General features: G+C 32.3%; 1 protein-coding gene across 1 annotated transcript; it reads right to left on the bottom strand.

Moving 5' to 3' along the window:
- Window positions 1–23,159: 23,159 nt before the first annotated feature.
- Window positions 23,160–36,244, bottom strand: LOC123669919 (roundabout homolog 2-like). The gene is made up of 10 exons (XM_045603436.1): window positions 36,196–36,244; window positions 28,767–29,096; window positions 28,533–28,686; window positions 27,257–27,387; window positions 26,854–27,126; window positions 25,455–26,771; window positions 25,041–25,374; window positions 24,774–24,946; window positions 23,891–24,237; window positions 23,160–23,810 (listed from the first exon to the last, which is right to left on the bottom strand). The coding sequence occupies exons 1-10, from the start codon at window positions 36,242–36,244 to the stop codon at window positions 23,226–23,228; spliced, it is 3,693 nt and encodes a 1,230-aa protein (XP_045459392.1). The 3' UTR covers window positions 23,160–23,225.
- Between the last annotated feature and the right edge of the window lie 35,845 nt (window positions 36,245–72,089).

The following is a 72,089-nucleotide window of genomic DNA, read 5'->3' on the forward strand; positions in this document are numbered from 1 at the left end:
AGCACATTAATTTAATTTTATATTGTTTTAATTGTTTAATGCCAAAACATTATCTAAAAAGTTGGTAAATTTTGTCAAACAGACGCGATTCTCTCTCACTACGTAAATAAATGACCACCTAGAACAATCGTGCAATCGATGTAAGCTCACAATGTTCTTATCCTAACGCGGATTCAATGCAGGCACACAGGTACAGTAGAACACGGATATGCGATAACGAATGCAATTTTCCAAGTCCCTGAGCAGAGTTTAGGCGGGCCTCTGATTCCGGCGTCTTTTACCTAACTACCACCTGGTGAACTAGTCTCCTTGTCTTTATAAATGAACCTTATAACTAAGGAAATAAAGGTTATTCTGTTAAAAACTAACGTAAGATGGCCCGCCGTTCAAGTACACGGAGCCCTGAAGAAATATTTCGAATACGTGACGAAAAAGTTTTGTATTACTCGAGGAATTTGAATCCTTTGTACCGTAATCATTCTAATTAAAAGCAGACAGTTAACATTTTGTTTTCATTTTAAAATTTGTAATATTCTGTACAAGAATACATACATTTTAAGAGAAATTGTTTTGTTATAATTGTAAAATTCAAACAAGGACTTCGTTAAATGTCTAGATTGTATCTGTAACTTTAGATGCATAAATATATTTTTTTATATGAGGCACGTGGTCTATTTTTAATGTAGGCTACTTAATGCACATGGTATGTGACAAGTTTTATAATATATCACGAGATTTATTTATTTTATTTTCTTTTTTTCTACGCAGGATCGCTACCTACTGCTTTAACGGGCCAATCAATTAATTTGTTTAGTTAAACTAATTGTATATGAAATAAAACTAAAAATGAATGCTTTATAAGCAGCCTTTGTATTAAATTGTTATTATTACGTCCGCAGGATGTATTTATTTTTAAAATATTGAAACGATTCAATGACCCTCTTTACAACTCTATGTGGGTGTACGAATGTTCGCTTCTATTTGACAATGGAATTAATACACAAGGGATCACTATTTAGCAGATAAGCCCCTTTTATAGAAAAATGAATCGGCAGCGCATTTATGTAAATTCAATTTGGGGACAAAAAGAAGTACAGTTAACATTATTACCCTAGATTAGAAGAAATGAATTTGGAAATTATATGGGACAGTTAGAGATAGCCAGCTGCTATAACGCCAGAACAAGCTTATAGTCATTGAATCACATTCTTTTAATGATTATAATCATAGAAATTCTTTCTGTTTTGCTATAAGAATCTCAAAAGAAAGTACATAAACATATTTGTACTTAAAAACTTGTAAACTTTTCCAAGAAAACAGACGTAGCAGTGATTGTTTTTGAGTGGGAAACGTAATGATCATCACCAAATCTTAAAAACTTGTTTTTGTAGTTTTATAATTTGAAATACATACGAATATATCGCAAAATGATTAGCTTATTGAGAATCAAGAAGTTACGCTAAAAACACGTTCAGTTGAACACGTTTCAAAAGTATATTTGGTATTAGCTTCGAAATCGATGAGCCGTTGGTGTACCCTCCGCGAAAGTTCTTAACGACATAACCGCCTGCAATTGATATGCCCCCAGAGTAGGCTCATTGTAAAGAAAGGAAAATCCCGAACCGAAAATCTTGAGCGAGTTAGGAGTCTCCAGGCATCATCAGTATTCTTACCGTGTCGCCACCCGGTGTCGGTTGCCTTCCCCCTTGCGGTAAACTCCTTCGGTAATTTGACTTTGTTGTTATAACTCAGTTTCAGTTATTTGTCGTTGTTGCCAGATTTATTAGTTTAATGAAATGCTCCACTTAGGACTCGCGGTTTGTGTTGTGAATATGACATGCGTAGCAGTTACGCAGTTAATGATTTAAATTTTGAAATTGATATTTTGAGTATTAATTTTAAGGTAGAATTTGCGTACTGATATTATTAATATATTTATATGTTGTTTATTTTATGTTATAATTAAATAAATAATTAAATAAACGTATTGATTGATTCTAATCAGATCTGAGTTGTTTCACTGACAGTTTCATGTAAAGACTTCTGTGTGGCAAAGAAAGGAATTTCTGTTACTGAACTAATCAAAAACGGTACGGTCGGGTATCAGCGAGTTTTGGATTGGTTCCATTAAATCACAGCATTGTCGTGGGCAATCCTATTCAGCTTGAATAGCGTACACCGCGTCGGCTTCATCAAATTGCATTGAACGGACGTTAGAGCACTCATCGAGCGTACCCAACGAGCTAAGGGTAAAAATTTGAATAGAATATACGTACAGGGAGAAATGAAAGAGCGGTGACGCCCACTACGCTCTTCGGGCATACTTCCGACCACTCGGACGCTGGTCACAATGGATCGGCATAGACTCAATCTGATATTGAAATTGGAGCTGAACTAACGTTGATATGCCTTTAATAGCCATGGCTTACTTACTAATGCTTTAGTCTGACATTTCGATATACGTTCTAAAGATTTATACAGTTAATTTTTATACTGTTAGCTATTACTAAAACAAACTATGCTATTATCAAAAAAAATTCTTTTTATATATAACATATAAAATAAGGAAATAAATATATAAATTATTCGATTTTTAACTGCGTTCATTCAAATAGAAGGATCTGTAGGTGTAATAGATCGCGTCCCGCGATAAAAAATCCTAGCTCGTTTTTAAATTCGACTTTGTTTACATAGACGAGTAACTTTAATAAAACTACATGATATCTTTTGTGCTTACCAGTGGGTGGGCTGTTCAAATTTACAATATAAATATTCTACATGAAAAATAATTATTTGTTTCTGAATTTAGTTGTACGCGGCAGTTAGTATCTGGGGGCACGGTAGTGCCCCCGCCAAGACGAAAAAAAAAAAAAAAAAAAAAAAAACGAAAAGCACTACCTATCTTTTCTCGAAGTGCTTCGTCGTTTTTTTGAACCCTCATAACTTGGGTTTGGATTATACCAGATAAACAAAATTCTGGGGATATGGTGTCAATAGTGAACTTATTAAACATATAAAGTTTCAATTGCATAGCTCTTATACTTTAGATTTTATTGATATCTAAAAAACCCCGATTTCGTCACTCACTGATGATCATCAAAATTCTTAGAGTACTTCCTGAAGTCCCAGAAAGCTGAAATTTGGTTTGTAAGCTAGTATTAGTACACAAACAACAAAAAAATTCTAAAACTTGGAACTTTTACCCCCCAACCCTTAAACTAGGGGATGGAAGTTTGTATGAGACTTTCGCAAATTTTGATGCTAGAGGTCTGAAAATTGATAAAGGGACTCCTTGTAATTAATTATAATAATAAAATACATAAAAAATAAAAATCAGTTATTAGTTTATGTCGAAAATTTACATTTTGTAATTTTGGTATTTAAGTTTTGGCGGAGATCACCGTTTGAATATCAGTTCAACATAAAATCAAAAACAGCGTGCTTAAACCGAATATGGTGAAGATTGGATTATATTTATGGTATAAAATGTGTCGGAGGTAAAATGCAACTATAATATTGTCATAAGCAACTTACAAAAAGCAGTGAAATCCCACCAAAAACATTTTCATGTAAAATGTTGCCAAGACGAGATCATATGGCTCGCACTGTCAAAAAGTTATCAGATCTCATGTAGAGCCAAGCTTCTAACTCTACACGCCCTAACTCTACAAGCCCTAACTTCACAAAATCTACACCTTAGTCAAAATATGTGGCTTGGCCGTTTCATTACTACCGGCTGCCGATGTTGTAGATGACGACTTTCCTGTCTCATTTATATAAATATATTTTCTTTTTATTTTTATTTGTATTATATGTATATCAATTATTCTTCTTCTTTTTATTTTTTCTTTAATAGAACTATTGTATGACAGAAAAGTAAAAAACAGTGAAAAAATTTTTCACCTTACGCCCACGTGACGGTAGCGAAACGGCCAAGCCACATATTTTGACTAAGGTGTAGAGTTTGTGAAGTTAGGGCTTGTAGAGTTAGGGCGTGTAGAGTTAGAAGCTTGGCTCTACATGAGATCTGATAACTTTTTGACAGTGCGAGCCATATGATCTCGTCTTGGCAACATTTTACATGAAAATGTTTTTGGTGGGATTAATATTTCATGATATCGACGTTTTTTAGGGCTAAGAAAAATAGTATTGAACTGTTATGTAGAAGTGCGTTGCCGGAGTACCTCGTATTTTAAAACAAAGTAAAACTTAAAAAAGGGCCAGGAACTTTTTTTCTCATGGAAGTACTTACATAATTCTCATTTAAAGGAAAGCAGTTAGTAATCGAATTTCCTGTATAAATACGATGAAAAAATAAATTCTCAAAGGAGCTCTTCTCATTTTATCCACGTGTAGGCAACATTGTTACTGTTTTAATATCGTTAACACAATTTCATTTCGAACGGCGAGAATAAAAATAGGCTACCATGCAAATTTCCAAAGCACCTACGTGACCAGACTTAAGCAGCTTGTTTATGTTGACTTTAAGAACTTTCAAAATTGTCGCAAAGCGTATAGGTTTAGTCAAATTTCCTCTCTGCTTGTGTCAAAACTGATGAAACGTAGTTCAATGCATTCACAGTCACGGAGGGTTTGTCATCCCTCGAATCGTGACCCTCACATTGATCATTAATGATGGCATCCCTCACGACGAAGTAATGTAGGTTACTGTGCAAACATATTTGGGGTGATCGGTCTTAGCGAACGAAACTATGTCAGAGAAAGAATTAATTCTATGAGAAACGAAATTGAATAATGTAAAAATTATATCAGAATATATAGAAGTTATTCGAACAATGTAAAATGTTGAGTATTTTGTGTTTAACATCTACTAAAACCAATACAATTTCGACAACACTTTCAGTTTCAATAGTACACTTTCAAAGTAAAAAAGCATACTACAATTAATGTGATACACTTATACGCGAGTGATCGCACTTCTTTATAAATGTTTATTTATTAGAGTCTAAGCAACTTATTCTTAAACAGACGGATTAGACCTTAGCTGCTACGGTACTTATTTCGGATCGACGGATGTACATACATGTATCGGATTTCTTCTCACATCGTGCAGTTACCCTCACGATGTTTAAATTATACTATAGAAGTATAGAGCATAAAATAAGTTTACAGATATTGAAAAAATCAACATTGTTACAATGACAGTCGGATAAAATTCTTGTTTCTATTCTCTTGTGTCACGACTCACGACGCCCAATTCATCACTACTATCAAAGAGGAGTATTAGCAGAACTATTTGCATATACGTTTGTAAATAAATAAATAAAATTTATAGCTTAAAAATCAGTTTAATTGAATATAAAATATTAAAGATTTTGTTGACAAAGGATTGTACCCTTTCTTAAGCCATAAATTAAAGGCGTATTTAGAAATGTGTACTTAGAACAGCCGCATGTCTCGACCATTAGAAACCCTATGCAATCGATGCAGCACAAATCATTGCCCTAACAGGATATGCATTTTAAATAGAGCTGGTCAAGCAATTTTGCGCTTTATTTCAGAGTTTTTTGGATATATTTTGAATTGGGAATAATATTTTGAAAATAAGTTTATCAAAACCAAACTTTATGGGTGACAGAACAGGGTATAAACATCAGAGATAAAAGAAAGGGACAGATAACACGGTGACCTACATCTCTAGAGAGAGACTAAGTAGCATTAGTTCTATCTTCTGGGAATAATATTTATAGGGTGCATTATGCACATGACGTTTTTATGTTTTTGGCATTGCGTTGATAATAAAGTATTGTTCAGATTCATTTTCGTTTGTATGTTGTTTATTACGGAAATTCGTACTGTAGAGCATTTTTGGTCAATGGTTATTTCTGTTTATACTGCGAATATAGGTTTTGTTTGCAAAACTAAAAAGATTCTTGTAATTTAATAGCTAAACTAAGAATGCACAATACGCCATTTGTTGAGGAAGGTTTTGTAATAAAACAATGCCTGTAACTGACTGACTGGCAGACAGCTGTTTATCATAGCAGAACTCAAAATACAATGTTTGTAATAATTTTCATTGAGCGTAACTTTCCTCTTCAAAGGATAGAATAGAGATAATTATTTTATAGAAATTCGAAGCTATAAAATGAAAGTTTCTTTTTGTCCTTCTGAAAAAACCCTTTAATATTATAAATGTTAATGTAAGTTTGTTTGTAACACTTTCACGCGAAAATTACTAAACCATTCATCATGAAACTCTGTACAAATATTCTTGACGGTATTAGAAGTAACATAGCATACTTTTTATTTGAAAAAAATGCATGTGAACGAAGGGTAAAAACTAGTAAGTAAATATTTTTCAGTTTAAAAATATACGGTAACAAAAATGTATAAAACCTAGTTTGGGTTAAATCAAAAACAAGGCATAAGACAAAACAAGGTAAAAAAAACTTTTCAATTCTACTCACTACAGTCGTATTTTTAAAAAATCAACATAAATGTGTTTTCTCGCAAACGAAAAAACTATATTAATTTACATCGACAAGTTATACTACGAAAATAACTTAATTACGTCACAGCAATACTTAGTTTAAAAAAAAATGATATACGCATTATTAAGGATAACTCATACATTTACTCGTCATCTTAATCAAATTTTAAATAAAACTATAAGACAGGCAACATATTTTAATTTAAAAAAAAAGAATCATCAAAATCGGTACACCAAGTAAAAAAGTTATAAACACACATATATACTTAAACTAGCTGACCCCATAAACGTTGTCTTGCAATATAGTTATTAACCCCCCTTAATAAGCCCCTTATAACTTAGGGGTATGAAAAATTCGTTAAAAAAAGTTGGCCGATTCTCAGACATACCCGATATGCACACAAACTTTCATAAAAATCGGTCCAGCCGTTTTGGAGGAGAGACACGAGTATTTTATATATAAGAAATACAGTCAGTCGAATTGAGAATTTCCAGTTTTTTTGAACTCTGTAAAAAAAATTATTGGTTCTGTTTATTAACTACATTAATCAGTCTATTATATATAGTCTATAGTTTCAAAATAATTAAAATATTTACACACAGTCACAGTTTCCACGAGGATTTGACACATTATTTATGTAGGTACATTACAAACAATATTACAAGAAATTATTTAATTCTTGTTTTGACAGCGAGAACGCAAAGACAGCTGACAGGAGTGTCTACCAAATTACTGTTTGGATTTCACTACAATGTTATTTGCACATGCAAATCAACATTTTGTTTCCATTCTGAAACGAGACGACGGTACATCAGATGATAATGAAACAGAGGGTTAGTGTAATAAACTTGGAGCGGTTGACAAATTTACATAAACTATTAAGAATGAACAGCTGAGTCCAATAAATATGTCACGTTCTAAGATCAGTATCGTTTTTAGCGGACGTCTAAGTAATAAATTTATTACTTATTTAGGATTTTATCAACTAATTTGGCGCAGATAAAATTTTAAGAACTCAGACTTAGGTGTACATTATGGAACTTGTCTAAAAATGTTGTTAAAAAATATTAAAATTTAGAAATATTATTTAAAAAAAAAAAAAACATAAACGTAATATTACTTTTAAAATTCGTCATTAATATGACAAAAATACAACTTCTCGTTTGTGTGTTTTTATAACTGAACTAGCTGTGCCCGCAGCTTCGCCCGCGTTGAAATCGGTGTGACACAAAGTTTTCCCGGCAAACTTCCAGTGAAACTCTCATCATAATCGGCTTAGCCGTTCTATAAGCCTTCCTCTTGAAGTCCTCTCTCCATTGATGAAACCGCATGGAAATCCGTTCCGTAGATTTTGAGGGAATCGATCACATACATTTTTGGGGACTTTGTTTTATAACACAACAACAACAACACTAACTGTTGCCCGCGACTACGTGCGCATGAAGCGCGCGTCGCGTTTAACAAAATGGTTTGTTGAATTCGTCAGAATTGTGGTATGAAATAATGTAGTAATAATATAGTATTGTAGTGTAAATATGTTTAAATATACTGCATGCAATTTAGTTTTTAATATGGTTCTACGTAACTATATGCCACAGAATAGCGTAACGCACGCTCCTTCGTGACTCCGTGACGACAGGGGTAAATAAAAAGTATTCTAGTAACGTAAAGGTTAGATATTGTAAAAAATATATTTTTTGTACTACTGCGTACGGCTCACCTGATGATAAGCGATTACCGTAGCTTAAAGACACCTGCAACACCAGAAGCATCGCAAGCACGTTGCCGACCCAATCCCCAATCCCCCCAGGAGCTTTGGTCACCTTACTCACCAACAGGAACACAATACTGCTTGAAAACAGTATTATTTTGCTGTGATCTTCTGTAAGGTCGAGGTACTACCCCAGTTGGGCTGCTCCATATTTTGAGCAGGAAATTCCTGCTGTGCCCTACCTCAGTTAAAAGTTATAAGTGATCAATATTCATGTTTCTTGAACACATAGGGTTGCAATGCGGTTATTTTGCTTTTAACCGACCCTGCTGTATATGTTTCATATCAACCCCAATTAAACCCCTTAGCGGTGGAATATCGCAAAATCCGTTTTTAGCGGACGTTTACTAATTATAATCTGCCTCCCTGCCAAATTTCATCTTTGTCCATCCTGGATGAATGGACCATCCAGCTGTTTTTGAGTTCTCGTGATGAGTGAGTCAGTGATCTTTCTCTTTTATATATATATATATATATAGATTATGATGCATTATTTGGACACCTCCTCACCATCTATAGAGCACACATTTTAAATTTCAAGTTTCTTACTTCAAAAACATAGGACTTTCATAGAAACTTCCGAGCCCCGTTTCATCCCCTTAGAGGTCGAGTTTCATAAAATTCATTCTTAGCGAATGTCTACGTCCTATAAGGAACCTACTTGCCTAATTTTAAGTTTGTAACTGTTATAATTTCGGAGATTTCGTGATGAGTAGGTAAGTCAACCTACCATCCCCCGTTTTAACCCCAAAGAGAAATGGATTTCTAAAGATACATTATTTGGAAACCTTCTCACCATCTATAAAGCATACATTTTAAATTTCAAGTCTCTTACTTCAAAAACATAGGACTGTCGTAAAAACTTCCAACCCCCGTTTCATCCCCCTAGGAGTCGAGTTTCATAAAATTCGTTCTTAGCGGATGTCTACGCCCTATAAGAAACCTACTTGCCTAATTTTAAGTTTGCAACTGTTATAATTTCCGAGATTTCGTGATGAGTAAGTCAACCTACCATCCCCGGTTTTAACCCCAAAAAGAAATGGATTTCTAAAGATACATTATTTGGACACCTTCTCACCATCTAAAGAGCATACATTTTAAATTTAAAGTCTCTTACTTCAAAAACATAGGACTTTCATACAAACTTCCAACCCCCGTTTTACCCCCTTAGGGGTGGAGTTTCGTAAAATCCGTTCTTAACGGATGCCTACGTCTTATAAGGAGCCTACTTGCTAAATTTCAAGTTTGTAGGTGTTATAGTTTCGGAGATTTCGTGATCAGTGAGTCAACCTACGATCCCCCGTTTTAACCCCAAAAAGGAGTTGATTTCTAAAAATACATTATTTGGACACCTTTTCACCATCTATAGAGCTTACATTTTAAATTTCAAGTCTCTTACTTCAAAAACATAGGACTTTCATACAAACTTCCAACCCCCGTTTTACCCCCTTAGGGGTCGAGTTTCGTAAAATCCGTTCTTAGCGGATGCCTACGTCTTATAAGGAACCTACCTGCCAAATTTCAAGTTTGTAGGTGTTATAGTTTCGGAGATTTCGTGATGAGTGAGTGACCTTTCGCTTTTATATATATAGAGATAAAATAATTAAAAAGTGTACTGTATTATGGATTTCCACACAATACAAGTTATACTGTATACTAATAAAATTTGATCAGCCTAAAAAATTAAACATTTTTAAAATCAATGTGTGAGTCGTTCAACAATATGCTAAATCTTGTTATCGTCCCAAAAAATCAGCGATTGGGAGTTCCCATAACAATTTTCGCCCGTCGCCAACTAGCCATACAGTAGACGATGGCCGAAAATTGGTAAAAATCAATAAATATTGCGTCCCCTCTAATGCAATGATGGATGGTGGACTTATCTGTTGGTAGCATCGCGCTTGTGTTTGTACATTATAATGCTTCTTTTGTTACATAAACTTTAACTCGTTTGAGTTATGTGCTAACAATATTTAACACAGTAATAAGTTGTAAGTCAGTCTCTCCCATAGTGAGGAACTGTAAACGTCCACATTTCTATCTATCTTAATAATAATACTCTTTTTTGTACACTATTAAAAGAAACAATAAAATCATAACATAAAATGAAAGATGTACAAAGGTGATCTTACTCGTATTACTGAAAGAGCGATCTCTTCCAGACAACCTTTGGGTATAGTGGCTAATAGTGTATCATAACATGTTTTTTGAAAGAGGGGAGAGATTGGACTTATCTAATAGAAAGAGAGAGAGAGAGAGAGAGAGATTGTAATCTTGTTTATATATATATATATATATATATATATATATATTATAGAAAAAAATTAATTTTATCTTTTCAACATTTTGTTACAAATTGCTAAAATAAAAAAATTAATTTATTTATTTCCTAACTAGCAACCCGCTTCGGCTACACACGGTTGCAAAAACTATCAATGTTCCTCTAATATATCATGCATGTTTTATATATACAAACCCCGTTGATTAACCCGTTGGCGCAGTTTGTAGTGACCCTGCTTTCTGCTTCGAGGGTTGTGAGTTCGATGCCCACCCCGAGTCTGTCCGAGTTTAATATAAATATTTATTTATATATTTGCTTGCTTCAGCCTTTAATATCCCACTAATTGGCATAGGACTCTTTTCCCCATTTAGGAGAAGGATCAGAGCTTAATCCACCACGCTGCTCCAATGCGGGTTGGCGAATATATTCCCTACTATGGGTAACGATCGTTATCAGGTGTACATGATAACAACCGGGGACCACGGCTTAACGTGGTCTCTGAGGCAGGGTGGGGAGACCCACAAGGACTGCACAAACACCCAGACCACGGATAACACCTGTATGGCCAATACAAATGTTTGTCATGTGCGGGGATCGAACCCGCAACCGCCACTCATATTTATATATGTATTATTTATGAGTATGTTTATCGAAAAAAAAATTTTTTTTATATTACTAGGTCGGCAAACAAGCGTACGGCTCACCTGATGGTAAGAGATTACCGTAGCTTATAGACGCGTGCAACACCAGAAGCATCGCAACCGCGTTGCCGACCCAATCCCCAATCCTCCAGGCGCCTTGGTCACCGTACTCACCAACAGGAACACAATACTGCTTGAAAACAGTATTATTTAGCTGTTGTCTTCTGTAAGGTCGAGGTACTAGCCCAGTCGGCTGCTCCATATTTTGAGCAGGAAATTCCTGTGTGCCCTACCTCAGTTCATATACCTCAGTACATATACCAGTCGGCCGTTACCTATAACACAAGCATTAAGTTGCTTGCTTTAGGAACAGATGACCGTGTGTGTATAGTGTAGATATTTATTTATTTATTTATTTATAACCTTTCTCTGGAATTGCTCTATTAACTAAAGAAAACCGCATCTAAGGATACAGACAGCGGGAAGCAACTTTGTTTTATACTCTGTAATGATTTGGGAACAATTTGCTTTAGTTGTACATATAAAATGAGTTATTTCAGTTACTCATTAATGAATCAAGCTTACACATTACTAAAGTATCAGGAAGCAATTTAAAAATATAACAATTAATAAAAGAAAAAAATAATAATTACGAAATGCAAAAGGAAAATAAAAAAAGAAACAAATACTTAAAAAAAATGTTATAATTATCAATTCATCAAGTCATTCTCAAAAATACACAAACAATCAAGTTAGCGGGATTTATTACAATACAACTAGGACATTATTTAAGTACAATGGCTCTTTATTTACTTCTTTTTTTTGTCGTTAGCCTATTGAAATGTTTCGTGTCTAGGCGTCATGGGGAGGGTGGGCGTCGTTAGAAACTTAGCAAAACAACTAAGGCTCACAGACGACAGTCTCTCCTAATTTATTTCGAGTGTGCACGCACTTGCCGTGACGGAGTTAAAATATGTTCACGGACGATAGTTGGGTAAAATAATGTATGTTATTTATTTAACGTTTATTGCCCAAAAATGTATATTTTAAAAAACAATAACCATTACATTTAGATAGATAGATACTCTTTATTGTACACAACAACAATCAACACAATAACATATTACAAATAAAAAACAGTGTACAAAGGCGATCTTATCGCTAGAATAAGGATCTTTTCCAGACAACCTTTGGGCATTAGAACACAGCGCAGTGAAAGATTAAGATAGATTTACTCTCTTATTGATCTCTACCAACCGTTGATATACAACTTAAACTTAAAAATTACTTTAAAATACATTTTTAATCTACACGGGTGAAAAGTACAATTAAAAAACTATTTTAAGTATTAAAGAAATATATCCAAAAAAAAAAAAATATTTACGCTTAAAATAAAAATAAAATGCTAAAAAATATAATAAACTTAACGTAAAATGAGCTTCAAAGTACTTGGAAAAGCTAAATAAACACTGTTCTATATAATTAAAATCAATTAAAACTTAGTTTTCCTTATTTCTTAAGCATTCAAAGACCTATAACTTTGAGTTAACAAGAACACTGATTAGGTAGAAAGGGTCTAAACGACGTTTCAAATTCGTAAGACGCAGTTTTTACTTAATTTGTAAGGCTGCACTCATTTTTCATTGAAGTTTGAAAAGTTTAATGTCGTCAGGTTCTTGAGTAATTGAGTCTGTAGTCGACAATGCGCCGGTAATCTGCGAGGAGCGACGACCTACCCATTTATTGTTATGTCGCAAAGTTCCAAAGTTGCTCTCAAGTTGCAAATTGTGGCAATTTTGTATATACAACTAGACATTCGCAAATTCGTCCTCGTTGCTTTAATGAGGCTTTTAAACTATAGATTTATTTTAGAGAAAATCTTAAATTCCGTAATATTATTCAATTTTTTTTTTGGTATGCAAAAATGGTAATGTACTATAAAAATATTTACCGAAACGATTAGATGTAAATGAATAAAGAAATTTTTATTTAAGCATTTTTCCAAATACATTTCTGTTGAAATATAAATTTTGAAATTTTCGAATTTCAGAATGTAACTTCAACTTAAAAGGCCAAGAAACAGGTAAAAACTGAATAGAAAACTAAATGAAATTGTTTGTTTTTCAACAGTTCTTAAAAAAATACTTTAAGTGATGTGCAGGGTATATAAGTAAGTGTATATTAAAGTGCAAATGTAAAAAGCGCAAAGCAATCATTCTTTAAAAGGGGGAAGGTTTAATCAGAAGTTTTTACAAAACGCCCACAAACAAAGAATATGTCTCTGTAGCGTTGCTGCACTCACTTTTTCGAATGGCTGCATGAATAATGCGAGCAAAGCGTTTAATATCCATAGAACCAGGATTCCATAGATAATCCCTAATTCAACCCTTCGATATTAACCCGCCCGAACTAACGACTCCACTATCGCTCATGGGCACACACATGCGACTGACAGAACTGTTATTACATCATTAATAAAATTACAAAACTCCGGGCCCATGTGCCGCGCTATTCCAACTTTACAGCCCATTCGCGTCCAAAAGGGTTGGTGTGCATCGCCTTAATTAAATTTGGGCAATCGTCATCGGTAGTTTATAAGGACGTTACTGTCTAACGATGACCCCGGTGCGAGAATTGAGTGAATTAAGTTGAATCACGTTTGTTATAGCTTTGTTATGTGCTACGGACGTCGTTTGATTCTCGTGTATGAACTTGGGGTAATCTTGGGTAGTGTTAAGATGCTAAGGTTATGGTAGTTATAATTGTGACTGATTGTAATTACGAATTAGTTATTTTTTTTTTTAGTTATAGTAATGTGTTGGATTGGTAACATAGTTTACCATTGTTTGAAATTGGTTATATAATTATAGACTTTATTTTCTCGTGTATATACGCCGATATCTGTAATTTCAAATTAACTCACTAAGTACGTAAGAATATCAATTAGAAAAGGGAAACTTTAACAGTTTTGAACGTCGAATGCTATTAAAAAAGTAAAGAACATTACAAGAGATCCGATGAAAGGCCTACTGAGGGTACGATATTAAAAGGCTTAGAAGTGTTGGGCCCGAAAAGCCTCTGAACATGTCTGTACCTCGCCCACTTAAGCACAGTATTAAGGGCACTTTCGGCTTAAGGGCGACCGTATATTATCCTGGCCTTTTTCCTACATGAGAGAAAATTTTATATGCGTTTTATGTTTTGCTAATTAGACCGAGCTGCGTTAAAATTTAAGCAGGCCATTATGGATACTCTCGCCGAAGAAGATAAAAATGTAACGTAAACTTAGTATGAGATAATGAATGTAGACTTCGGTAGTATTAGTATCATCATTACAGCCTATACAGTCCACTGCTGGACATAGGTCTCCATAAGTTTACGCCAAAAATAACGTGAACTCATGTGTTTTGCCCATAGTCACCACGCTGGGCAGGCGGGTTGGTGACCGCAGGGCTGGCTCCGTCGCACCGAAGACGCTGCTGCCCGTCGTCGGCCTGTGTATTTCAAAGCCAGCAGTTGGATGGTTATCCCGTCACCGGTCGGCTTTTTAAATTCCAAGGTGGCAGCGGAACTGTGTTATCCCTTAGTCGCCTCATACGACACCCACGGGAAGAGAGGGGGTGGCTATATTCTTTAGTACCGTAGCCACACAGTACAGTAGTATTAGTATAAGTATTTTCTGGATTTGTTAACATTACAAGACTATTTTTATTTTATTATACTTTAATATTATATGATATATTGAAACAAAAAAATGTTGTCCTACTTATTAACATTTTTGAAGTAAAACTTCTTTACGCAAGCGGGACTTGGGGAGAAAGCTGATAAACGTATGATGAGAGCGTTGCGAAAAGTGTGATCAGGCGACGCGAACGAAAGTTGAGAGGGAGATATAAGTTAGTGAAGATAGAGTTACGTTTCATAGGTTTTACTTAAGTCGTGTGGTCCAAAGCACACTCGTTTTTTTATTTATATTTTTTATTTGGGATTGATATTGCTAGAAAGTTAAAAAAGTCTTTGCTATTTAAATTTAAAAAATGGGAAATATAACATGAGGTCTTTTATAAGAAATAATTATGGATTTTCATTTTACTTTTATTTACCTTGCTACTTTAGTTAAAATTAGCCGACCTGTGCGTAACCTAAAGATGATCTTCACGGTTCAGCACGACCTTAATTAATAATAATATAATAATATTCGAATATTTTGCAATATAAATCTGGTTTTAAAACTTTTGCGTAAGAGCCACGGGTTCTATTCACGTGTACTACCTTGGTTTTATCGAATGACGAAACGACGAATGACGATTTACAAACTGTAAGCTACCTCTCAACTTACAATTTTAATAATTTTAGTCATAAATTTTAATAAATAAAAAACATATTTTATCATTTTTTATAGCAATTTTGAATTCTAAATTGATAAATATATATTTAATCACGTCGACAAGATGTAACGTATTTAGATTCGTTAAATATGAGTAGTTCCTATTTATAAATTATACGTCTTTCTATCATTCTTGTTTCTGCTTAAATCAGCAAGGTTAAGTGACTGCTCTAACATTGTATTTTTGATTAGTATGAGAGGTGAACTAACTTTTATTTGGCAGAGTGGTAACCTTTTTTTCTTTAAAAAATAAATGCTTTGTAATAAATATTATTGACCTACATATCATTATTAGTCTTTTGTAAACTACTTTTCAATACCTCTGATACAAACAATAATCTCACCCGGTGTACTCAAAATTCTAATTGGGTTTAAAATTCTAGTATTAAAATACAGGGAATATTGGGAAATAAATCAAAGTCCAGTATTACGTATAGGCACTCTAAAATCCATCTACGTCAACAGCAGGCTAACAACCGTTTCCCATTACCAAAATTGACCCTAAAAACGCCACACCTTCCAAATCATATTTCTGATAATAGAACAAAACACCCCTCGATGACGGACGCAACTTAATCAACCAATTAATTCTTAATTGAATTATATCCGTCATCGACCTTCCGAGGACGGGGCATTCAAAATACCTGCCCATTTGACGATTTGTAATTGCTCGTGATAATAACTTTTGTGATATTTATATTATGACTGAACTTTTTACCTGCAATATTAATTACTCAATTTTTATATTCAATACTATATAATATTTAATTAGGGCTTGTAACGAGAGTCATTAATTATATGTTTGCTTTGCTTTCATTAGACCTCTTACATAAAAAAAAAACTTTTTATTTTTAATCAATAGTGTATTAGAATTCACAAAAAAACTATGCTCTTGAGTAATTGGAGGTACTGTTTAGAATTGTTAAACAGACTTGAAATAATCGTGTAACTTTCCTCCTTTGTAACGTAAGCGAACAAAGATGCACGAGAATATTTTATTCAATTAAAATACTCCACATTTTACTCCTGAAGAATTCTCCTATGTATTGTTTCAAAATGAAATTTCCTTTCATTTTTCAAACAATTTTCTAACGGAAGAAACGTTTTCCTCGCCTAGCGCACCAGCGAGAGCGTTGATCAGTTAACTTTTAAAGCTCATTAAAATTGATGGTTCATTCAGATCGTGTAAATTTCCATGCTGGCGGAAAATTAAAACGGTACCCCAGGCGACCGCGCCTTCCGCACTCCACATACTATTCATTGAAAAAAAAATATTCAAAAATGGAGAGAAACTTGGCGTATATTTTCATACATTTACATTTTTCTAACACTTTATCGGTTTTATAGATCTGTTGGAATTCTGTTTTTCTTTTTTTTTGTTGATTCAAAAATCCTGTTCCAACGGACGCTGTACAAAATTCAATACAGGACACGATTTTTCTATTACAGGTAAATTGGTTACATGCGAATGTTCGATTTATCCAACAACGTCATTGGTCCGGATGGAAAACCCCGTGTATTGATACGTATGTGCAGTGAAAGATAAAGAGAAATGGAAATTCTGATTGGTTTTAATTAAAACCTATCATTTAAAGTTGGATGTAGCGAGTGAACCTTAAATAATACTGACGTAATAATAAAGAATAAGCCAGTTTTGTGGATTGTCCACTTTAATTTGAAACGTTACTATTTTATAATTTCTAAATAAGTACTTTTATTTGTTATTGCACCTATATTTCACCTATTCAATACTAATAACGCGTTATATTAATTTAAGCATAATACGATGTAGGTCGATAGGTAGGTAGTAATTAGGTCAATCAAAAATAAAAGCAAAATGTACATGTATATAAATAGGTATACCAGAAACTTACATCACAACACATTCGAAATTATAATTAAAATCGAAAACAATAAGAGACAAATGCAGTGTTAATTTCATATAAGGTCTTGAATGAACGATGCCTTAATATACTTAACTATGTTATCAGGCGTTTACAGACGAGCCGACCGGACCGCAGCCTGATGCTAAATATCCTATAACGTACTTACGACGAGTGTCAAACAGAGATTTGGTTTATGAATTGATATTTCACAAACTGAAATGTGCTGACAATGCCGCGTGTATATTAATTTCGTTTCGATTTAATTTCTCTTTATTTATTCAGTAACATCGAGCTCGTGTGGTCACTGTTTATTTGATATTTTCGTAGTGCATGAATTGTAGATGCTATTGACTTAACAATTGTGTTGAAATAATTGGAATACTTCATGTTTTTTTTAAAAAACGGTATATTTATTTTAATCAACTAGTCTCTCGTTCTGTATGTACCTATGAGTGTTTCGATACATGTTTATAAATTAATATTCTGTGGAACAGACGTCATTTGCTATTTACTCTGATAACGTTTTTATTTTGCCGGAAATATTTTTATAATTGAGAATAAAGACGGAAGATATTCATACACTTTATTAATTCAGACTAAAGCAAAAAAAAAATCTTTGTATACTTTTTATTTATTTATTTATTTGCTCTTTATTGTACACCACAATAGGCAAATACAAAATAATAATAATACAGACAACTTAAGAATGTGTAGTACAAGAGGCGGTCTTATGGCTAGTTAGCCATTTCTTTCAGACAACCCGAAATAGGATTGAATACTATTTATTTGAGGATCGGGTAGGTGGTGCAGTTATGTTACTTTTTATATATTAACAAAGTTTGTTTAAATTACAGTATACGTGTACTATCTACGTACTAAGCGTAAAAAAAGACTTTTTATTACGAAATAGATTCTTAATTATCTTTGAGGCTTAAAATGTAAAACTAAGCTTTTTAAAGCATATAAGTAATTCTAAATTTAGTTTTTTTTTTGTTGGAAAGGAGATATTCCAAGAGTGGTAACTACGATAAGAAAACCAGGATCTGACGGCGTCCCAGAGAAATCGAGGAGAAACTTTGATAATCGTAGTGGTAACTAGTGCGTTAATTTTTTTCGTATACTTACGTTATATTGCTTGTCGATGTAATTGAAGTCTGTTTTTTTAGTTTGCTAGCTAACACAATTAGTATTTACTGGGCAAGTCATTACTTATATTTTTAATTATAATATATAAATAAAACTGCAGTTAAGTTAGTAATTAAATTATTTTATTAAAAATAGGTATTCAAAGACCGATACAAAATTAAAATAGGGTCTTGATTATTGTGACGATATTCATATTTTAATGTCGCATTAACATAATCGCATTTTATCACACACAAAAATAGGCCTTTACATACTTTAAGAATAAGTTACATTTTTATTACCGTCATGTACAGTTATCATGAAGTATAATAAACATAATTTTCTTACTAATTTTATTGCCATACTATAATTACAGTTACAACTAACTACACAGTACTTACATTTTTATTGAAAATAGTGACAGAATTATTGTTTCTATAAAAATAATAAATAACGTTAAAAGGTTAATATTTTCTATTTTCTGACGAAACCCGTTAATGGGGTGTTTAGATAATAATAATAATAATAAGGCTAAACATTTTTGAATATCATATCAAAAATTGACCGCTCCAGCGGGATTCGAACCCGCGTCTTCGACATACCGTGTCGACGCTCTAGCCAATTAAGCTATGGAACGATATACTCGCCAGAGCGAAACTTTTGATATGATGATTTTTACTTTCGGTTTAAGCGAACCGTGGCGCCGTCTATAGTGAGTTCTTTACAGAGACTCGTAACTATTCAAAGTTTCATATTACAATGAAAATCTTTGACAGGAGACGACACCATGCTATTTTTAATATGTACGATTTTTTTATTTTTGTGTTACCCACAATTAGGAATTCTAAACATTTTTGAATATCATATCAAAAATTGACCGCTCCAGCGGGATTCGAACCCGCGTCTTCGACATACCGTGTCGACGCTCTAGCCAATTAAGCTATGGAACGATATACTCGCCAGAGCGAAACTTTTGATATGATGATTTTTACTTTCGGTTTAAGCGAACCGTGGCGCCGTCTATAGTGAGTTCTTTACAGAGACTCGTAACTATTCAAAGTTTCATATTACAATGAAAATCTTTGACAGGAGACGACACCATGCTATTTTTAATATGTACGATTTTTTTATTTTTGTGTTACCCACAATTAGGAATTCTAAACATTTTTGAATATCATATCAAAAATTGACCGCTCCAGCGGGATTCGAACCCGCGTCTTCGACATACCGTGTCGACGCTCTAGCCAATTAAGCTATGGAACGATATACTCGCCAGAGCGAAACTTTTGATATGATGATTTTTACTTTCGGTTTAAGCGAACCGTGGCGCCGTCTATAGTGAGTTCTTTACAGAGACTCGTAACTATTCAAAGTTTCATATTACAATGAAAATCTTTGACAGGAGACGACACCATGCTATTTTTAATATGTACGATTTTTTTATTTTTGTGTTACCCACAATTAGGAATTCTAAACATTTTTGAATATCATATCAAAAATTGACCGCTCCAGCGGGATTCGAACCCGCGTCTTCGACATACCGTGTCGACGCTCTAGCCAATTAAGCTATGGAACGATATACTCGCCAGAGCGAAACTTTTGATATGATGATTTTTACTTTCGGTTTAAGCGAACCGTGGCGCCGTCTATAGTGAGTTCTTTACAGAGACTCGTAACTATTCAAAGTTTCATATTACAATGAAAATCTTTGACAGGAGACGACACCATGCTATTTTTAATATGTACGATTTTTTTATTTTTGTGTTACCCACAATTAGGAATTCTAAACATTTTTGAATATCATAAAATTTCAATGGTTAATTTGGTCAATTTTTTTGGTAAATTTGGTCAATTTTTGATATGATATTCAAAAATGTTTAGAATTCCTAATTGTGGGTAACACAAAAATAAAAAAATCGTACATATTAAAAATAGCATGGTGTCGTCTCCTGTCAAAGATTTTCATTGTAATATGAAACTTTGAATAGTTACGAGTCTCTGTAAAGAACTCACTATAGACGGCGCCACGGTTCGCTTAAACCGAAAGTAAAAATCATCATATCAAAAGTTTCGCTCTGGCGAGTATATCGTTCCATAGCTTAATTGGCTAGAGCGTCGACACGGTATGTCGAAGACGCGGGTTCGAATCCCGCTGGAGCGGTCAATTTTTGATATGATATTCAAAAATGTTTAGAATTCCTAATTGTGGGTAACACAAAAATAAAAAAATCGTACATATTAAAAATAGCATGGTGTCGTCTCCTGTCAAAGATTTTCATTGTAATATGAAACTTTGAATAGTTACGAGTCTCTGTAAAGAACTCACTATAGACGGCGCCACGGTTCGCTTAAACCGAAAGTAAAAATCATCATATCAAAAGTTTCGCTCTGGCGAGTATATCGTTCCATAGCTTAATTGGCTAGAGCGTCGACACGGTATGTCGAAGACGCGGGTTCGAATCCCGCTGGAGCGGTCAATTTTTGATATGATATTCAAAAATGTTTAGAATTCCTAATTGTGGGTAACACAAAAATAAAAAAATCGTACATATTAATAATAAGGCTGTAATTTTTTATTGTATTGTAATAGTATACTATATGTTTTGTAGTAGTTTTTCATCAATATTAATAAAAAGTGTGATTTTGTAATGAACGCTAAAGAATAGATTGTAAGTTCGAGTTTAAATTTTATGAAAGTATAGTAAATGTTGTTAAATGCAATATATATTTTGGTTGAATTTTGATTTTGTTCTTGAATCATTAACGTTATTATATTTGGTTAACTTAAAAAAATAGCGACCACAATTTAATGCACGAAAGTAGGAACTAGTAAAGTTTTTGAAAGTTTTCTTCTAAAGTTATTTTCTTTCAACGAAAGATCTTCATCATCAGACTTTAAACAAGATATTGAATTAAGGGACCAGAAGTAGGAAATATCTCTTTTTTGTATTCTAATGAAAAAATAATAATATAAACTTAAAAAATTGCAGAGAACTTTTTGGACAAATCTGTTTCAGTTTCGAGATTGATTATACATACTTCACTCAACAAAACAAAAATAAAATATCAAACATGTAATTAATTGAATGATTAAAAGATGATTTTACTAAAAAGTAACCATTTTTATGTAATCATTCACAACATCAAGAATTTGGAATCAAAGGTATAGTTGTATCATTTATTATACAGTACAGTATAAAATGCATTTTTTAACATATACAAAAAAAAATATAATTGGCCTATTTACTTATACACATTTGAATTCTTATTATTGGTCGCGAAGCGTAGGACGTGATATTTTTAGCAAAAAACTATGGAATTTTAATTACAGATGAAAGAAGCCAAACATCGCTGGATTGAGACAAAATTAATAATAAAATTGAAAGAAAAAAATTAATATTCATTTATTTGAGCACATGTGACAATTATTTGGACGACGAAAATGAATGTCCGTAAAGACAAATTAGTATATGAGATTATACTTTATTGTAGACGTCATAGTCACCTATGTGTCTAAAAATGTGTACTGCGTTAGGCCATCAATGAACATTTAAATAAAGACGTATCAAAAATGATATTGCAATAAATTTTGAAGTGTGCGCACTCTATATACTTACAGTAAATGAATATTATAATCGCCATTTCAATATTTAATTTAATTAACGCGAGTGTAACTCATGTAAGTTTAACATTTATTTACGTACCTACAAATGATATGCAAAGATACAAGTAGTGCTATCATTAATAACAAGTGGATATACACATATCACATAACTTATGTCGATACAATTTTTCATTTCATAAAAGTTTTGAATTTTTTTATTTCACAACTCCAATGTCACTATTTTATATTTTAGGAAACATGTTTATGGCACAAGAAATAAATTTCGATATTATATAAACGAGTAATATTACAGTCTTTTAAAAAAAAATGTCCAAAACTCGAGACCTATTGAGTTAGGTACGATTAAATTTAAGCCTTATAAGGCTTAGTTATCTATAACCAGTGTTTTTTAACTGGAATTTATGTGCAATAATTCAATAACTACTTTTGATTTACAGGTTTCTAATCAAGACGTTACTACTTGAATTTTCATCTACTTTATTAATACTACTTGGGTTTTCAATGTTACTAAACTTAATGCCAAGCGTTTACTCAATCAGTTATTCCTTGAAGACTTAAGCTAATGATATAATTAGTTCACAAATTCGTTTACTGATATTCGACGGACTATATCAATTGGCTTATTAATCGAATCAATAACACGATAAACATTTCGTAGCAGTTTCTATTAAGACAATACTTTTTAATACACTTATTACAGTTTTGTACAGTATTTACAAGATAAACATTATAAAAGACTAGCTACATTTTTCAAATAACATAATAAATATTTATAATACGCATCATTTTTTTTTATTACTTTTAATCTTAAAAATACAAAACTAATATTAGCCTCAAAATAAAGAGAAAGTTACAGTCTTTACGAATAATCAAAGTTTTGCCATAAAGCATTCAGTTTAGTAGGTATGTGAATAGAAAAAGTCCTTATTTCTTATACTTAACAAGGTGCGGAAGAACAGTTACATTTCTAACGACGTCACTATGTGAAGTGCACTAAGATGTCCATCTATACGTCCGTTTGGCACAAGTCGCCGAAAACCGGCAAGGCGTGATACTACCGCGTCACTGAATCTACCCGTGGGTGGGGAGCGGGTGGAGGGGGAATGGGTGTATGAGATCCTTGAGTTTCACTTAGAACATTTTGTCCATGCTTAAAAGACGTCAATCGAGCCAATGTCCTTGTAGCATCGTTGTCAAAGTTAGGCCTCTCGTATTGATGTTTGGGTCTTTGACGCTGTGGCTGCATCGCCTGTAATTCATCGTAACAACCGTCGTCTCCGTAATTATCATCATCGGACTCTTCCTCTCCAAATGCTCTGTATGTCGTTTCTGATTGTGAATTTTTCCGAGAACTCACACCATAACTTCTACCTATCAAAGATTGCGTTACGTCCGTTTTTACATTTTTATCTCCTTTCCTTTCTTCTAAGCTTTGGTTATATCTAATTTGAGCCTTTTGTGTTTTTTCTAAAGATGGCAGATCATAAAATTTAAGCACATTAGGGTGACCTTGAAAATATTTTTCACTGTATACATTTCGATTGTAATAGCCACCGTTACTAGCTGGATAAAGTTCTTCGTCTGGTGGATAGCGGTTTTCATAATTATCAATATTTTTAGTTCCTGCAGGAAACCAGCCCTGAAGAAAAAATGAACACTTAAGTAAAATAAAAATCAAATTTTAATATTAAAACAATATAATAGGAAAAAAAAGCTTACCAAAGAACTGACACATTGTCTGGTATTCGCGACGAGCGTAACCGAAGCGTAGGCAGCAGGAGAAGTAGCTGTTTTTGTTGTATTCCATTCATTAGCGTTTACCCTAGCAGCTGAAACTTCTGCATATTCAGGCAATTGTGGCGTAACTTTGTCGTATTCCGAATTAGTTTTATCTTTACTTTGATTCGTTTGGCTTCCTGACATGCACAATCCGGGTTGATTTTCCATCCATAAAAGGGACTCCGTTTTTGTAACCGCATTTTTATTGTAACAACTGCTAAGTGGATGTGATAACGAGACTGCCGCTTTTATATTCATTTGAGTCACTAAGCTTGTTCCGTTTGAATCTGAAACAATAAACACATGTATTTCAAAATAATAAAATATTGACTGTCACAATATCATATATACTCGTATATATATGAAGGTTAGTAAAACGTATTCCATAAGTAAGCCGAATAAAATTGGCTTAAAGGTAACTGGGTGAATCAACAAACGAATTGCCTCGAGAAAACAAAATAAAAACATTTACATTTACTGAGTCTTTATTTTTCGGATTTGTATCATTCCTTTGTGCCTTCAACGTGAATGCGAAATGAAAGAGATCCACTGCGCTAGGAAGAGAGGGCTCGTGCTACCTTTCAACTTGAAAGTAATCTAGCACCCTCCCGCCCCTCGCATGGTAAAGCCTCCATCAAACAAACGCTCGGCACCCTTGCCACCCTACGACACCCGAGGAATGTTTTTAATTTTGAAATTCTGATGCTGATTCTAGAAAAGTGTTTAGGGCTAAGAGTTATGTGTACAGACTTATAAGATGGAGCTTTAAAAATATTGATTATAAAACTTCACCCTTATTACGATAAGGAAATTAATTATTTACCATATATATTAGGAAGTGCAGATTTTTTCGCGAATATATTGTGCCTCCTTACGTAGAGTATTCCACCAATCATAACAATTTTAAATAAGACAATCGCTCCAATCAAAAAATAAAACCACGTTTCCATTACAAAATCTCCCGCAACTATTGAAACTTCTCCATTGCCTGGATATCTAGAATAAAACACCCATAATATGTATTATATAATATGTTATTTTAATATTATTAGTGCTTAGATGAGTTATTTTCATTTTTTATTTAGCTTACCTCGATAATGGGTCTAATCCGACAGAACGGGAATCAATGTTCAAATAAACTTTTTGACTAAACGGACCTAAGCCGACAATAGTTTCAGCCGCAATCTGTACGGAATAACTAACGCCGGAAGTTAAATTTGTCATTATCAAGCTGGTAGCTTGATGAACAGTTGTATTTATAGCGACCATCGATTTATTAGCAGGTATATCCAACCAATTTAAAACGACGTTATATCCAGTAATAACACCGTTTTGCATATTAGGCTCTGGAGGATGCCATTTTAAGTGTACTGTCGTTGTATTATAAATAAACATTTCAATGTTTGTCGGAGGCCCGTCAGGAACTGAAAAGTAAATAAATATTTAGTCAAGACCATAGTAGTAAAATAATTTAATATAAGAAAATAATCGAAAATAAATTTACCGTCATCTAACGTTTGAGCAATTTTTGAATTAGAAGGTTTTCCTTCAAATTTCTTATAAAAAGGCACTAAAAAGAACTCGTATCTCATATATTTTCTTAAAGATGTTATTTCATACCCGGACACATCATTGGAATGTAATATAGTTTTTATCTCATATTCTGTTGTTTTATTATCAAGTGGCTTAAAATATATGAATAAACCTTCCAAGTAGAAGAAATTCAATATTTCCCACATAAGTTTTATTGTTTTAGAATCAATAGGTGTGGCTTCAATAAGTTCTACAATATTGTCAGTCATAATATTCTTTTTAAATTCTGTACTATTTGTGTATAGTCCTCCTTCCCACAAGGAATTTGTATCTTCTCCGACTGTTACAGCCTCCGATACATGGCTTGGCCCCGACAGGCCGTGTGAATTTTCCGCCCTTATAATAAACATATAGGTTATCCCAGGAATTAAGGATTTGACTATGTAGTGGGTCTGATGAACTCTTTTAGAAACAACAACCCACCCGCGAGAATTTCTTGGTGTATTATTTCCTGAAAGGGTCTCTCTTGAAAACATTTCTATTTGGTAGCCAAGAATTGACGACGATCCTATTTTATTATTTTGGTTCCACGTTATAGTAACGCTTGTATCAGTTATATTATAAATAAGTGGTTTAGTTGGTGGCCCTGGTAATGCTGAGGTATCAGCTGCTCTAAAAAAGTGTATGTTAGGATTTGTTGGACTGTCTACGAGCAACATCCCACTCCAAACATACTTTCCGTGCTGAGAGGAAGCAACACAAGTATAAGTTCCGCTATCTTCTTTGTTTAGATCTCTTAAAATAAGTGTTCCATCATTAGAAATATTTCTCCTATGATTTTGTATTAATGCTTCCCCTTCAAAGTACCAAGCGATGACTGGTTCAGGTGTGCCGATGGCTGCACAGGGGAAAACTGCCATCGATTTTATAGGTAACGTTTGATTAGAGGGACCGTTTGTTATGATTGGCGGTGGGCGGTCATCGTCTGATGTGACGGTTAGTTTTCCTCTGACAATCGAACTGCCAGCAAAGTTTACCGCTGAGCAAACTATGGTGTGGCCACTATCGTTTTTATTTGTATTATTTATTGTTAATACAGTTACACCATCTAATATAGACGAGGCATGATATTTTCCTCTTGACGTACCCGGTAATATAATTGTTCTATTTCCTTCCAAGCTCCAAAACATTGTTGGTTCTGGTTTTCCTGTTGACGCGCAAGTAAATTTTGCGAGCTCGCCACTTTCTATTATAACGGAGCTTGGTTTTAACACGACAGATGGTGGGTCTAAAAAAATGAATTATTGTGCTTTATATAATTATAGACTACTTTACAATATATACATAAAATATTTAATGATATTACTCACCATGAACGGTTAAGTATCCGCTAGCACTTACTGCACCAACTGCATTATCAGCTTCGCATGTATATTCCCCTTCGTCTGCTAAAATAACATTGTCAAGCCTGAGGCTTCTGTCGTCAAGGATTTTGACACGACCGAGTGGCATGTTACCACTATTGGCTGTCCTTCTCCACAGCACGTCAGGGAGAGGATCACCACCCACTCTACATTGGAAAATAACACTTCCACCAGTTTGAGCGACAACATCCTCGGGCCCCGCAATTAAATACGGCTTAACTGTTCAACAAATATATTATCATTAACGCCTTTTATTTATCAAACAATGGAAAGTATAAAGTATTTTGTGTTTAGATTTTAGTAAAGTGCGATATTTTCGACGATATATAGATGAAAATAAAAGACTTACTATGTATTCTAAGCGTAGCAATCGCAGACTCTCTAGTGCCAGCGGCATTCCTTGCAATGCATTGATATCTACCCGCGTCAGTTTGTCTTGCATCTTGTATAACAAGACTTCCTCCATCTACTAAGTGCATTCTGAAGCAATAAAATTAATATAAGCACAGCTTAAATGTGCAGTAAAGTTATGACTTTAACTTTCATTACTTTGGCTTGAGCGCAAAGTAACAAAGTCATTCAAATATTGGGCGGAATAATTCAATAGGAAATTAACATTTAATAAAGGGTCCGGTGAGTCAGAACTATTCAGATTTTTACTTGATTGCTTGTCGAGCTCTTCAAATATGCCCTTCTTTATGACTTTGATGTACTCTCCCTACTGTTAATTATTTTCATGCTTCGCCATATATTTCGTTCCCTCAAGATGTAACCTAACGCCGTACCTCATAAAAATTCATAGACGACAAATAGAGATGAATTGGCTATAAAAATTCAACCAAAATTAAATTTAACGGTAATTTTTGATTTTTATTGAAAATTAAAGGAAAACACACAAAAAATAATGTCGTAACTTTACTAAAATTTAATTGAGTTATAATTATAAATTTATGTAAATTAAACATTTTTGTTATACAAATTTCATTGTGAGTAATAATATAGAAAGAAAGTGTTTGTGCAAAGTTTTATACATATAGAGAATTAACATAAGCCTATTTATTCAATTTCAATGAGACAACATATAAATTATTTTGAATTACAAATTAATTTGTTGTGGTACGAATAAAGCTCTTAGTCTCAAAAATACTTTTTAAAACATATCAAAAATAATGTATCTGCAAATGTGTTTGACGTTTAAAACTAGAAGTACACTCAGATCAGTGAATCTCGCCGTGATTGTTTATAATATCAAGAAACTCTCGTTTATAGGATTTGTCATACGATATTAAAAACAAAAACCGTATTAATTTCATTCACTCCATGTTACATGACTTTATCTTTAGCGCTTCACAAGACTATCGTGTTTCCATCCATCCATTTAACTCCAAGTGCTCTTATCAACTACCCTTGATTTTACGTTAAGTACGCTCTGTCGAACTGGCGCGTAACTTTCATTTGATATCCCGTAACTTCACATTTTAATATATTTGGCAACTTTACAAGATTTCCGCAATTCAAAAGTTTGTTTCAAATAGTTCTACAGTTCACATAAATTATTCTATTGTAATCATTTGCTACAATCTTTCGTGAAATTAACACCAAATACACGTTTTAAAAAAACTTACCTTGCATCTCCATCGAAATGTAGAATCTGTCCGTTTTTCTTCCAATATACCGTTGGCTCGGGTGTACCGCGTGGTGGTGAACATTCTAATATTACAGTTTCTCCTTGTGCTGTCTGTGTAGTCACTGGTTCTAAACGAAATTCTTCGCGAAGAACTAAAAAAGTTTCGTCATTAGAAAAATACAAAAGGAAATCCATAATTACTTAAAAATTAAATAGAAACAGATTTACTTACCAGCAACGTGTAAAGTTGCGTTTCGACTTCTAGCTGTTCCATAAGGATTGGTAGCTTCACACCAATAAACACCAGCATCCGAGTGAGCTCTCCCATGAGTTGCTCGTAAGAAGAATAACCCACCCGCAGGTAAAATACTCCTATGCGCCTCTGACACCACTAAAACTCCAGCTTTGTACCATCTTATTGTAGGAGCTGGTGATCCTCCAGCTCGGCAATTCAAAGTAGCTGGTTGATGTCTAGCAACTGTGACATCCAGTGGCTGTTCAATAATATATGGCGCTTCTCCGCTGCTCATGTAATCATCACTGAGGCCCCCATTGACTGGACCTATTAAAAATATCAATGTTTAGTTTTTGTAAACAGCTTTTGTTTTTAAAATTATAACAGCGTTGATTTTACTGCAACCCCACTTATAAACACACAAGCGGTCGCATTATTTCAAAATTAACCAACAATAGCTCTTTCTAGACTTTAAAATAGTATGTATATAATAGGTGGAGTATGTTGTTCTGGACTACTTTAAAGTAGCACAATAATAATGAGCCATAAACACAGGCTAAGTCCCCCAGGATTCTGAACCGGGACCCTCACTATTTTACTCTGTTTACAACTAACGACGCAGATGTTAGTTTTTGACACTTCAATTGATGTATATCTATTGTTGTGCCTCAAGGTATTATTATGGCGAAGCAAAAATCGATCACTGAAAAAAAAAATACGAATACCGCGTAAAATGAACTGGTGGTAATCGCTTGCGACTCGATTTTCGAAATGTAACAGAATAGGGATTAACTCTATTGTACAAAATAATTGTGTTTATTTATTCACGTACATCGTGCGGTGAGGCGGTAGGACTAATCTATAATTGAATCTTGATTATATTTGTAATTTTTATATTCCAATTCGTTATTGATTTTGAGATAACGGAATTTCAAAGTTTACATTTCATCCGTGATTTGATCAGCTAGACTACATTGAGAATGTTGGTTATTCCAGAAAATATTTTTCGGTAAAATGTGTTACAGTATTATTTACTATTATACTGTAAGCAGTGAAGTGTATATTAATATTTAATAGTTAATTGAACTAATATATTTAATTGGATCAGTATTATGATTTAAAAAAATTATATATTTGAGAGATATACTGGATGTAATTATAGGCGCTAGTCCTTAGTTCTTAAAATATTGAATTTTCTCATTTATACTAAGCTAATAAAACATATAAATGACTTATTAAAAATAATAACATAGTCTAAAGGAAACTAGAAATTAAATAAATAAATATCTTATGGCATTCAAACACTGTCTTTTTATTCCTAAGGTAAGAAACTTAATACTTGTGTTATAGGTAGCACTCAACGACTATGCTATTTTTTTTTTTGATAAATGAACATACATATATAAATACAAATATTACACCCAGAGTCAGGCGGGAAACGAATTCACAACCCGCGGAGTAGAAAGCAGATGCTAGACAAATGACAAATGCTGAAATCAACGGTGCTTCAAAAATAAGTATAAATGGAAATAAGTGACTGAGATCTCTTACTATGCTAATTATATGTATAAAAATTCAGCACACAATATTTCATTAAACACAAAGAAATTTCCACATGTCTAACTATGTTTCGATAGCTGCAAATGTTGTTTGAATGAGCACCAATATATAGTAACAACATATTTAGCAGTCACTGCGCATCAAACATAACACGTATCTATTAAAACATGTCAAAAAGAAATCGAGAACTATAAAAAAAAAAAAAAGAGATTCAGCGGAATACGTGTCGATAAAATATTGTTTATGTTGATCTCGATACCTTATTTTATCGCACATAAACTTCGCTTTATTGCTCAGTTGTGCGTTTGAACTATCGATTATATTAAACGTAAAAAATGCTTTCGTCGATACAGTGAAAGTAATAAGATTATTATAAGGAACCATCTTTTTGGTATATCCTGGAAGTGTATTTTTAGAAAGTAATGTATGTGTGTGTTTTGTAATGATTAAACTAACTATAAATTAAAAAATAACAAAAGAATTTTAATGATCCGAATCCAAGTGTTTTTATAGTGTCGACATAGATGTCGCCTAGCGACGATGGGAGTGATTTTTCATTTCGCACGCGTGTAGTTATGTCACCATTGTTCAAAAAATCTTTGTTAAAAAAGTTTGCGAGGGAGAGTCGTGTCCCCCAGCTAATTTATACTACTTGCACATGTTGACACGCGCCGGATAAAAAAATAAATAAAAAATCGGTTATAGTAACATGGCTTTCGGCCGCTTCGACGAATGACCGAAACCTTTACGTCTACATTTAGAGCTTATTGCACGTGTTGCACGTCGTCTATACAAAATTGATAGCTCTTCCTTTGCTATATACAGAATGAAGTAAGAAATTTGGTTAAAAATTAGGCTAATAGTCTCTTTAAATAGCCTCTCCTTTGATTCAATCCAGTTCCTTTTGCGTTGTATCAGAAAGTGGTCGACAGCTAATCACTTCAAACGGTTGTCTTTCGATCATTAAATAATATCGGACACCTTTGTAAGGAACGCCTTAATCTTATATTGGACTCTTTAAACTAAGGATGCTAATATATACCAACACAATATTTTTTTAAATACTTATACTCTAGTAAACCCTTGTTATAAAGTTGTTGATAAGTTATTAAATTAATCTGTTAACTTAAATCATTGTTTTTATGTTTACTAGATTTTACAGGTGTACAACACACACAGTCTTTATATTAAAATTATAAATATTCCTTCTTTTATATATTTTATAACTAAAATAATAAATAACATTTCAACCAGTATTTTTAATGTAATTTTCCCAATTATTAGTTGATTAAACTCATTTTAAATAGGTTTTTTATCTTATCTTTAGTCATCACTATCACTAAGTCATATCTATCACCCTAAGTAACTTAATATTCGTTTGAAAATCGAATATCTAATTCTAATAGCCCTGATTGACTCCCTTAGGAGGCAATCATGATTTTTTGAATTTTGAACACGTGTTCAGTCTTTTGGACCCCCTTGCAATTTGATGCTGGACTGTAATAACAGTCAGCAATTTTATATTATAGAATATGGATAATTGGCGTCAGTTAAAGTTTTTTTCCCTAATTATTTTCACATAATAAAAAATTCTTTATTTGGAATAAATTTATCAAATTGGTATAGTAGTTCCGCTAAACTTTTACTTCTTATGTTAGTAGGAACATAGATTTTTGGTAAAATTTTTACGTATATTTTAACTTAAAATCAATTAAATATAGATAAATTACTTTTCCACAAAATCATTTATAGCTATAAATACTTATTTATTTTTTTACGTACTCAAGAGATTACAGAATAAAGACAATCCATCAACGACAAAGAATCGTAACATTACTGTAAGATTATAAATATAAATTATTGATTATGATTATAAAAATAAAACATATCTAAATATATATGATGAGGTTTTTTTTTAATAAATAGAAATCTTTCGAAATACTGACTACTAAAAACGTACATATACCATATTAAGTTGAAAATAAAATATTTGTAACTAAAGTTCAAGGAATGTCACGGTAAATGAAATAGCACTTAAATTTTACGACGCAAAAACTACGTATCGACTCGTCGCACATGTGTTCGAAATTAGCCGTTTTGCTTCAACGGATGGACGGATTAGTCTAATATGAATTTCGTGAGTTACAATGTTTGTCTTGTAAGGCGCTTCTCTAATGTAGGGACAAATTGTTGACACAGTGTCATCTTTCATAGGGCCCTGCGTACCTGAGTGAAACGGGGACAGCCCTGCGATAAACAGACGGACGTTCGCTGTCCCTAAATATGTCTACCGGAGTTTGAACTTTATTGAATTGCAATAGAAATTCTAAAGTTTGTACTTTGGATATTTACTAGCTAAAGTTTCTATCTCAGTTGGAATTGTAGCCATTTCTTTGTAGGAGTTTACGGAAACGCGTCGGCGACAGTTGTGATGTTTCTTTTTCTTAGTTTGTTTTCTCAGCGTTGTAACGCGTGGACAGTCTAAAAAATAAAGATACGGGGTAGCGTGGCTGACGTCGCGTTCAAATAAATTTTATGCACTACAATGTTGAACTTTATTTAAATCTTACAACTTGTTTATCGTTTCTTTATGGATATTGACGAATTGTTTTTATCGTTGGATTATTAAATAAAATTAAAAATACATTTTTTTAAACCAACTGGATGCAGTCGAAAAACTCAGAAAAAAATAAAAAAAGTAAAAAATATTTCTTTTTTTGTGTGCGATTGTATATGAATATTATTTCTAAATGTGACAGTGTTTACCTAACATGTAAAAGTACAAATTATATACATACATAATATAGTCTGAGTTATTAAACAACATACAAAAAATCCACTCAGATGAACATAGAACCTTCTTTTTGAAATCGTCAAAAGATCAGTAAAACATTTCAATCGTATTACAAAATACTAGGTACAATTTAAATATGAATCAATATATTTATTTACAGAAAAGAATCACCACAGTGATGTAATAGAAAAGCCGCCACAGTCATCCTCTTTTTAGTTTTATAAAATGTATTATTGCTCTTAAAGACTGCTAAACAGGCGGCGATATATTGCAGAACATTTGGTATAACTTAACTAAAAAACTAAATAATGTCTTAAGGCGAGCATCTGTTTTATCTCAGCTACTGAGCTGCCTCCATTAATATCAGCAGATAAAAAGGTATAGTTTGCAAGTTCAAAGCTATCAGATCGTTTAAGTGCTTCGACGGGACAAAAAATATTTAGCGATCAACCGTTGTGATACGAATTCTCGTTAGCATTGATATCTAAATGTTTTGAAGGTACCAATTTAAAGAGGCGATCTTGGAAGTTCAGAAAGTATAATTTGCAGCGAACATATTATACAAAGACCCCTTTGTTGCAACATCCGCTTCTATTCATTTAAAAAGGTAAGTCCTTATTTTAAATCGCATTTCAAACCCGACACTTTATTATAATAGGGGTCAAAATGTGTCAATATTCATAAAAGTCATTTTTGTTACGAGTCAGATTGGAGATAGGATCCATTTTTCATATATCTCATTGAACACAATGCGTGCCCATTGTGAAGTACCCTAACTATTGATTCTTTTTATTTTTATTTTTTTTTTCAATGTATTTCACGCAGCATCCATCACGCATTTGATACAAAAGATAGGCGTCGTTTAACATTAGTTTAACTTCTTTACGCTTTGATAGCCGTCCGGGGCGCGGTCTTTTTTTACACATAGATCACAAAGCCACAGCCTAAAATAATTCCCTCGTGGTGATACGGCTAACTGGGGTAATAGATACGCTTTTGGTGAGACATTTTACTCTGTTCCAAGCTCAGCTGAATGTAAAATATATGCAACAGACAGATGCGTCACTAAATCTCTGCATGTGTGTTTTGTTAACCTAATGATTTTTGTCAATAAGTTACGCTTTCCTTTGAAAATTATCAGTCTCATGGGTGTCATTACAAAAACGTTCTGTTTTAGTTGTAAGACATGTATTATGTCACTTCTATATTCATTATAGAAGATTATATTCAAATTATTATTTTTGTATGTTTTATCTATCAAATAAGTAATATGGTACGTTTTGCCTGAGTATATGTTTCTATTTTCTCGTGTCATAGACTGATGATTTGTAGCATAAAACTTTTAAGGATCAACAAATTTTCCAATAAAAAAGTATCATTAAATCAAATCAATATAAGCAAAGCTTTCATGTAACAAAAAAAAGTAAAGAAATTATAACTTGTCCTTTATGATATTAGTTTAGATTCTCATTTACATTAACGCTGTAAAGAAACTGTTACTGATCTGACCTAACTGATTTTCTTATAATATTGTGTAAAATGTAGTTAATACATATATGCAAAATAAATTTTCATAAAAAAGTTCTTTTTGATTTAGTATTAAATTATTGTTATATGAATCCTATAAAATAAATATTATCAAATCCTATACGTGACAGAATATAATAGAGACACGAAAATTTTCAAAACAATTCAAGCATAAAGTTTTTATGTCAAACACGACATTTTTAAAATAGCCACTTTTAGAAATAGACTGCATATTTTTTCAACGTCACTGTTAAGTGGTGTCACAAATCTAAGATGGTACGATGTGGCACTAAGTTTCGAATGAAGGGAATGCGACCCCTTGGGAGGGTGGCTATTAGCACTGGTTGAACTTTGACTTAACCATGAATTCTTTATATGGAGCGTATAGAACGACTTTTTGATGGAGGCAGACAAACTTTTATTTTAACTTGTTTGTTTTATGAGAGAACAATGAAAGAAATAAAAAGCATTGCAAATTAAATTGAAATTTCATTCATAAATAATTTATTTGATGTTAAACAATATATATTTATTTTATTTTATTAAAAAAATAACATTAACGGGCCCTAAATTTTCTGTGCCTTTTGTTAAAATATCATGTAATTACTATGCTTTTCTTCCTGGCGATTTTATCTAGCCAGCCCGTTGACGCAGTTTGTGGTGACCCTGCTTTCTGTTCCGCGGGTTGCAGGTTCGATCTGGGTGTGCTATTTGTATTTATATATATATATATATATATATATATATATATATATATATACTCTATGTATATTTAGTAGTATAGTAGGAACAGACGATCGTGTGTGTATGTTAAAATATATTTAAAAGGTTTATCTATTTATTTAAATATTACATAAATGACTTCAGATTGGCAGTTTTGTGCCTAGCAAATTTATACTATGATTTTAATTGAATTTTAAAAATATACGTGTATAGACTAACAAACTTATTAGAAATGTTCTCTCATGTTGTATTATTTATACTATATTATAGTTTCCCTTTTAATGCCACCAGTATGTGATAACCTACATTATTTAAAGTTAATAAAATTAAATGGATAAATCACATCCTAAATTGACACGTTATTCGGTGGTTTTCGAGGTATGCGTGGACCAGTACAAAATTTACGTAACAATATGACCACTATTTATATTGCTTTTTCATAAATTTATAAATGAAAAATGAATAATTTTATAAAACATACATTAATTATGTAATCAGCTTTAGGGCTTTCAAGTACTTATATCTTAAATCGTACATCAAATCTTGAAATTTTGCTCAATTACTGTTACTACCAGTTACTGTTTTACGGAATGTCAATTATTAAGATGATGATAGATGTCAATTGATTCAATGATATTTTAGAAATGTATTTTATATAGTTGATTTTATAAACGAATAAAGTATTGGTACTGCAAAGCCAATAATGACCATTTTTCATCATTTTAAGGCGGCATTTAAATACAACGAAAAAGTTTGAACTAATTACTTAACAAATGTCAATAACATGTTGTCAACAAATATAAATATTTTAAATATACAAACCTAGACACAAAAGTCCCAGGAGTGAGGCGACCACAGCCAGAGAATCCATACTGGCTCAGTGCCACATATTAGAATGTTCTTGATATCTCATGAGAACACTTGTATTCATGGTTTATTTTTATCTTCTGTTACCATCTGAAACAAGGAGAAAAATACAATGTAGTACCATATAAGGTAAAGTTAAGTTTACAAATAAGCAGAAAAATAAGAGTTGGTTTTTTTTCATACTCAATTTTTTTTCAGAATCGAAATGACTGTTTTATCACAAGAAATTCGTGCTTGAAATCGAACTAACAAGAAAAAAAATGCTTAGACATATATTATTTATCGTTGTGTCCATTTGTTATAAGTATTCTTTGACGGTTCGCAGGAAAGTAGACATAAGGTGCCAATCAAACCACTAATTGCAAATTCATGCGACGTTTCGATCCTTTATTGGACCATCATCAGGCATCTTTACATGTAGCAGTCAATCGACATCTCTTCATTAAAGTTCTTTCATTATGTAAGATTCTAAATCCAAATGCATTCTATATTATTTCTAAGTTACGCTTAAAGCTGTATTATATGAATTTTGAAAATTTATACTAAAACATTTAAATTTAAATAGGTAACAATATGCACAATTTTAAGTTATTAAGTTTTTTGGTTTGTACAATTTCAAGGCATCAAATTCTCAGAACTTGACTATTGAACTGAATCTTTACATATATTTTTTTATTTATAACTTCTTTCTTCCTATTTTAATTTTTTTTCTTACATGTATTTTTCTTCAATGTTATATATCATTTTTTATTATTAATCATTACAATTGTTAAATTTTTAAAATTTGTCATTTTTATAAAAATATGTCATTAAAATTAGCTAGTTAAAAAATTTTTACGTTACAATTTCTATTTAATAGTTATTACTTGTTGTATTTACATCATGTTCTCAAAATTTCTTCTATTATCGTGTCTCACATGTAGTAGAATCAATACATCTTCTATATCTTTATTTGTTAATATTAAATTATATCTTCTAATTAGTTTTAAATTTTTTGACATCCGTGTAGAGTGACGTGTTTCGGCCGAAAACACGTCACTCTACACGGATGTCAAAACTGTCCAATTGGATGATGGAATGATATGGAATGATGAGTTTTCGTACATACTCATTGATTTCGAAATTCAGTTTTAGTTTCCCTAATACTGTTTCCCTAATAATGTTTTAATATAAACTATTTTTGAACTTATAAATATGTAGTTATGTAGTGTAGTAAAAAATATTTGCTACTGGCTTCCTGCAAACTAAATAATTTCTCTTCGCCATTTTTGTAAAAACAAAGCTAAATGGAATCTTAAACAACAAAAGCTACTTAATATTAATCTAACCGTTACTTTTCATACTTTCGTTTTAATTTGAAGATTAACAGCTTGATTATTATCCTTATATACAATACGTTCACACTGTATATGTGCTAGACGTTCACGTGAACAGTTGAACAAAGTGACAAAATTCTAAGAATACCCGACACATACATTTCGTATTACTATATATATTATATAGTATAGATGTAGGTTATAACGGTACCTAAATAAATAATTCTAACTGTATCTAAGTATATAATATAATCAACATTATTAAATTACGAAACCGCTATCGGACCTTCAAAATCAAATTATACAAACAGCTGGCTGATGAGTGCGGACACTTCGGAGGCGTCTGTAATGTAAACAACTGCATAATATTTATTTGAAATATTAAGGAGACTGTAAACATCTGTCACAATGTGATTTGAAACTCTTAAAACGTCGTGGAAACTATTACCAGTTTCATTTCTCATGTCTCACGTAGTTTATTTACTACGAATTACTTCAAAATAAATAAATAATTACGCATGTAACCATTCGATATATAGAGGGTTAAAATGATTCGATCGTAATATTCCGAATTTGTTTTCTACGTGGTAACTCAAAAAAAAAAAAATTGAAATAAAATAAAAATAAAATAATTTTTAGAATTGTGGTCGATATTTCTAAGTACTATTGCTATGCGAGATATTTGTTACAACAAATTGTATTCAGAGATATTTCATTAAAATACATTACGTTACCATTTTGACACGATTCAATTAGCAGTATTAGAAACAAATCAAAAGTGGTAGCACTTTAAAAGTATTGATCGTCCACAATTCGGACTTTTGCGACACGATAAAAAATAGCAGAATATGCGTCCTGTAAATAAAAATCATTTACAAATTGCGACTTTGCAAAATTTGAACCCCTGTTCAGGAAAATCACGCCCCAGGTAGGTACTCCGCAAATTGAGAAGTAGGCAAGTGTCTACTGTGGGGAAAATTTTCTACATTGCTGGTATACAGTTTCTCAAGTGATTTCGTTTTTTATTTTATTTTTTCAAATGATAATATATTTGATATTCACTTAATGTTTTAATATGTAGTTTAAAATTTTAGATAGTTACATTTTTTTTTTATTAAATGAAATTCTAATCTAAAGCTTGACTATGAATCTAAGCAAGAATCTCAGAATATATTTTGTTTAAAATATCTGATTTGATAAACTTCTTAAATTAAAAACTCGTGTATCGAGGAAAGTGTAGGCTATTTACCCCCTATTATGTTAATTCAAAACATTAACGATAAGTGAGAAATAATGTGAAGAGCTACAAGAGGCTACTGAGACTTTATTAGCAGAACGTAATATAGGTCCTTAGGCCCTATATCATTACCATGGAAAAACAGATAAAACACATCAGTAACTTTAAAGGTTAGATAACTATCCGAAACTTAAAAGCAATTAGGGAAATAGACTCAGGCCCACTTGCTTCAATAAAATCAATTTGGATTTACGTTCTAACTCTACCAAAAACTCATGTCATTTACGATGCTATTTATGACTGACATCACTATCAGTAAATGAGAACTGACACATCCTTCTTTCAAATATAATCAATACGTGAATTGTATTGAAAACAGTTTAAAAACCAATTCAACACGAACTTCCTAAGCTATGTTTTCATGTCTACAGTATTATAATCTTAATGAGTATACACATAAAGATCACAATAGTTTGGTAGGATAGAAATAGAAGCGGATAATCTTAAGAGATCTGCGGGTAATATCGGTAACCCTTATATGATTTTATTATTTAATATTGTTCCACGAACGTATGACCCTGATTTAACATTCGGCTTGTTTAAATTACTCGGCTCAACTACGTCTGATATAAACTTCCGTCATTGTCGAGTTCGCTGGGGGCAATACATAGGATACACGAACAGCTTGAGTTAACATTGTACATTTCTCAGGTATTCATTGTATATCCACTAGTAACTAGTCTAATGTCTAATTCTCTTTAGAATATTTGTATTAATAATATCGAGCGAATTTTAAAATTGTTAAATTTCATTAGTACGAATATTTTTGAATATAATTTTTAATTGTTTTTCCACGATTTATTACTTTTTATTTTAAAATCTCCAAAAAAATCTGCTTATAAATACGTCCCATAAATCAAATTGTTAACAACATGTAAATATTTTTCTTTCATCCCATTTTATAGGGCAGTGATAAAAATATCTCTAATAAGATGTTGCAGTAGCCCTCCCAGATAAGATGATTGGGACACATCTCATAAAATATAGGAAGATTACGCGACCGTCAATAAATTTGCCTGTGATAACGGATGTATTCAAATTTTATAATAACAATTTCACAGTAAAAACTACTGCTACAGTTATAAAATCGATACACGAGGCGATCGGTTGTGATGTCGAAATAGATAAACTAAATTTGTGCTCATTTTCGATTTTAATCAACAGTAATGCGTCGAACCCGTTAATTCACCGGATAATGTGTTCAAATGGAACTTCATTAGGCTCATTCGAATCGGAAATCAAATCGAAAATTAGATGCAGTATTGAAATTAGAATGACAATAACTGTCTATCAGAAGATTTTACATAATTATCTACACGGAATTATAAAAATAGTATGCTACCTAACACTACTATTAGTTTTGTAATCTTATATTATGATATACTAGCTATGCCCGCGACTTCGTCCGACTGGAATTTAACAAAATAGTTACTTTTCAGTTCGCAGATCTATAAATACAAAATAAAATAAAAAGTAGCCTTAGTTACTCCTTATTACATCAGCTATCTGTCAGTGAAAATCCGTCAAAGCCGTTTAGAGATTAGCCGGAACAAACAGACAGACAGACATATAGACAGAAAAAATATATAAAAAATATTATTTTGGTATATGTACCGTATACACATACATATGAATTTAGTAAAAAGCGGCTATTTTAATATTACAAACAGACACTCCAATTTTATTTATCTGTATATATGTACCTATATATAAAATGTGATGACTATTTTGGAATAAGAATATCTTATAATCTAAAAAAAGGTATTAAACTCTGCCCGACACATAATCATACACAAAATAAACATCTGAAGTAAATTAATAGTTTCCAACTCGGCTTTCTGAATATTAAAATTTCTCACGATGCACATATGTATTTAGAAATGAACGGTTAACCAAAACAAACGTGGCCAAGGTTAAGTTTATAATTTATTGCCACTTGAACGATGACGGGACGCCAGTTAACCGAAAAAATGTAACGTTCAATTCAATAAACAAAGAGCTCTTTAGCTGAGAGTCCGGCGCGCCGAAATATTATAGACATAGAAAAAATAATAATACGCGGTAAGATGTATGTAGGTGGCACCACAAGTTAACGCATTAGCTTTTTTTATACTACGTAGCTATGAGTAAACAAACAAAAACCTGTGCTATATTTTTAATAGGAGTTCGGTAATCCATAAACACTTAAGACTACACTAAGGACTACAGTTCTTGTAGTAAATTCTCTAGGGTTCAAATTATGTTTGTTTAAACTAAACTCGTACTTTCATTGCTTGTAACAATATTGAAATGTTGGTGCTACGATAACATCATTAGTAAAGTAACTCTCAAAAATATAATGCGACTGTTGACATTTTACTTCGAGGCGTGGCGCAGAGATAACTTTAGCAAATGCACTAAGCTCTGGACTTCATCATGTTTATTTTTCACATACGGCTAGCAGCGTCAACATAGTTTATTAACGTTCGAGATTGTGTGCAGAGCTGGTTAATATTACTTTAATGTATACCACATAGAAAGATATTTATTTAAGAAGACGCCACTAACCTTAAAGACTATATAATTTTGGAAGTGCCATATTTACTAACACTCACTTAAGAAATTTTATGAGACTCCATGATAACACGCAAACTCTTTAACAGTAGCCTTACAAGTAAACAGAGAAATCTCACGAAACCTTCGCCTGCTGAGATCAGACGTGGTGATTTTTATAAACGACTGCGCCATTGTAAAAATAAATGAAAACATGCCTTTTTGAATAATGTTTGTTTTGACGACGAACATATTTATGGTAGTTGAGAATCGGGTGACGACGTATATTAGACCCACACAAAGAACGATTGTGTTGGGCCCTCGTAAAATATAATAAACGTTCCATTTCGGAATTGATTAATTGTAGGTTGTGGAGTAAAGATAAGAGCTCTTATGATCTAATTTTAAGAATGAACTCAAGTGTATGATTGTAGATGCTGAAGCTATTTTTTTAATTCCCACTCCCATTTATCATAGCGTTAATTTGTACGTTAACGATCTTGTTATCAACAATTTGTCGTTGGGAATGGGTGTTGATTTGGGCTGTCGTACGCGTTGTTGCCAGAGGATTAAGTTCATTTGATGAAGTTTTTTGTTCGAACGCGTCGGTGCGTGTACCGCCAAAAATTGCACAAGTTTTTATCAAAGTTCCCGACATAACATGGCTCGTCTCTCACAATGGTATATTTTTGTTCGTGCGGTCTCAACTGACAGTTCGCGTGATGTATTGGGCTCGTGTAGAGGATTATTTTTACCCATTTCACGGAGTTTGCATGCATCTATTGTGTACGCCGGAAGCGGCATCACAAAGCAGCTCTACGAAATTATTGTCAGGGGCGAAATTTAGGCGCTTATGAATGATTGGGGATTTGAAATATAATACCTATTTTGAGCGAATTAAATCACGAACAATACATACCTTGTTTTACAATTTTATAAAGGATAATTGCTAGCAAAGAAATAAATATCAATTGTAATAAAAATAAATGATAAGAACTGTACATTTAGTGTTTTTATTTTTACGAAAACAAAATTCTTAGATTATGTAAACTAAGTATATAAAAGTATTATCACACATAAGGAACTAAGTAACTTAAAATATACTTGTGTTATACAAAGTTAACAAAAAGGGATATCTGATAATAAATACTTATCAAAGATTCACTATATCAAACTATTAAATTAACAACATATAAAATGTCATCCATAGAAATGAAATAAAAAATAATTGTGACAGTAACTTTGAAGTTTGAAATAGAAATGTCACGCCGCAGAGTATAAGAAAAGTATAGTTTACGATACCGCTACGAGTTCCATGTGCGGTTTCGTAAGATCGAACAAAATTCGAAGCAACTTTCAAAGAAAACTTGTATAAATTCGTTTAATGTTGACAGTTTTATGTTAACTATCATGTATGATATCAGTTCGGTTTCGTTTCGTGACATTACGAAATTAAATTCCTGAAATGTTGAATATTTAGTTTATATCCTTGTTTGAATTAATGTATTTTATCACACATAAACACTAATATTGGATTCGAAATTTGGCTCATAAGTCCCTTAAAAATGTACATAAATACATTTTTTTATGTATGATATACTGATTATAGCCCCTGTTAAAGATAAAAACTTAAAAAGAATCTTTTTTAAATTTTGGCTGGTACATACTCTTAATATACATTAGATATGTCAGGAATAGTGGATAATTCTGGTATTTAAGCCGTGTCAATTAGTGACAAATAAGTTTTGACGACGCGTTGGCGCAACGGTCACAGCACTGGTACGGTTGGCATATGCCTCCTACAATCCTTGAATATTGTGCCTCTATCGAGCAACTCTATTCATATATCACGTGTTGTACCTTTTGGTATTGGAGGGTCTGGTCTTTTTCCCCACGAGGACCAGTCGGATTGGGGAAATACAATAAATTTGATAAACCTTTAGTTTAATTATGATGTTGAGACGTCACAATAGTGAAGGAATCGATTTCCAATTGCACACGAGTATTAGTAAAGTTGAAAATATATAATAACCATACATTAAATATTACACATTTTCAATTGATAGCTGGGACATCTCTGAAATTTCAAAGTCAAGCCCCAGATGATCAATAATATTTACTAATTAAGTTATATTCACAGATAAGTCACAAAAACATATTATAAACTAATAGACAAATAATATAAATAAATAATACGTAACTATATACTTTTCAAAGTATACGATAGCAAAGTCACAAAGTCACACCGAAGACAATATTAAAACAAGTAATATTATTTTAAGAAACAACATGTTCTTTGTATTGTAGTATCAGATAAGTTAGTCTATTTAACAAGAATAGATAACCTTCATTATCATCTATTCCTCAGTTTATAGTTTTATTGACCACACAAGAAGACTACATTAACACATAAAATGTTCTTTTTTCGAAATATGATATAAACAATATTAAAATCTTAAACAGATTATTACTATAATTGATATAGTAAAATAATAATAAAAAAATAATAATATTCTTTATTGCCCACCAAAATACACAGTAATAAAGTATCATAAAATAGTCCTCTTATATTTAAAAAAAAATTGGAGTATTTTTACTGTATAAAGTAATAAAAACATGTGAAAAATTATATTAAAACGCTTTAATGCTATTTATTATTTCAAATTATTAATTAGTATACGAGAGTATAAAAATACAACACTCCAACGTTTACCAGAAAAAAAAAGTCTCCATAAATTTTGTTTACGAAATTTAAATTGTTATAGAATGTAAAGAACAATGTTCTATGATTTTATTGCAAGGAAACATTAAGTATTTACAAGCGCGATTTAAATGACTCTACAAGTACTAAATAAAGTAGATAATATTCTCTTCAATGAATATTTAATTTGTACTTATGGGTGTTGGTATAGTACTTGTATGGTAGAAATTGATTGTAAGAAGATTTTTAATGCAAATAATTATAAGAAATTGGTGATTTTTGATTAAAACAAGTTTAAAATTTTTATCCGTTTTACACGATTCTTTCGAAATGCAGCAAATTTTGAACATTTCCAAAGAACCGTAGTTGGTCGTAGAATCTCTACCCGTAAATAAAACTCCGTATAATTCGACCCAAAGCCCGCAGGCATTATCGAATTTTCCGTGTCATTAAGTGTTACTTTAGTTTGAAATTTGTTTTTAATATAAGGTTTATCGTCACTTTCAACTAGAGTTTAAACTTTCTGCCGGAACGCATAGTATTTTTCAAGGTATAGGGGAACACCGGGCAAGACGGGGTGGTGGGCAAGATGGGGCATCAGGCCTTTTAGGTGATTTGAATTGATCAATTACATTCGTTCTGCCATCTCTCTACTGGCTGCCATGACAGCTCTTAGTCACACGAGTACTAAGACTGTGGCTAGTCATTTGTTTTAGTTATCGTCGAAAAGTAGATTTCGTTTGTTCGTTTTAAAATTTCTTATATATACGTTTCGTAGTGCATGAAACTTGTATTTGGTGAATTTTAAGCGGCACCTCGGTAAATCCTATCTACAGTACACTGCAGTACCAGGTAATAACTTCTTTTGTTATGAAACATTATTCAATTTTCTTTTGTTTGAATATTAATTTTAAAACGAATCAACGGGCAAGACGGGGTATCAGATACCTTATCTTGCCCGACACTGTTTTGATTATTCAATTTTTTTTAAATATTGTTTTAGGGTGGTTTATTTAAAAAAAGTCATATATGTTTATAAAAGAAACTCAAAAAGAGGAAAATGGTCAGGGGAAGCAATAAAAAAGGCGATAGAAGTTGTTTTGAAGCGAGAAATGGGATATATGTTGGCTGCAAAATCTTTCTTAGTCTACATTGGAATGAAAAGTAAAAAAGGCTCGTGAAAACCAAATAAAATGGTGAATATAAAGGTACCTTTGGGTACCAGTTCCTCGCTAAAAAAAGAGGATGAGCTGGTAGATTATTTACTAGACATGGAAAGCAGGTTTTTTTAACTGTAGTTACTGTGGCAGTGCCTCTTAAAACAACAGCAACGAGCACTGCAGTTGTTGTTACAGATCCTGCTACTTCAACATTAGTGACAACTAGTACAACTGAAGTTAACACAGATTTAAATTTGAGTCCTTCCCCAAGATGTTCCTATTGGCCTAATTTAGTGCAAGATAATGCAGTAACTTCACCTTGCCACCTTCACGTCAGCCCAAAGCAACTAATGCCTTTTCCAGTGACCAAGAAGACATTAAGAGTGACCAAAAGATGCGGTAAAACTGCTATCATAACCTCTTTATAGGGATAAACAGAAGTTATTAGAATTAAGTTACAAGAATTTATTTTAAAAAAATATGAGAGAAAAGTTAAAAAAGAGAAACTGAAATCAGACAGTGAAAAAAAGGAGCAAAAACAGAAAAAGGAAGAGAAACAAAAACTATTTCAAGAGTAAAGCCACAAAAAATTTAATCCAAAGAAACCTATTAGACAATCGTCTTCTGAAGAGAGTGATGTTGAAACCGAAAACACTGCATGCCTATATTGTACAGGCTACATTTTGACTCCAAGAAAGGTTGGATTGCTTATCCTTCTTGTGGTAAATGGTCACATTATGGCTGTGCAGGGGTGGATGATAATGATGCCGAAGCAACATTCATTTGCGAGTTCTGCACTCCTGAATAGTCAAGAGAATGCTATACCCCATCTTGCCCATTAGGCCCACCCCATCTTACCCGACCTATCGGGCATGACGGGGTGATATGTCATATTCTACATTTTGTTATATTATTAACAATACTGCGGTGCTGTGTTCCTGATTTAAATTTAATATGTAAGATTGATAACTACAAGCCTGATTAAGAATAAATATGATTATGAAACCATGAACCCCTATGATTTCTGGAGCTTTAAACCTTAAGTACCCCATCTTGCCCGGTGTTCCCCTACTTAAGAATGTGTGGTACGCTCTTTTAGATCTTCTATAAGTTATAGGTAGGTAAATAATTTATAACAAAGTAGACAAAGATAGTTGGCTCCGAAAGACTACGGGTAATTATCTAAGTCTCGTTTTTTATATTATTTTACACTATGGCACAGTTAAAACTGGTAACAGCTTAGCGAAATATAACGCATTAAAAATTATATTGCCAGTCATTACCATTAATGATGAATAAATTTTGTTTTCAATATTTTAGACATATCATAAAAATTACTTTCCTTTTAGGTATACAATGGAGTAAAATCAAATTAAAATTCAAAAATAACTTTATTTAAATAGTCTTCAAAACATATTTCGAATCGTCATTTTACAAATTAAAAATTTAAAGTGATTATTATTTTTAAAAGTGAAGATACCACCGATTTGGAACGTATATTTTGTAGAGAAAAATCGGCAGGAAACAACGCTATTAATATTTTGAAAATAATATACATAATCTGTGTTTTAGTACAAAATTAGTAATATCTTGCATGAAATACAGCGTCACTAAGTACAAACTTTTTCAACTAGGTAGCCTTATTATACTCGTAATACTATTCATAACTAAAATGAGAAAAATTTTTGTTATTAAGTTTGTAATGCTTCAGTTGTCTTAAAGAATAGATAAACACACATGTAAACATAGTACTTCTTACACTGCTAAACTTCAAACATCACATACTTTTTAAAATATTATACAAAATCACTGAAAATATTCTTATTTGTTAACCAAAAAAAAAAAACATAAAATAAGATCTTCAGAAGTGTTTTAGCTTTGATGTCACTTTATTCATTTGCGTGACATTCAAACATTTATGTTGGAATGTAAAATTAAAACTTAAAAGGTTTTTTGCACATATTAATTATTGTTTGTCACTGATTTAATATAAAAAATAACGTCTGTATTTCCGCGAAAACGAACCTTTGATGTTGTGGAATTTCTCGGGGTGACAGCTGATTCATCGCACGAGTTTATTTTGGTCAGCGTCGCCAATCGCTTGTAGACAAAGAGTTAATTAACCATATAAATAGCACAAAAATATATCAAATTAATTTTATTCATATTTTACTAAGATTACTAATTTATAACTTAGTAGTTTGTATTCAGTAACGCTAAATATATTTACAAAATTTAATAATAAGTGAAAAATGTGGCTTTGAATTTTTAAATATCCAATTACGTATTAATTTCTTTATTTTAGTGACTTAAAAACCTAAATTCAATATTAGTTCAGTTATATTCAGTATTTAAACGCTACAATCATACAAATAAATATATCTAATACAAGTATGTTTTTAACCCTTTCTGTATTTGTACGAAAGAAATTATAAAACATAATCAAAAAATTACTTCGAGGTAAACTTATAAACAAACTATTATTGATTTTTGGCGGTGTAGCAGCTGATACTATCTTCTTGCTCAATACGGCACGTAGCGTATAGTTTAGGAGTGTGGCGAAAGCAAAGCACGTTCATTTTGTTCGGCATGCGTGCCGTTAACAACACTTAAATAGCTACATACGACGTTGCACAATATTTGACCACATGTTTCTACAAACCCAACACGCGTGCTATCAAAATATTGATCCTCTTATCCGCAACGTGCATTATAGTACTTTAATACGAACGAGTGTGACCACGTCTTTATTTGCGTACCCCATTAGACCGTACTTAACAGTGTAAGCATGCATCATTAAAAAAATATTTATCTTAGAGTCGTCGTTCTGATGCGGCGGATAGAAAATCAATGAGGAATTTAATTTTATCGACCTCTCTTTGTTATCGCAGCTACCGATTATTTTTCGCCCGACCGAGCCTTAAATCGTTATGGTCATTTATTAAGCCCTTTTTTGTCGTAAGGGACAAACTCAAGTATAAAGGGTGGCCATCCGCAATTAAGAAGCTGTTAGAGCTAAAAAATGTCACCCTTTTAAAGCCTGTTTGCGGGTGCGACGTCAAAAAAGTGGTAATTTTTTTATCACCTGGGTTGGAAGTCACAAAATGTTTATCGCCACTCAACGACATGATGATTTATACTTCCACCCCATTGAGGACCGAGACCCAAACGAAACGAATTAGATTATTTAATTGGTCATTTATTTTCGTTGATAATGTCGGTTAGCCTGTCGAGAGCATGAGGTCACTGAAGTGCCACTCAAAAGATAAGCTGAAATTATTTTTTAATTCATACCCTTAATTTTTTTTTATTGTAAAATGTAGGTACCTAGTATTGTATATTATGTAGCCGAATGTAAATTTAGGCATCAGCTGTTGATCTAACTTAAGATTTATTACAGATAATTGCTATGCAACGATCAGTATCTCATGTATTATGGAATATCTTCAAGAAATATGATGTGCTTTAAGACAAAAGGTATAAAAATGGACCTAAAAAAGGTGGCTAATGACCGGCTTACACCGAGGCCCACCCGTAACGAAAAATTAAAGGTTTATCTCAAATTATGCTTAATTGGAGGGTCTAAAAGTACAGATTGAATTTCAAAGTATTGATTGATGGCCTTACGTCAACGGTGTTGCCGATAATGGTGTATTACAAAATTCCTGTACATTTATTACGCTAATTTAGGCACTGTGTTTTAATATGAATTTTATGTTTAATAACAATTTAAAGGATTGATGATAAACACTTAGTGACACTTAGTACACTATAAGTGAAGTTATAACAACGAAAATTATTATTTAAGCTACGTACCGTAGTAAAACCATATTTAATTTAAATTTCTTAACCAAAAACTACTTAAATAATTTAAAATTACCAAAAAGTGAATAAACGAAATTAAATAAATTTCAACTAAGTTAATCCTGTATTAAATTCCGAAGTTACTCATAAATCCTACCGAAATTATAACCATAGTGTCCCCACTTTACCAAATAGCGAAGCGCAGTTAAGTCTCTCGTGTCCACGCACAATGAAGCATTGTTTCCGAAAACCAACCAACAATGGCGTCACAGTGCGCTCATTCCTAATTCCCACTAAATCCTCTAAATGAAGAACCACTCGAGTGGCAATCTGTGAATTTCAATAACAGCCAAACTTAAGAAACTGTATCGCTTTAATTGATTTAACAAAAACTAGGGGTAAAAAGTAAAGGCAATACAATGGTACCTTCATTTTATGTGGCAGCTGCTTGCAGAAACAAATACTCGACTCATAAATGCCACTCAATGTTTTACAACGTTTTGAGTTTTGTTTTGAACTTACTAGGAAATATTTGAGTACGATATTTGCGCTATATCAATTCTTGTGATTTAAATTAAAGTTACAATTATTCACTATAGTCAAAGTATATAAAGGAAAGATAACCGTATCATCAACTATGTAGCTTCTATCATTCGAAGAACTCAACAGGAGTGTTATCGGTTGAAGACTTTGCAAATAATACTCACGTATCAATTACCACTTTTGTATTTGTTTTCTAAACCGTCACATATTTACATATTATTAAATTCAAAACAATATTTTTTTTCTTTTTAACAGAAATAATCTTTCACTACTTACTCTCCCCAGTAAATATATTTTTTTAAAATCTTATTTCTACCCACAAAATAATACTCATATATTTTTAAAAAGTATTGCAATAGTATAAATTTAATAAATATTCAAAATAATATTTGTAACAGGAGTTACTTCCTGAAAAAAAATGTTATATTATCTAACTGTAGCTGCAAGCGAATCAAATCGATTACAATGTCTCTGTTAACTCTGGACATTGTCTATAGAAATGATCTCGGCCATCGGATGTGGCTGGGAATGAGACAGTTAATTCTAATTATCGCTGTATTGTGAAGCGAAATTTTATTGCTATCTCATTGGCGGGCTCATTACGACTTCGGACGTAATTGTGCTCTATTGTATTCCGCTCCGCAGCCGTTTTTCTGCGAAGCGTGTGAATCCTCTACGGTCTCCCTAATTCGTTACGTTCATGCTAGCTTAACATTCAAAATTAATCTAAAAGTTAGTAAAATATCCGAAGGCCTGAACAATCCTCCGGAACTTATAGATGGATTAATAGTTGATGCTAAAACATAATCCCTTCCCAAACAAACGAGATACGGATTACATCAAAATAACTTTGCTAAAAGGATAACAAAATAAATGGATGCTGTTATTGTAGATTTATTTTCGAAACATACGTTGGCCTTTTAGACTACCACTGATGGACTCTAAAGTTTCATCGCGGGCTGTCGGATCGATTAGCGCTCTGACAGCTAATTTATATACTCAACTTACTGTTCTATTCCCGGAGGAATATTACCATAGAAATTTTTAGTTACAGACATGACGAAACATTAATATACTGTTAATAAATTTTTAACTAACTTTGTTGAAATAATTGTATCGTGACTACTACTTATTTCGAACTTAATATTATAATTATTTTGGATAAAGATATAGGTAGAATGAAAATTAAAAAGTGCATATTGTTAGTTTAATAATTGATTCAAAACATTCAGTAATGAAAACGAATGGAAATATTAATAAAATTGTACTACAGCGTAAATCAACAAACAGTATCATTATGGATACAAAAGCAGCAGCTGCGCAGCGCTTACACTTCATTGCTTTTTCCGTGACATTGCGTTATACCATAAAAGATATCAAGTTTTGCAATAACATTAGTACATTTGACATGTATTGTGATATTTAATTTTATGAAACTATAATATATTGATTACTTAAACAAGCTACTTCAATTCTTGTCTTAAGTTAATGTCCACATGTCAAAATTATAAAAGAAGCGAAAAACTAGAAGATAATATATATATTCTTCTAGTTTAAACATATTTTTTTTTTTGTTTAAGAAATATTAAATTAAAATAAACTCAATTCATCAGTCACGTTTATGTTATAAATAAAATTCTATTGATAAAAAAGTGAGACAAATTTAGGTACCAGTAACACAACATATCATGTATAAAGCGATCTGATCCTAATCCTACAAAATATCCCTTACATTTATGAATATAAAAAAGAAGCTAGCTTTCAAAATAAAAACGAAGCAAACGCTCTGCCGCCTCTAAGATTACCATAACATCGGTCGGTATTGTTTCAATGGTAACAACAAATTGTATTCGGAAACCCTTCGTCTCTAAATTTGGAAACGATTTAGGGCATGGACTCTCTTGACAAATAGTTTAAGTACAAAATTGGTTCAACAATTCACCTACTCAATGAGCTCGTTAAGCCACCGAATACTTGACGTACCACAAGAGAAAGCTATTTAGAAAAAAAAATAATGTACCTAATTGGGTACATTTAGACATCTACATCTTTAAAGGTCACTGATCTATGTACTGTTAGACGAATTGAAATTGCATTAGCAAGAAAACTAAGTAGTTTTGGTAAACATTACATTAATTTATGAATTCCACATTTATCAAACAAATAAGTTATTTTATTTTCATTTTCTTCTCCTTTTCGTCACGTAACAGTTTCATTCTAGTTTATTGTCATAATTATATTTTCTTGTTACACACGTTTCAGAAAATAAATCTATCTTCATTATGTTCTTTTAAAAGTCGACTAATAAAATGAACATAAAAGTAGAACGAACGAGAGTCACGAATAAAGAAGTAATTTTATGTTAACAATTAGTTACACACATAAGCTTGTGAAAAGTCAATATCTTAAGTGAAGGCCTATTTATGCGTCACTTATCATTTTAACGATGGCATAAATTTAAGAGAAATCGTTGTCCCAGCGATGAATGTGCCATCTCCCTAAAAGCGCGTCTGTGCATTGCACGACCATAAATTATCTGACGACGCACTAAAATAGCGTAACACCCCAACGCCATGGGAACCGCCGGCCCCAAACTAAAAGTTAACAAATCTGTCGCTAGAATCAAAACGCTATCTGGAGTCATTGGACACAGATTAGAAACGCCAGTTCGATAAACAATTTATAAAGCTAAAGCAATATCTTGGTTAAAGGCAAATGAATGGCTTGGTGAGGCTTGGGTAAATCAGACCGAGACTAACAATGGTTCGCTGGCGGCCAGAAATTTCACATTTTCCCCCTACGAACCAAAACAATAATAGAAGCCTTTAATACCTAGGCCTGCAGGCGTCTTTTGTTTAATTAATTATCCAATGGATAAAATAATTAAGCTTGTGAGCTTAATTATTATAGCGAAGCTATAATTACAACACTTTGTAAAATAAATGTTTTGGTTTTCATATTAATTGCTACTTACCCGCTTTGTCTGTTAATAAAATGCTATGAGACTCTTAATTATATTTAAAACGCAGATATAGTGTAAAGGACTTATAAGGTTGTATTTAAAAAAAAAACAAGTGAGAACTAGGCATTTATCAAACAAACTAAAAAAAAAAAACAACTAGAACGAATTAAAAACTAAATACTTGCCTCGATGAGATACATGCCTCAGTTTCGAATACATTATGTTAGACATGTTGATTGTGTTAGCGTTTCAACAAAATCGAAAATGCCCCTGTGTAAGCCTCGATACTACGTAAGCCTCTGAGTAGGCGCTCGTATTTTGTCTGTATAGGCAAAAATCTTCTGCAGCGTGACATCGACGTGCATCGAAATTATATTGGTAAATAATCTCAATTGAATATTTTTCTTAATGATTAAGATTTCAGAGATGGAACAAAAGGAAAAACTAGCAACTGGAAACTCTAGCTATGTTATCGATTTAAAGCTGTATTAATAAAATAATCTATTAACTACTTATCTAATTGTACTTTTGACAATTCTAGGAAAATACCCTGTCCTTTTAAAAATTTAAATAAGACTGGTAAGAAAAAACACAGACATTTACTCTCACATATGGCAAGTAAGCCTAAATTATTTTTTTAGCTAGGCTACTGTCACAGGAACCAAATATCCCTTTTTAGAGGTAAAAAAATTGGATTTATTCAAAACCAATCAATTAAAAAAAAACGGGCTACCATACCAATTTTTTGATATACACTTTGAAACAAAGATAATAAAAACACATCTTTAATAACAGAGCGTTTTTGAAGAGTCGCACAAGTGGTGGCCTATCCGAATTTTACCCTAAATAGTCTTGACAGCGGTCTTCAGTCTTTACTCACAAGTAGTCAATCGGGCGCGGATACAAACATTACGGTTTCATAGTACCAGTCACCATCAATCAGAGTGCATTCGCAGTTGATAATGTATCGTCAACAGCCCAACATTAATTGGTGATGGATCGCCACAAACTCTGACAGACGAATTTCATGAACGAATATCACATTTCGTAGATTCATTCTTTTCAACCGTGCATACATTCGATACGGATTTATTATTTTCATCTTTACATCTTACCCTCTTTTAAGCTCGGAAACGATACATTAAATGACGGAAGATATGAAGGGCGGTAATGGGGGAAAATTGTACTTTATTCGATTTTGATAGACTTGATGATGGATTTAGGTCTCGCTGTCAGTCAAGGATTCTGACTGCCATTAATAATGTTACTGAGAATTTTAGTATTACCGGAACAATTCAAATTTGGAAAAATATAACTTGTCAACAACCATATACAGAATTTATAGCTGTATAAAAGCGTCTTTAAGAAAGCGCTTTGTGTTCATTGTTTTAAGAATGTAAGTTGTGATGCCAATGCCTTCCACTCAAGCTGGGTGTTCCAAAGCTATAAAAATTATTATATTTTTTCAGCTCTGCGCTTATCTTAGACACACAGTAACTACCGAAGTTGCACTTTGATATATTTATCCATAAAGTGATAAGCTTTTCAGAGTACACAAGCTCAAAGTATCAAGGTGCCGACACTAAAAACACATTTGTTTAAAAACGTATTTAAATTATCATCAACAAATTACGGCGTCACGTCGACGTTTGAGTTAAGATTGTGTAATTTAATTTATAGTTTCGTATTGGGTATCGCTGTCCTCTGCCATGGAGTGGTCGTCCATATTACCAATTACCTATTCGATAAGAGATTTATTTATGACCCCGTCGGTCGGGTTGCGCACTGAATTAAAATTCATTGTTTCTCTTATCCTTAAAGCGAACGATATACCGAGGTCACGAGATATCTTCGTTTTATCTGTGACAAGAATAGGCTTTTAAAGAAGAGAGCCGCTGATAGCGGAGTTGGGGGAATAATTACGTGACCTTTTCGTATTGGAAATACTTCGGTTGGAATTTGTTTTATTAATCTATTCGATCGTAATATTGTAGTATTAAATACGTATAAATTTACATCAGATATAAATAAGAGGTCAACTTGCAGACTCATTAAAGTTATCCAATATAGAATTTGACGCAATATATTCAAAGGTGACCAGACCAGAATGTATTACAAAAAAAAAAAATGAAAAAAATGAAAAAAAAAACTCTAGAGCCAAGAATATGTTAAAGACGATAACCCTTCAAATATTATAATTCACCGTACCTTAGTATGCTTACACAGGAAACTCGCAATTTTGTATGCAAATAATTAAAAAAGTAAACTAACGTACGACATGTGCGGTTTATAAATATTTATGTGAATAAAACGGATCTTTAGGTTTTTGTTTCAAGTTTTTGCGAGCGGCAATCACCTAGTATGTAGGTACCGTGGTCTGTGACCCGTAGGTTTGTGTAAACATGAGCATTTATGAGACAGTATTGTATGTAAAATAACGTTCTGGAATAGAGATGAGATGTATCCATTCTCTAAACATTGACCTCTTGACTCCGTTAAGAACCGTGACATACTCAACTAACTTTAATCTTAAAAGTTTTGTTTCATATTCAATGTGTTCAAGACTAGGCCTCTCGTGGTTTAAACTACGGTGACATTTTTCGGTTATTTTTGAAAGAATATGTTTTAATGTTTATTCTATTAGTAAATTAAGAAAGGTGTGATTATAACAAATTGTCGAGTACAAATAGGCAATTATCTTCTTTTAAGAAAGTATAAATATATAAATAAATATAGTAATATTTTTACAACGTCGTTTGTTTTTCTCAAATAACAATATTTCCTTCATATATATTTTTTTGTTTTATCTTATATGTATTAGAATTATGCAAATTACGATAAAGACATTTATGGCTTTATCAAAAAAATGTTCTTTTAAACAAAGCTTAGAAGTAAGAATTGTTTAAAAAAATAAATACCGTATAATTAACAACTTCATGGCAAAGACAAAGTGCTAGAGAGTACATAAAAGTGAGTTGCGTGGAGTAAGAGAATAAATATGCAATAATTTGCTGATTTCTTAAAGAATTTGCGGAAATTGCGCTAACGGAGGAGTATAGAGAAGAAGTGCTCAATGCTAATATTTCTTAAAATTATGCATAAAAAATACATTAAAATAATAAAAAACCAGTATTTTCACACACGCAAACAAAAGTGTTTATATATACATACATACATACATACATACATACATACATACATACATACACACACACACATATATATATATATATATATATAGAGTTACTCTTTTGTTTATTATTAAAGAAGTATAAGTCTTTACCTACAGAACCTTAATAATGTTCAAACTTATCAATATATCAATTTAAATTAATTATGGTCGAATTTTCAACCACTGGGCGACCACTATTCTACCTATATAATAGTAATAAATCGCCGAAATGTAAATATGCGCATAGTTTCCGAACCACGCACCTAAATATATATTTTTATTGGTACATGATTGGAACAAGATTTGATTAAAATTGCGCCGGGTCAGCTACTTTTATTTAAAAGAAAATGTCAACCTTAAAACGGATATGTAGTCAGTTGAAATGTTTAAATATTTTAAATTGTCATTTTTTCGTCTCCTCGAATAAGTTAATGCAATACATTTGACTGATGTATCATATAACTAAATTACAAGAAGCAATGTTTCTATTTGTGACTTGGATGTTTCCGGCTTTTACAACCCAATGTTGCAGTTGCGAGTTAAAAAAAGTAGTAAGACGTTTTTAAAACATTAATTTATTTCTGCGTCTATTTTCGTTACCATGTTTTTATTAAGATATTAAATGAATATATAATTTTTGATTAAAATATTTTAAATGAATTTTTTGTGCAATTATTTTTATTTTTGTTATTTCTTATTATTATGTTTTGCTACTTATATACAAAGCGTCAAAAGATGAGAAAATAAAAAACCGACAAATTTATTGGTCACAGCGCTTAATATAATAATCATCGGGATTTTGATGTCACCACATATACTCGTATATTGTTCTTTTGTAATCTAGGTACTTTAAGATTTGGCTACAATATTCAAGTTTTAGTTGAATACTTACACTAGTTAACAGGAGAAAAGAATTTATTTAAGTGCCGTCTATCATTTTCATTGTTTCTAAGTACAATATTAAACACCAATAAAATTACAAGCATAATTGTTAGATAAAATTTTTCTTTATTAAGATACTGCTTCTGTATAAAATATTTTAATTAAAAAAATCAAAAGAAATTCATTTTTTCTACTTAATTACAAAAAGGAATAATGTATGTATATTACAATTAACTTTCTGTTACGAAATTATATTTCTCAGAAATTCTAAAATTAAATTTAAAAATCGTTTTACATGATATTACTCGTATAACGTTATACGAAGTTTTTAAGAGGAAAGGGTACCGGCTCTTTCTCCATACAAACGTAGTCGACTGTTTTCTCCCTGGATAATGACACTAGATCAAATATTTTTGTGACATAGAACTCTTTGCTGCCATGACCATGCCCCTATGTTTTGATTTTTTTCATATTCTTATTATCATAGGAATTAGGAGACTTCAAAAACTCGAAATATTGCATAATTTTTTGTACATTTTCAGACACTCATTAAAAAATATATATGCATATTTTCAAAAAAATGAGAACGTAGGGGCATAGCCGAAGTCTTCTTTTATTTTCAAAAAAAAATTTAAAAAAAAAATTGCCATGTTTTGAGGAGAAAACAGTCGACTACGAAACACTGTTTTGGTCAAAAATTATCTACCTAAAACGGTCTGAGCTGCAGTTGTCCCTTTCTTGCTTTTTGGGGGATAGGTCTGGGGGAGGGAAGGGTCAAAACAATACGTATACGCCAGCGAAGTGATGCCTCATAGTCGATAATTATATCGATACACTAGTGATGTAATTTTTAGTCGATATTTTTTAAAATTCGTATTAACAAAATTAAATAATTTCTCTTTTCATAACTACAATAGAACCGTATTTGTATATGCGTTTTTATTGTAACACTGTGCAAACCTGGGCTAACGAAGGGTTTCGCTAACAAATAACAATGATAATTATGGTAAATAACTGTGTTGCTTGTTTTTGGTATCAAATTAAAGGGCTCAATACAAGGATTTCAAAAAAGTATATTATGATTATTATTACCGTAATACTAATAAAAAATACAATAAGAAAGTTTAAAAAATTAGGACTCTGCTCTTTCCCATGCCTATGCCAAGCAAGCTGCGAGCCGCGCTTCTTCCTCGCCTCGTAGGCGAAAAACAACTTCGGGGTTTACTCTTTCCAATATATTTTTTTTATCAATTTCGGAATACTCTGTAAAAAGTTATGCATGGTCAAACATAAATAAATATAGGTACATGGCGACTTTAGAACCTCCTCTGTTTTTTTTTTTCATCGGTAAAAAATTGCTTAGTTGTTTTCTTGACATTACTGAGGAGCAGATTATTAAATTTGGTCGAATCTATGTACCTATGCGATTCGTATTTGGACTTCGCAAATAGAATCATATTTCTGAATTGCGTAAAAAACTCAAGTGGCACCACTGGCGTAGCATTCCTTGGAACCCCGGGAACCTTGGGACCCTGTATCAAAATTAGTGGGGGGGCAGGCAAATGATGGGTAAAGATTTCTCACAAAAAAAGCTTGCATTGAATTAAAATAAATATTTATTGATTATAAGTTATTACTTCCTCCTAGAATAGACAATAGTGAGTGTAGTCTGCTGTAGCTGTTCCTGTTCCATCGAAATCCTTAGGTAATTTTTTATCAGTTTTAGTTTTGAAAAACATCAAGTTAATACCTCCGGAAAAGTGGATGCAAGGCTATTGAATTTTATCACTAATAATTCTATGAGTTCCTTAATGGAATGAATGGTTTGAATTTCGGATTTTAAGCTAATTTAAAGAGCTTGTAGTTCCAAGCTGGAGAGTTATTAGCCTTGATCTGCAGCAATAGATGCGGGGGATCGTTCGCTTCAGCCTGTGAGGCCAATACTATTAGTGAATTCCTATGAATCTTCCGCATCTATATGGAGGATTCACAGGCGCATAACCTGAAGAAGAGATTCAACGCTGCCTCCAGGTCTTACAGGTAGTAAATCGCTAGGGCAAAGTTCAAACACAGCAGCATTGGCGAGAGACTATTGGGCTTTCCAAATGGAACCCGTGCCTTTTGTTTCTTACAAAAGCTGTCGAAGGTAACTTTTTTTAGTCTACACTTCCATCATTGCGCGAACCTGAAGGCTCTCTGGCACATTATGCGAAAAAGTAAGCGACAATTCTTTGCACTCTTTTTGCGTCGAATTCAACTCTTGACGATGAGGGAAAAGCACCATCGAGCATTCCACGGTTCGAGCACGCGATGCGTAATGTGCACTATGAGCAGTGTCGTTTGTCGTGTTCTGCATTCTTTCGAAGTCAAGAGACTTCTTGCTAGTGGTGCTAATTGTATCCACCAGTGATTTGCAACCAATGTGCGAGCTTCGTGCGCATTCTTTCCGCGTACATTCAAAGTTTGGAATGACCTTGCTAAAACTTTTCTCTAAAGGCCATGGGCGACGGTAGCCGTTATAAATCAGATGGCTTCGTCTGCTTGTGTGCCCCATTCTTATATAAAAAAAAAAAAAAATTTATTGTTCATAATGATTAACTGAATCCCGAAATAAACGATACAGAATGTTATTAACAATTGGGCGCACGCTTGACTCAGATAAAAGGGGATTGCTTTTCAGACTTCAGTCATTTCTGAAGTGAAAACTCTATAGGTATGAATGACAGTTTTTATATTATTTTTTCCAGGAAGCACAAGATTAAGGGACATTGTGGATAAAATTTTACTAATTTTTGCTTACACACCTTAAAAAAATGTCGCCCTGTAAATAGGGGGCCCCGTATCATTGATACGGCTGATACGGCAGTAGTTACGCCCTGAGTGGCACCCAATTCCCTACTGCGGGAATACGTATATTCTCAACTTACTTTATTCTTTTTAACCCTGTTGTACCTGCTTATCTAAAACGACGATTTAAATTTCTTAGTGATTCCAATGAACGCAGTCTTCGTTCTGAGGAAAGCTTACTTCTTGAATTTCCCTCTCACTCCTCTTTCTTTTATACTAAATCTTTCACTGTTCAAGCTTGTCGACTTAGGAATTCTATAGACGTGTAAAATCGGTTTCTATTTTTAGCCGACTTCCAAAAAAGGAGGAAGCTCTCAATTTAACTGTATTTTTTATGTATGTTACTTCAGAACTTTTGACTGAGTGGACCGATTTCAACAATTTTTTTTTAATCGAAAGGTGGTGTGTGTCATTTGGTCTCACTTAAGTTTATTTGAGATCTAACAACAACTTTTCGAGTTATATAAATAATACGTTTTTACTTGACTATTTTCGTCGATCTACGTTGTATTATACCGCATAACTTTTTACTGGGTGTACCGATTTTGATGATTTTTAATTTAATCGAAAGCTGATGTTTATCGTGTAGTCATATTTAAATTTCATCGAGATCTGATAACAACTTTTTGAGTAATCTTTAATAACGCGTATTTACTTGACTATATTTTCGTCTACCTTTTTTGTATTACATGTCGAACTAAAAAAACATAAATAAAATAATAATTGAAAAAGTCACCTTCATGATTTTTGTAAGTGTACAGTACATAATGTGTGAAATTGGTGTGATTTATTTAGCTATCTTTGTGTAATTATTGAATTTTTATCTTGTTCCAGCCTTTTCAATTGACTTTCTAATAGTTGTTTTTCACGCAGGCGGCTTTCCTTGTTTTTTTTTTTTGAATTATAATATTATTTTTAACCATTGTTATATTGCCGCAATTATATGTTAATTAATACATATAACCTATACCTATGTATTAATAACTGCGACAAACATGAGACATTACAAATTATATAGGTACTAAGACAAACATTTTATACTATGTATGTACTACATTACATATATATATACTATACTTACACTTATACTATGTACTACATGTATACACTATAATTATGTATGTATTTCATTACCCATTCTTACACACACCTCAACCATGTAATTACATACCTAATTCATAAATAAAGTACCTAAGTATTTCGATAATTACCCACAAAAATATAGACATGTATCAAGTCACAAAGAGTATCCAAGTCAAAATAATAAAACATAATAATAAGTAGTTTACGAAATTCAATAATAGTAAGCCGAGTCACACAATACGATGCAGAACAAATTCAATAAAACAAGCCAAATTCAGAAAAATAGCACTATGCGCTATATGTATTTAATTCGTAGTCAATCACAAACGAAAGATGCGAATATTAAAATATCGTCAACAATTAATAGCTGAATAGCCGGCGCACGCACACTAACAACACGACAGTCACACATAGAAAAAACGGAGCGGAGATGGCGCGGGGCGCGGTAGCGGCATGCAGCGCGACAGAAACATTTTATTCAAATACCTATTTTTGAAAAGTCTCTTCGGTACCCTTTCCTCTTAATGAATTTTCGATGATCACGTAATCAAGTTAAAATACTCTGGAACATTGAACTTTTACATGATATACATTTAATATCCGTTAGTAGTTCAAATAGCTGGCTGGGGATTAAAATAAAACATTGACGTCAGGAATCTATGAGATTGATGGATAAATACGATGTATTTTAATAAAACGGAATTCTCTTCCAAATATTTGCTCATCCGAATTTTTGCCAATTCATGTACACGTACATTAATGTGTCGTGATACGAGTTTTTTAATGATTTGAGTGTTTTTATTTGAAAAATATATGTTTTTATTATTATATGAACAGAATTTTAAGGTTACATATATATTTAGTTGAAAATAAGCGGTGAATAATTAATTCTTTTGTATAATAATACTACAGGATGTATAATAGAAAATAAGATAAAAATAATAATAAAAATGATCTCCTAATATACTAGGTGGCTCTTTAGTAAAACAAACTTGAATCTAGATACACTAAAAGGTTGCATGGTTAAATCCTTACAGTGAGGGATCAGTGATTTTTGTTGGTGACGGAAAACATCTAGAGGAAACATGCCTGTTTTGGAAATAATTTTAAGTTATATACATAAATCAAGTGTGGAATAGCTCGCCGGGTGCAACTGTTTTTCTTCTCTTTGATAGAAAAAACATCTGCTGGGCACTAGAACGAGTATTTTTTTTATAAGGTCTACTAGGTCGGCAAACAAGCGTACGGCTCGCCTGATAATAAGCGATTACCGTAGCTTATAGACGCCTGCAACACCAGAAGCATCGCAAGCGCGTTTCCGATCCCACCCTTGACACTTTCCAGGAGCTCTGGATACCTTACTCGCCACAGGAACACAACACTGCTTGAAAACAGTATTATTTACCTGTGATTTTAGTAAGGTCGAGGCACTTCCCCAGTCAGGTTGCTCCATATTTTGAGCAGGAATGTCCCTACTGCACCTCAGTAAAACTTGTAAATGCTTTAAATTCTTACTAATAAATTAACTTTTCCGACATAAAATCCTTAAAGGTGATAAGATTATCGATGTATCAACGTCCTATTCAAACCGTAAGGTTCGTAATCCTAAGATATCGGTTGCTCTCTTCAAACATGGGTCAAGAGAATATCTCCATGTAAGTAGTAACTCTAAGAGTTACTTTACTATGTGATAAGTAGATCATGCTAGGATTAAAAGTTCTTCTCCGTTTTCTTATTCATATTTTCTTATTAATGACATAAAAATAATTTCTTTGATTGAACGCCCTAATTTCAGGAACTAATGGTTCGAATTGAAAAAAGTCTTTCAGTCTATTTCGAGGTAAGCTTTAGGCTATATAACATATAGCTATATAACAGGCTTTATAACATAAGTAAAGTATAATAAGATATGACCGATCTACTCGAAAAAAGAAAAAAAATTGCTTTTGTACATTTGGACAATTTGAAAATTAATTTGTGAGCGAAATCACAGGGGAAAGTCATTCATATTACTGATAGTAATAGAAAACATATATTTTTTAAACTACTCTTTTAAATAGTATACATAAATATATTATTTTTACAATATACCATTAATTTGAGCGCAGACAATTTTTTCTGTACCTACTCATAAATTGTGTAGCAAAATAAAATGCAAAAATTACCCAGAGTGAGAAACCACACATTATAGATTTACTGGTTGATAGTTTATTCCGATTGCCAATGAATATGAGAATATTGCACATGTGTATTAAACACAAACCCACCACCGAACTAATTTAATTGAATAATTATAACCGATGAAAACACTATGGAAGTTTATATTTATGTTTTGGTTATAGCCACTGTGTTTAGTGGTTAGCTAGATGGCGAAATTGGGCAATATTACCTCTGGCCCTTCTAGAAAATATACCTATAGAGCGCGCAAAAATAATCAATGACAATATTGTTTTTAGAAAATTTAAAATGACAATGAAGACAGCAAATAAACGATATTACTATATCTCACGTCGAAGTAAGTTTTTAGATTCTGAACCCAAATGGTGCTACCAGATCTCTATAAGAGTTTGACGTCTGGATTTGCGTCAATCTGACATCCTTTTGCCTTTGAAACTGAAATAACAATAGGTTGGGCTTGTAAAATTTCATAGAATATGATCTATTATAGCTATATTATAAAAAATATAAATATAAAAAAATAAAAAAATAAATGAAAAATATAATTTTTTTTATATTTTTAATATATAGGTGTCGTTAGTTTAACTAGAAGACTGCCCCCTTTCGAAAAGTATCTTCTACGTTAATGACAGTATCTGATCTACAAGTTTCCTTTTATTTTGAAACTATAGTTGTTTGGTAGATTGCCAGCGATGTAGCGGATTTTATATCAAGCCTGTAAAAGGTTTCTACTTAGTTTAATCCAAAGTTATATAGAGCGCACTGCAATGTAATCATTTAAATAGGTTTTAAAGTTATATATGTACTTAAATAATTTATTACGAAATCTATTAAACTTTATTCTTTGATTTTGTAAGCGACAATAAATTTTAATACAATGCTAATGCTGATGTATTTTAAATAAAGTTATTTATTTATTTATGCATAAAAAACTTAAAACTAACATTACAGTGAACCCAATACGTAAGTTAAGTTGATCACAAATTCTACCTCTATTTACAGATTTTTGTATACAAATAACATATACATAGTTATTTTTCTGCAGGTAATAGAATTGTTCATTGAGGAGATGTACCAATCACAATATCGCGGTAGACTTTATTATAAGCCCCGTAGTCAAAATAAGTAGTTAAACATATGGTTATGCTTATACCTACATTACACTAAATACTTAACAAATATTACAGTCCGAAATTAAAATCTGATGATCTGATGAATGAATATAATTATATGACTGACTAGCCCGTTGGCGGAGTTTATAGTGACCCTGCTTTTTGCTCCGAGGGTTGTAGGTTCGATTCCCACCTTGAGTTTGGGTGTAATATCAATATTTATTTATATATTTATATATGTATCATTTATAAGTATGTTTATCGAAAAAAAAATGTGGCTATACCAGTCGGCTGTTACCTATAACACAAGCATTAATTTACTTACTTTAGGAACAGATCTCCGTGTGTGTATTTTGTAGAAAAAAAATTATTAATAACATTTTTAACGTGTAAAACAAAAAAATTCAAAAAAAAAACATATGGAAAGACCTCTAAATCCTACATGAATGCAAATAAAGCACCCGTGTAGAAGTATTGTTATTACCTCGTAAAATTTGTCGGAAGCGATGAGTCAAGAAAAGTTACTGTTATATTATTACTGATTTCTGGATAAGAGAATGCTATTATTTTCTCCGCGACGTGTTAATTTGTTCACAAAATGGGATAATTGTGTTATATTGCTCTGCGAGGTTAATGTTTGATTTGTGTGCTAATGGATTCATCGCTGGCGTCTTTCACTTCGGGGTCAAAAATCTACGTCTATCAACGGGTCCTATGTATAGATGTACAAATAGAATAAATGATAAGAGAGAAACAATTATAATATTTTAAACCTTTTTGATATTATTTATCGAATATTTTTATAAATTAAAAACTTTGTAAATATGAATGGGGGAAAAGGTTGCATTATTATAATTAAACTAGCTGACCCCGCGGAAGTTTTTTTCCATATATGTTATTAAACCTCCTTTCCCCCCCCCCCCTCCATAACTTAAGGTGTGAAAAATAGATGTTGGCCGATTCTCGACTAACCCTATATACACACAAAATGTCATAAGAATCTGTCCAATCGTGTCGTAGGACTATCGTAACTAACATTATGACACTAGAATTTTATATATAGATAAGTAAGATATATATATCACCTAAATTGATATTAGGAACAAATTAAAACAGTCTACGAAATATTGTTCTGCACAGTAAAAAATAATTTTACAACTAATTAAATTAAAAAGATAACGTAATTTTACAAACATTTTATTTATTTTATAAATTATATTAGCTAAATAAGTGTATTTAAATATTTATTAATCATATTAGCATTTTTCAATATACTATGGTGCTTCAAAAGCATATTTGCATTAGGCAATAACTTTTCCATACCAAATCGAAATACACGTAATATTTTGACTAAAACAACTAATATTTGTATTAAACAAACACGTTCTAGCTAATTGGTTCATCATCAATAAGTGAATAGATACTATTGAAAATATGAGCATGAAATAGTTTTCATAGCGTCTCTAGTAATACAACAAAAATTGAAAATGTATATTTTTCGGGCTTTGATAAGACATCAATAAACACGTTTAATTATTACAGTTGCTGTATTTTTAGTTTTTCTAATTAAATATAATTAGGTTCACTTTTTATTGATAAGCAAAACAAATAAAGGGAAAAGTGTATTTAAAAACAAAACAATACATAAAATAAAGCCAACCAACACAAATAATCATTACAATAATTATAATGTCATTAAACGACAATATACGAGTAAATGTCTAAATGTTATCGATTGTTTTGAAAGCTTTTTGTGTGACGTTAGATAAGGATCGTCATATTCACAAATAAGTTTAGATTAAGGTAATTTGCCTTTGTTAAGTATAGTTGTGTGTGTTATATCATCATTACCATTTGTATCTATACTTGCGATATAGCCCTTCTTATATTTATAAGTTACAATTAATAGGATGTGTCCTCTTTTATACATCTTGGATGGTAATAATCGTACAGTTCGTCTGATGGCAAGTGGGTACCGTAGCCTATAGAGGCCTACAATCATTGCCCCGTTGTCACCTCAGCGCAACTCCAGAAACTACTAGCTACCTTACTTACCCCTAGAACACTACTTGATAGTAGTATTATTTGGCTGTGATTTTATATCAAGACAGGCCGCTTCAGACTTTGATAAGATTATCTATTATGCTTTATTGATTCTCAGAATTAAAAACAAATTAACTTGTATTATTTTTTTTTAAATTACCTAAAAACAACAGACATTACATGTAAATGTATTTATTTTGTAAAATACGCATGTTAAAAATACGAACATTTTTAAGCATCTTACAAAATGCGAAACGAAATGTGAAAAATACGATCCAATATAAAAGCGATCTTGTTAAACGAAAAACTCGAGTGCGAAACGCAATAATAATAATTTTACATTTATACGATAAAAAGAATTTTCAACTTTTTTCATTGCTGAAGTAATAACTATTAATTTGTACATTTAATCCCCCAATGCAATAATTCCATTTTATGCCGAAAACTGCTGAATTTTTTTTACGAAACAGCTAAAAACCACAAAAAGGAAACTCGCTTTCAACCGTAAACCGTATCAAAACCGGTCCATCCGTTCGAGAGCTATGATGCTGCAGACATACATTTATTGGTGTCAAACTCATACCATCCCTGTTTTTGCGTCGGAGTTTAATAAAACAGACACACTATTCCGTGACAAGAATGACGTGATAAATTACGTTAAAGACTATTAAGTTACGGTATTATTGTAACGCAAGCACTCGTCACATGATTAAAGCTAATTTATTTATTTTTTATTACATTAACCTGTAATACGGATTTGTACTAGGTCTCTTTAACGATAAATATTTATAGAAACTGCGAAACACACGCGTTGTTTTGTTTGATTAAAACTAGATTTAAGATTGCTTTAGTTGACTGAATTAGATTTGAGTTAGTAATTATTCTTAACAAGCTGCATATGAATTAAAATCATAACCGCCTTAGCCTATAATATCCTACTGCTGGGCATAGGCCTATTTCCCCATGTAGAAAAAGGATCAGAGCTTAATCCACCACGCTGCTCGAATGTGGGTTAGCGGATATATAGGAATATATCGGACTCACAAGGATCGCACAAACACCCAGATCACGGCAAACATATGTATAACCAATACAAATGTTTGTAATGTGCGGGGATTGAACCCGCAACCGCCAACGCAACAGCCACAAACTATACGTTCAATGCAATTCTACCCCCGTTGATATTATCGTAGTACCGAATTTTATTTTGATAGTAAGACGACAATGCGTAGTGTTACATTCAAAATAAAAATATTACGTAAGAGTTAGGTAATTAATATATAAGCTATATTTACATTACTAATTATTATCTCAGGCAATGAAAAGATTACTTTAACATGAATGTTTATACGAAGCCTACAATATATTATTAGTATTTTATCTGATAGATTGGTGGCTTTACCGATGTGTTACATAACGATGTGATACAAACAGACATATATCTTACGATAATTCAGAAAGCTACAAAAAATAACCATAACGCACCGTACGAATTTACTATTCTAATGCACTCATTTCATATTTTGTGAACACAAAAGAATATTTATGATCTATTATTTAATAATAACATTAGCTAATGTGTTTATACTCGTATAATAAGTTATACGAAAAACACTTCATGTGTAATTACGTTATATTTATTAAACTTTACGTCGACGTGTACACCGCTTTAGTAAAAAAAAATATTGGAAAAAAATCCTTTACAAAGCAAAAGTTCCGAGGATCCAAGTTTTACCGTTTCTTAAGATCGGGGGGTTATATTTTCGCTAATTCATCGTTTCAGCCACGGTAGTGATAAGTGGCGGACGGGTCGGGACGGAAGTCGATTTTTTTTTTCTTTTCGAAACTCTCGAGGTCCTCGCAAAATGTCTTCGAAAAACGACTTTTCGCTCTTAAGTACGTTTTGACATCCCTTTTGCACTTATTTTTACAATGCTATACCACTCAAGTCCGCTCTTCGCTTTCACGAAGCCTTCGTTACATTCATTGACTTCAAACTAACGAGTATAAAAAAAAACAATGCATTCAAAACATTGTAATTTTTTTTGTAATCAAAGAAACAAAATGCGTAATAAAATTATTTGTAAATTCATTGTGCGTTACTTTATTTCTGTTTATGAATATGATACCTATATTATGTATGAAATGAAAGGAATTGTTGTATTATATATACCTACTACACGTATAACTTAACTCCCGCTTTCGATTGACTATTTATTTTTATCTGTTATATATAATAAGACATTTATAAATTTTTAATAATTTATTGTGTAAATAAAAATGTTTTCTAAAGTGTGTCTATACATTTAATTTACACGTAAAATAAATAAAAAATTTAAGGAATAGCTTCAGAAAAACTAGACAGAAATTCGCAGAGGAAAATGTGTCTAATCTACACATACGATTCAAAAATACTTTTATTTAAGTATCCAAATAAAAACTTACAAATCATATCTCCAAATCAAAAAAGTCCAATTAAACAATACACCCGATCTATTCACTCAGCACACACGCACTCGCGTTCAAAATTCCCGCCAACGGAAGCGTGTAAAGACGTCCTCCCTCATCCAGAGTCGGATACATACTAGTCTGGTCGCCAGTCTAGACGAAAGCAGATGGGGCGGCGGGGTATATCAACCCCAGCCAACCCGAAATGGTCCTGTGTCGATAGAGGCGATTTCTGATCAGGACACAATAGCCAGTGTACTGTGATGTAATTGCTTGCTTTTTTCATTAACTGTTTCAATTTTTTAGGCATGTTTGTATTTGTGTACGATTCGGTTTTAAGTTTCGTTTTATTGAGCTAACACACCGACGTTTGTTATGTAGTGGCATTATATGAACCCAATAACTCAAAGAATACATTGACAAAACGATTAACAATTTTTTTAGTAAATAAATTTTAATAATAATCGTTAAATCGTAATCGATAAAAATTTCATTTTAAAACAATAATTGCAAAAAAAATATATATTTAAATAAGAACCAAAAAAAGTTGATATCACTGAGCGGAAGATCACGCGCTTAGTATTCTTGGAGCGACAAATTTATTAAAACTAAACCTAACTTAAGTATGCTTATTGAAACTTTTTAACTCTAAAAATACTTCCAAGGATTAGCAACATCAATTTCATATGTGATAAAGTCCTTAGTTATTATTTTCTTAAGTACTTGCAACAAACAAAATCAAATCATCTTTATTAAAATAGGCTTCAAAAGCATCTTCGTTCTCTTACAATTTAAAATTTTCATTATTGTTTAGGCTAATATACCTTCGATTGGAATTTTAAATGCACAGAAGAATCAGTAAAAACTACGCAATTACTCTTTTAAGAAGAAGAAACTTGGTTCTTATATTTGTATAAACCTGCGTATTTCAAAGATATACCTGCGTATATATGTCTGCCAATCAAAACGATAAAGCGTGACTTATTACTCTCCAATTCTTCTATTTTATAAGGAGTAGTAACTTCTACCAGCAAATAAAAATTTTCCACTACAAAAAAGTACAATATAATACTAAACTTGTTTATACATTTAAAAAAACACATGTTAAAACAAGTAGGTACATTTAAACCTTGTGATAAATGTTCACGGGAAAAGTTTATTTCCGTGTGATATAAAACGATAATAAAATAGACGATCTATTATTAAATGTCTGCAACGTCTGTGCACTGGATGCTGTATATAAACTGTATCGATCAAGTTTAATTTTAGTTCCGTGCCTACTGTCAGGATTTCGGCGATGCGACTCTAGGAATAGTATGGAGCTTGTTTCATGGCTTGCAATATTAAACAGTTTCGCTTACTCTAAATATAGTTTTCGAAACCATGTGAAGATGCTTTTAAATGTCTGGACATTTCTATTATTTTAGTTGTTAGTTGATGTGTAGGCTGGATGAGGTTTGCGGAAAACCGGGATGTTTGACAGCAGTGGACTGCAATAGGCAGAGCTGAGCTGTTTGTCATTTTTATCCGAGTTCAAAAAAGGAGGAGGTTACTCAATTCGATCGTATATATATATTATGTATGTTCGGGGATAACTTCGTCGTTTATAAACCGATTTTGATGAATCTTTTTTTGTTGGAAAGGAGATATTCTAGGTGTGGTACCATGATAAGGAAACTAGGATCTGATGATGGGATCCCAGAGAAATCGAGGGAAAGAGGGAAACCCTTGAAAATCCACATAACTTTTTACTGGGTGTACCAATTTTATGATTTATAATTTAATCGAAAGCCGGTGTTTATCGTGTAGTCACATTTAAATTTCATCGAGATTTGATCACAACTTTTGGAGTAATCTTTGATAATGCGAATTGACTATTTTTCGTCTACCTACGTTGTATTACTTGTCGATGTTAATTGAAGTCGGTTTTTGTCGTTTGCCAGCAAACACAATTATACTGCCGTAAATCTGTTATTGAGTTGGACTATTGTTGTGCCAATTATTGTGTTGTACCAACTACTGCGTTGTTTTTTCATAGAATCAACTAGATGTTTAACTAAAGAGTATTGATTTGACCACTATTGTTAGTTGTTTAGTTGCATTAATGGTTTATTTATTAATTGTATGCTTATTTTAATGTTAATAGAAGTTGTTTTGATTTAAAAAAATATATAAAGATAGGTATGAGTAATAGAGGCATAGTGGAGACTTTTTAGGTTTTTTTTTGTCCTATCAAATTTAAAGTGATTTCTTTCTCTATTCTCAGATTTGTTTTTTCAACTTAATAAAAGAACAAATGTATTTTTTTTTTTGTTAAGTGATTTTGAAATTGTATTATATTACTTAACTAGCTGTGCTTGCGACTTCGTCCACGTAGAAAAGTGTCTTTACATGTTCAACGTGATTCCTAGGCATAGGCCTCTCTCGACATATATCCTTAATCAAGTTTATCTTATACTTATTTCTAACATCTAACTGACGGACATGTAACAACTATGTTTTACAATTATCTGATTATAAATGAGAAATATATGAGTGGTAGGTTCTTGAACTTATGAAACAAATATTATTCATAGCGATGCAAGTCTCGGAAGAAGATGCGGGTTTTATGACAAATTGATTTCCATGTGACGGCTGGCTTGATATAAGTGTTTAAAGTGGCACTGAGTAATAGAGGCACGGTGATATAGCAGAAGTAGTCGGATGACTAAATTATATACGTATGTCAAAGCTTTAACAGAATTCATCTCTAAATAGAGAATCAGATTATCTTTACGGTTTTACTCTTGTATATACTTGTAACCTTTAAACGCACCTTTTAACCAACTTCAAAAAAGGAGAAGGTTATAAATTTGACTGTATTTTTATTTATGTGTGTTATCTCATAACTTCTACGCCGCGTTGACGCAACGGTCACAGCCGTGGATTGTGCCGGTTGCGCTGGCTCCCCACCGTGTCTCGGAGAGGGGTGTTATCATGCACACCTGATAGCGATCGTTACTCATAGTAGGGAATATATCCGCCAACCCACATTGGAGCAGCGTGGTGGATTAGGCTCTGATCCTTCTCCTACATGGGGAAAGATACCTATGCCCAGTAGTGGGATATTACAGGCTGAAGCGTATCTCATAACTTCTTACTGAGTGGATCGATTTCGATAATTTTTTTTTAATCAAATCATTGTCATGTCATCCCATTTAAATGTGGTTGAGATCTGAAGAGTACATTTCTAACAATGCGTATTTAAGTGATTATTTCTTCGACTACATACGTTGTATTACTGGTCCATGTAATTGAAGTCGGTTTTTTTTTTCGTTCGCAACCAAACGCAATTATGACATGTCAATTTAATTTTTTTCATTTCTTTAAGAATACATATATATCAATAGTCTCGTAAAATATTCTAAAAGGACAGTAAATATTACAATCTTCGTATTGATAATTGAATATATTTTTCCAAAACTTGAACAGTCATGGTTCTTATAGGTCTAGATAGCATCACGGAAAAGAGGAAAGTGTTGAGACTAAGCCGTAATAAGGCGTGTAAAGCGCCTAATCTTCAAAACTCGTTGGGAAGAAAGAAGGGCTTCGTAGAGCGCATACAAAGAAGTGATAATTTTACACCTTACGTGTCAACATCATACGAAAGTTAGATTTAGAACACAATCTATATATTACTATCTATATGATTTAAATTTGATAGAAACATCTGGTACTGTGTATCTCAGCTTTATTACACACGAGTAATACGATACATATATTTACACGC

The sequence above is a fragment of the Melitaea cinxia genome, chromosome 4, assembly GCF_905220565.1.
Source record: "Melitaea cinxia chromosome 4, ilMelCinx1.1, whole genome shotgun sequence".
In the NCBI taxonomy this organism is placed as follows: Eukaryota; Metazoa; Arthropoda; class Insecta; order Lepidoptera; family Nymphalidae; genus Melitaea; species Melitaea cinxia.

Bases quoted from the DNA above. Each gene is read 5' to 3' on its own strand.
- LOC123669919 (XM_045603436.1), bottom strand. From the start codon at position 36,244: ATGGATTCTCTGGCTGTGGTCGCCTCACTCCTGGGACTTTTGTGTCTA. The intron at 27,388-28,532 runs GTAAGTTTTTTT...TTATTGCTTCAG, and splicing joins CATTTCGATGGAGATGCAAG to AATGCACTTAGTAGATGGAG. The intron at 26,772-26,853 runs GTGAGTAATATC...TCATTTTTTTAG, and splicing joins CGGATACTTAACCGTTCATG to ACCCACCATCTGTCGTGTTA.